The 55557-nt window shown below is 31.9% G+C and overlaps 6 protein-coding genes, 1 non-coding gene and 1 pseudogene across 11 annotated transcripts; 3 read left to right on the top strand and 5 right to left on the bottom strand.

Annotated features, from left to right (window-relative positions):
• Positions 1-4134: 4134 nt before the first annotated feature.
• On the bottom strand, positions 4135-7688 carry LOC100799710 (ATP-dependent Clp protease proteolytic subunit 6, chloroplastic). Its single transcript, XM_003537839.4, has 9 exons — positions 7527-7688; positions 7382-7440; positions 6603-6672; positions 6095-6293; positions 5946-6011; positions 5657-5797; positions 5021-5074; positions 4794-4886; positions 4135-4364 (listed from the first exon to the last, which is right to left on the bottom strand). The coding sequence occupies exons 1-9, from the start codon at positions 7616-7618 to the stop codon at positions 4317-4319; spliced, it is 822 nt and encodes a 273-aa protein (XP_003537887.1). The 5' UTR covers positions 7619-7688; the 3' UTR covers positions 4135-4316.
• A 6816-nt stretch (positions 7689-14504) lies between these two features.
• LOC100306585 (uncharacterized) lies at positions 14505-15380 on the top strand. 2 transcript variants are annotated; one of them, NM_001400509.1, is made up of 2 exons: positions 14505-14700; positions 14806-15380. In NM_001400509.1, the coding sequence occupies exons 1-2, from the start codon at positions 14608-14610 to the stop codon at positions 15079-15081; spliced, it is 369 nt and encodes a 122-aa protein (NP_001387438.1). In that variant the 5' UTR covers positions 14505-14607; the 3' UTR covers positions 15082-15380. The 2 variants fall into 2 exon arrangements, with proteins under 2 accessions (NP_001387438.1, NP_001237112.1); NM_001250183.2 differs by having other exon boundaries at positions 14632-14700.
• Positions 15381-22370: 6990 nt separating this feature from the next.
• Positions 22371-22483, bottom strand: MIR828A (microRNA MIR828a). Its single transcript, NR_126648.1, has one exon. It is a non-coding gene; the product is annotated as a microRNA MIR828a (primary transcript).
• A 1971-nt stretch (positions 22484-24454) lies between these two features.
• Positions 24455-25780, bottom strand: LOC100800777 (BURP domain-containing protein BNM2A). The gene is made up of 2 exons (XM_003537841.5): positions 25525-25780; positions 24455-25414 (listed from the first exon to the last, which is right to left on the bottom strand). The coding sequence occupies exons 1-2, from the start codon at positions 25594-25596 to the stop codon at positions 24587-24589; spliced, it is 900 nt and encodes a 299-aa protein (XP_003537889.1). The 5' UTR covers positions 25597-25780; the 3' UTR covers positions 24455-24586.
• Positions 25781-30704: 4924 nt separating this feature from the next.
• LOC100800239 (organ-specific protein P4-like) lies at positions 30705-32276 on the top strand. 2 transcript variants are annotated; one of them, XM_006590836.3, is made up of 2 exons: positions 30705-30839; positions 31452-32276. In XM_006590836.3, exons 1-2 carry the CDS (start codon positions 30795-30797, stop codon positions 32118-32120), a joined length of 714 nt encoding a protein of 237 aa, XP_006590899.1. In that variant the 5' UTR covers positions 30705-30794; the 3' UTR covers positions 32121-32276.
• A 7060-nt stretch (positions 32277-39336) lies between these two features.
• Positions 39337-46376, top strand: LOC100799723 (SWI/SNF complex subunit SWI3D). 2 transcript variants are annotated; one of them, XR_416709.4, is made up of 8 exons: positions 39338-39922; positions 41068-41600; positions 42249-42902; positions 43248-43414; positions 43523-44211; positions 44399-44595; positions 44679-45125; positions 46123-46376. XR_416709.4 is itself a non-coding variant. In XM_003538972.5 (7 exons), the coding sequence occupies exons 1-7, from the start codon at positions 39394-39396 to the stop codon at positions 45051-45053; spliced, it is 3144 nt and encodes a 1047-aa protein (XP_003539020.2). In that variant the 5' UTR covers positions 39337-39393; the 3' UTR covers positions 45054-45840. The 2 variants fall into 2 exon arrangements, 1 of the variants encoding a protein (XP_003539020.2); XM_003538972.5 differs by lacking the exon at positions 46123-46376 and having other exon boundaries at positions 39337-39922; positions 44679-45840.
• Positions 46377-47772: 1396 nt separating this feature from the next.
• On the bottom strand, positions 47773-51090 carry LOC100795309 (ras-related protein Rab7). Of its 2 annotated transcripts, XM_003537831.4 has the most exons (7): positions 50853-51090; positions 50520-50546; positions 50290-50389; positions 49285-49431; positions 49098-49178; positions 48808-48953; positions 47773-48072 (listed from the first exon to the last, which is right to left on the bottom strand). In XM_003537831.4, the coding sequence occupies exons 1-7, from the start codon at positions 50903-50905 to the stop codon at positions 48006-48008; spliced, it is 621 nt and encodes a 206-aa protein (XP_003537879.1). In that variant the 5' UTR covers positions 50906-51090; the 3' UTR covers positions 47773-48005. The 2 variants fall into 2 exon arrangements, with proteins under 2 accessions (XP_003537879.1, XP_006590898.1); XM_006590835.4 differs by lacking the exon at positions 49098-49178 and having other exon boundaries at positions 50853-51079.
• A 1552-nt stretch (positions 51091-52642) lies between these two features.
• Positions 52643-54141, bottom strand: LOC100799193 (transketolase, chloroplastic-like; annotated as a pseudogene).
• Between the last annotated feature and the right edge of the window lie 1416 nt (positions 54142-55557).

Raw genomic sequence — 55557 nt, 5'->3', positions numbered from 1 at the left:
TATTAGTTAAACATACCAACTTGTCAAGCTTAACAAATTTTTTTTTATAGTTTGAACTTGACCTTTTTATCTAAAAAGACTTTTTAAAAAGTTTGAACTTAACTTTTATAATAAACAAGTTGAGCCAAACCGAGCCTTACATAAGCCGAGCCAAAAGCTCTTGACAAGTTGCTCGGTTCATTTCCACCCCTAACTACAATGGACAAGTTACAATTATTGATCTAGGAGCCACATACGGGAAAAGACCCAAAAGCTGAAATCATTTTAAGGTCAAGGAAGGCATCATACTTGATGCCATGAGGAAAAGATTCATGCTAAGATCAAAGTTTTTAATTTCAAATCATACAGTAATGGGTATATAATGACATGCCCATACTTGAAATCATTTTTTTTATGCTTAGTTATTTAACTATCCCCTTTATTACATGCGCACACAAAACATTATTTATATCATACAAAGAAAGGTAATAAGGAAAGAGGAAGATATAATGACATCAGGACACATCACACACTCCTTATATACATATGTAACTATGATTTTAAATTGCGGTTAGGATCGCGGTGAGCCAGTAAATATTTACATTGTGGAAAATATGTCTGATACGGTCCTAATTATGGTTATGATGTGGTTGCGGAGTGTTAAAATACTTTATCATTATGTGATTTGAATGACACTTTTTTTTTTAAAACAACTTGAAAGATGCTTAAAACTTACAAAATTTGATTTTTAACTTTCACTGTATAAGTAAGATTAAATACATTTTAGGGTATATTAGATTAAGATTTTTAAAAATGTAATAATTTGTACATAAGATTGTTTTTAGAAGACTTAATCACCACCAAACACTTGAATTCACTTAGGTGAAGTTGTTTTCTCTTAATCAAAGGTATTGATTTTGAGTTTTGATATGTAACTGTGTTAAATACTTAGAAATATAATTTATTTGTTTCAAATAAAATACTTAAGATTTAGACAAAAAAAACTTATATAATTAACATTTTGTAATTTGAATTTTGATAAATTTACATTAAAAAAAATATAAGATTTGATTTGACTTTATAAATTTATAAAATTTGAAAGGATGATAAACTTAACTAACACTCCATGTTACAAGAATCAATAAAAAAAATATAACATAAAAATCATAAAGTTTAGATAAAGAAAATAAAATCAATACAATGTTTACAATCCCTTAATTGCTAATAACATATTGATTGTATCTTTATATCTTTAAAAGTCTCTTTTGTATTCCGAGAAGCATTGACATAATTCTTTATTTTGTTTGATATGACCATTTTTTTTATAGGCCGATTATCTAACACTAGCAAGTTTCAACGTCTCATTATGAATTTAACGTTGCAACAAGTCCATGTTTCCATTCTGGTTGAGTTGTGCATCCTTTTCTAGGTACATAAACATTAACAAGGATGTCTTTTTTCCCTAACGCATTAATTACTTGTAGATAAAACAAGGCACATGCAAGACATACATACAAAGAGAGCTCCACAAAGGGTACATAGTCATCACGGCTAAGATTGACCTTAATTTATTACAAACACACCCCAGGGAACTCATTGCATTCACTTGGTGGCTTGTGAAGGTTGAGGAACCCACATAAGATGTTTTACAGGGAAGAAGTGGCATACTGGAGCCTTCCCAGGCTTAATTCCAAGCCTAGTAAATATAATATGATTAGGGTTCCAATCAGATGTGTCTAAATGGCAAACACCAAGAGTTTCAATTTTGCTATCACCATTCTCAGCACCTAGTGATACTTTGAACACCTTAATTGCTGTCTCAAGCTACCCATTTAGGAGTATTGATATCTTCTGATACTTCCAAAATGGTGAACTTTTGTAGAGCATTAGCACTTGAGGTTGTGGGGTAGCTAGTTGTGAGAATGTTATACTTGGAGGGTCATCACGTTCCCAACATGACGATCATCCAAAGCGAAATATCCTGTCTTGAAAGCCTCTGTATGGTCCATAATGTTGGAACTATCTTTTGGAACGGTTCCACCATATTTGGTTATGTAATTAGGTTGATGAAGCTTTTCATGGTGATGCTTGTGTATATGGGCAGTGTACGAAGCTACATATTCAGGATCAGTGGCTTCGAACCATTCCACTTCTTTTTGATCTTGGAGTTCTACTGCTTCTACCTTCTTCATATCTCTAGCTCCAATGCCCTGGCCATTCTACAATGAAAGTCAATTAGTCAGTGGCAGGAAATGAGTGGCAACTTTTGAAATTATTATGTACATGTATATATATCTTGAGGTTTTGATTATAAGGATTTTAAACAAAAATATAGACACATGCATTGAGAGTATATCTCTGAAGTTTTTTTTTTAAGTCAACAAAGTTCTTATATTTTTAAAATCAAATCTAATCTCCTCATCATTTTTTTACCAAAAAAGAACTCTTAAGTTCTCTCAAAAAAATATTTTTTGCAAATTAGAAAGTTAAAAGTAATATAATAATTAGATCATATTAGACCCGACCTCAATAATAAATTTTGCTTATTTGATTTTTCAAACTTCTAAATATAATCTTAAAATTAAAGAAGAGAAAGATATTGATGTGATAACAACTTTCTCTTTTTTATATTTTAACTCTCATTGATGAAATATAGCAATTACTTCAGTATTTAACTAATTTTGTTGCCGCTAAATGGCAAAATAATTGCCGCAAGTCACTTTTGGTGTAGTGTGAGTATATCCTCAGGAGAAACAAATGGATAAATATAATATAAAAATATGTAAAACAAATAAACAAATGAGTGTTAAAATTTACTATATAAATGTAAAAGGTGGAATATATTTATAAATAGTTAGTTAAATACTAAAGTAAACTGATATATATATATATATATATATATATATATATATATATATATATATATATATATATATATATATATATATATATTTCTACAATGACATGAAAATGGAACAAATTTGGTTTCCTTGCAGGCTTAATTAAGTCCGAGCGTGCATAATTCTTTTACCATAAGGAACAAAAGGAAAAGAGAAAGAAACTGAAGCGCTAGAGTAGGAGCCATCTTTCTGCTATGTAGAAAGAAGCGAAAGCCTCTGCTATTGGAGAGTGCCACTTTGGATTTAGAAGTACTAAACCACCTTTTTATAGGTGCTAGCGAGAGAGTTTTCATTTATTTAATGGGGTTATAGCTAAAATAATATTACTCGATTGAGCACGCAAAAACTTGGAAATTCGAACATATTAATAGTAAATACAACGTCGTAGTAAGTAATTGCTTAAGAGACAATAAAAATCAGCAAAAGAACTAAGACTATTTCGTGTGTTGACAATCCTTATTCTCCATTGAGTAATTGCTTAATTTTCATTTAATAGAAAATATCGTGTGTTGACAATCCTTATTCTATTTAAACAATAATTAAAAAATGTCAATCCACAATTATTATTTTTTTCCTACCAAAAGAACTAAACGAGAATTAAAATCAGAAAAACTCAGTCTCTGCACTGTAAACATCAAAACATAGAATGATGCAGGATAGTAGATTCCTACTTTGCCACCACCACTCATCATGCACATCCCACAAGGTTATAATATCTTTTGCTGCAACAATTCGATGACTCGTTACTTACTAGGTTCTTCCAACACAATAGGTAAGATGTTGAGTAATATTCGCAACAACCCCACCAACATCACTCAATGGAGAACACCTTATACGCAAGAATGATCTGCATTCAAGGGATATTAAATGGTACCCTCCCTCTGTGGGTTGTGTGAAACTTAGAATAAAAAGCCATTTTTGTCCCTAAATTTGGTGGACACTGTCAAACAAGTCTCTAATTTAACTACTAATTGTCATTTTAGTACCCAAACCTATATTCATATTATCACTTAAGTCACGTGATTTTTTAATTTTAGACTAATGTGATTGTCATTTTGCACTTTCAGGAACTTATTTGACATTTGTTTCAGGGACTTATGTGACAACACCTTTCAAATTCAGGGATTAAAATAACTCAGATGGCTCCTTCAGTTCTACCACCCAGGAAGCTGCACGTGAGGGTTTTCTATGTGACTACTTAGGTAGTAGGTACCCAAATCAAAATGACACGGGTTAGCGACCTTGAACTCCACAATTGTAAAAACACACCATTCTATGGAAGTTAACTTTCAACAATAGCATAATTTTGGGGAACTAAGAAGAAAATACAATCCTCCACATTTGCAAATTATCATTAACGAATGAAATTCTGCAATATCAATTTGACAAAAATTAGCATTTTCAACCTCTAAGATATATCCTGCAAATAAACTGTATTCAATACTCAGTTTCCAGGACACCATCAATAAGACCAAACTCCAAAGCCTGCACAGAGAAAAGGCAGAAACAAAAAACTATCCAGTAAGATCAAACATTTGTAGAAACTAAGATCAAAACATAATAGCAGCACTCACTGAAACTAGCCACCTTAATAATCTCCTTTACAAAAAATAGACGAATAGCAATATAGATTACAAGCAACAATGGTGCTTTGACATGCATTATTTATAGACTAATTAAGTCAATCAAATACTTCCTGGTATAAACTAAACAGAAAATCCAAATTATATTGAAATATTTACTCCTTTCCAACTATCAACTTAAACCTTTTTTTTTCCTAAATTTCATTTCCTATTGGATATTGGATATTGGCTATTGGCAATACAGCACATTTGATTTCTCTGAGAACTTGTCCTCAATTCAACGAACTTATTTGACTGTTATGGAAGGAAATTGAAAAACAGTTCACATTACCTCAGAAACAGACAGAAAACGGTCCCTCTCTGTGTACTGTTGCACCTTCTCTAATGGCTGTCCAGTAAAAACACTATACATCTTGTCAATTTTCTGTAATCCAAATAAACATTAAGTATGAGGAGGGACTTAAGGATAGCATCTATTTCCAGCATGATCAAGATCATAGGAGCATTAAAGTTGTACAAATTATTAGAATTGTACAACTCAAAGGAAGAAACACTAACATGGCGAGATTGAACAGCTTCATTCACTTGGCGTCTGACATCCTCAACATGACCCTGTAGTGAGATTAAGAACAATCAGAATGACAGTGTCTACTGTGTATTGATCAAGATCCTGCTACCCATCAATCCAAATTATTTTATAGTACTTCCGGTGTAAAAATGAAGAACTTTCATTAGTAAATGCATCAATACCTCAAGTTTCAAATTACAGAATGCACTCTACAATTACATGGAAGATGACTTCAAACATAACTTTTGCAGTGGAAGAGATCAGACTTCCAGTATAACTTTTAGATGATTCATTGCAACTTGTCACAAAATTAATGGGCTACTTAACAAGCAAATTGCAGCATCAGCTCCTCTCAAGTCAAGAAATTTAGGTTCATTAGTTTTATAGAAGTTTGTAACTTGTAGGAAGGGGAACATGATGTGGTTTTGACCACTTAGCTCATATACTAAATGGTGCTAAGATCAAATTTGTCATATCACTGCATTATTATTATTATTATTATTATTATTATTATGATGATGATGATATAACTTATCACTGCATTATTATTACTCTCTTCCTACGTCTAATCAGTATGGGAGATTTTTCTGTTTCATGATGTCTCAGTTTCTGTAACAAATTCTTACCCCACATCCACTCTGTGGTTGATGTATCATTATGCGAGCATTTGGCATCGCGTAGCGCATTCCCTTCTCTCCTCCAGCAAGGAGAAGTGCTCCTTGGCTTGCAGCTACTCCGAAACACACGGTACCAACCTTGGGCTTTATCTGGAAAATGGAGTCACCAAATACTTTCAGGGTAGAAACATTGATCACTGTTATGGAATTAAAGTAACTAGAAAAGAAGGGAAAATGTAAATAGATTCAAAGTGACTGGGTGTGTCCATTGGAAGGGGTGACAAAACCTTGATCTTACCCAAGACATGCAATCATAAATTGCCAACACAGAATATGTGCTTCCACCAGGGCAATTTATATATACCTGCCAACACGAGCAGCTCAATATAAATCCCATTTCATGACTTAACAATGAAAGTAAAGTAGCATTGCCAAGACATAACAAACCAGTATATCTGCATTTTCATCAATAGTAGCTAGAGTCACAAGCTGGGATATAACTCTCTGAGCCACTTGTGAATTGACTGGTTGTCCTATGAATATTATACGATTCCTAAACAAAACAGATGAGAGATCAAGAGGTCCTCCAGGAGTCATCACTGCGGGTGTTATTGGTGGATTCCCCTTGGCTTCAATTGCACCATAACTGCAAGTAAACTGGAACATCAGTAAGTCCTTTACCATTCACTACTAATTAAAAAAATGCAGAGACAGGGCACTAAATTTATGTCTGTGAAGGAATCCTTTTCAATTGAAGGAGAATAATGCATTATTAATGTTTCACAATGCACTCCTTTATAACCTAATTAACCTCTATACGGATAAACTTTTTCTTTTCCAGCAAAGGATCATAGACAAATCAGGCACTGAACAATCCATAATGGTAAAAAAAAAAAGTATTCATAAGCACCCTACCAAACAACCACATAATACACGGAGGTAATCAAAATTTTACCTTGTACTCGCACCATGGATATTTTTCTCATCAAGTTTTAAAGGAAAACCACGGCTTTTACTTGATAACCCTGTATAAAATAAAATATACACATGGTAACTTGCTTTATTATGCAAAGTAGTCCATGTTAATAACTCGTAGCTTAATAGACAAACAAAATACCGCTTATTTGTTAATAGGACTCAATTTTGAATCGCAGATAGAGTAAAGAGTTTTCATTTATCAATGAACCATAAGGTAACAATTGTTCACAAACCTGTGCAACAAGTGAAAATCTTAGTCACCACAACGATGTGATACTTTAATGTGCTAATTTGTGGTATTGGGGTCAAAATTGAACTCTTGATTAAGTCTTGTTTGGATAAACTTCTCATTTCTCAATAAGCACTAAAATGAAATAAATTTGTCTCTTAAGTTAAAATTAACTTATGCATAAGATAATTTATAGAATCTCTCTCTCTCTCTCTCTCTCTCTCTCTCTCTAGCTTCTCAAAAAGCTGATTTTAACTTATACATGGACTAATTTTAACTGATGGAATAAATTCAATTCATTTTTACCTTCTTATTTTCTTCTCCTACAAGTGTTTATTAAAGATTTTATCCAAACAGGACCCAAATATCTTAAATTACGCAAGACAGTTAATTATTATAAAACTAGATCAATTTTGCTTCAACAATAGGATCAGCACACTCAAAACGAGGTTAAACTATCACAGCATAGAAAAGCCACCAAATATCGAGTTGCGGCCAAAGAAAAAGTTGTCAAATTAGAAATTTACCAACTCCTGATGAATGGCCATATGGGTTTGGTAAGGAAGAAGCTATCGAGCACGGGTTTCTGGTATAATGGTAGCTCAAATTTTAGGTTCGAAAAAAACAATTGGAAAAAAAGTGAAAGTTTCATTGGGTGATATGAAGATGAACCTGTGAGAAAATACGAGGTGGGAGGGACTTCTGGTGCGAGAAGCGATAGTGAAGCTGGCACTCGCAGGCACTGACAAAGCTTGAGGTACCATTGTTGAATGTTGAAACTCCGAAACTAGGTGGCACAGAGATACCAACCAAATCTTTCTATTCGATCCCACGGATATTAATGGTTCTGGTTTTCAAAGCCCATTGGATCTCAGTGTCCTTTTTGGGCCATTTGTGCTACGGTCCGCTTTATTGCTAATCTTTTTGGAAGTTACTATTTCCACTCTCCTTATTACTAATACACTCTTCTTTGTAATTTTTTTCCCCAAAGTACCATGTGTTTCAGAAACTAATACACTCCCCTTTTACAAAATGGTGATTTTGTACATAGGGGTTGGCTTAGGGGAGAGGACTGCTAGAAACCATTATGCCTTCAAACCTTCATAGACGAAGCATGGGAACATGAATTGATCATGTGTTTTATTTAAAATAATACACTCCCCCTTATTTTAAATAAAACCCTTATTTAATTTAAAATAAGGAGTTTAGGGTTTCGATCATAGACGAAGATGTCTTCAACAGGGATTCGGTCATGCGGGATATCTTATATCATACTTGTTCTTGGTTGAAAAGTTTTGCGGCCAATTTCAAATACTCTCTTATAGTCAATCGATTGTATGCCCAGGTCACCAAGTGTGTGTGTGTGTGTCTAACTACTTCAAGGGCTCATGCGTGATGGATCTAATGATTTGAGGATGTTTGTGCTGCAATATAATATTTTTTGAGCAAGTGGAATCTAACTGATATTTTGGGGTATTTATACACATAATCGAGACGTGTGTGATCTGAGGAAAATTGTATATTTGTATATAACATGGGAAGGTAATGTTGCAGGGATTGGGCACTCTTCTTGTGCCCGTATCATGAGAGAGATTAATGAATTCCTTTTCTTTTTGTCAAAAACCATTTGGTAAAAGGGGAGTATATTAGTTTATGAAATTCAGGGTATTTTGGTAAAAGGGGAGTGTATTAGTAATAAGAGGGAGTGGAAATAACAATTGACAACTTTTTTGTGTGATCATTTTGTTGTTAGACTTAATCAGGAAGAACAAAAAAAGTTTAACAACAAAATGGAAGCATTTGCTTTCTGCACTTTCGCTATTGAATTCAATAACTTCTTCTTATTTTATTTTGAAAAATCCATTCCAAAATACAATTTTACATTAAAAAGTGAGTATTTTAAAATATAACAAATAATGGAGTGTAAAATTCAAATGTCTAAAACAGTTTACAGCACAAATGGCTCAAGTGAGTCCATGATAATAAAATGTATTTTTTTATAAAAAAAATCATTTGTTTTCATGTCACTTATTATATATATATATATATATATATATATATATATATATATATATATATATATATATATATATATATATATATATATATATATATATATATATATATATATATATATATATATATATATATATATATATATATATATATATATAAGAGTACCACACATATATATATATATATACACACCCACACACACTTACATAAAAAAGTGAGTGAATTAATATATATATATATATATGGAGTGTGAAATTCATATGTGAGTGAATAAAAAAGAGTAGCTCTAGAGAGAGCGCGATATATATATATATATATATATATATAAAAACATATATATATATATCTCTCTATATATATATATATATATATATATATATATATATATATATATATATATATATATATATATATATATATATATATATATATATATATATATTAGTCCTTCTAAATCAGACTAAGAGAATAATGAGAAAATTGTTTAGAGTTATTTAAGAGTACGACTCATGAACCTAAATAGATCCAAATCGGCTCAAATTGTTTGCCTTGATATTTTATTAAAATTATTATATATATATATATATATTAAATTAGAAAAAATAAATATGAGTGAATAAAAAAAAGTCAAAAATATCCTCACTCATAACACATTCATGTTTTTTCCTCTCTCTCTCACTCTCACTCCCTCATCCTTTTTTTTTTTCATCTACTTTCTACTTTTACTTTTTTTAATTTTTTTTTTTTGTTCATGGTCATGGCATGGCTTAGGGAGAGTGTTTAGAGAAAGAAAACGATTTTAGGAGGAAGGGTATACTTGTTTGATTAAATGGAAGAATTTTATCAGATTCTTCTTTTCTGGACAGAAATTTTGAAGAGGTTACACAATCTATCTCGGGGATGGATGCTAAACACATTCAGTTTGGGGTCCATGTGATTGTGATGCATAATTAAGTTTGGCAAAACACATCCTTTTTTTAAAATCTTTGTGGTCTTCCTCATAGAATTCATCACGATCTTTATCATCATGCTTTATGTCTTATGATTATTATCTTAGCTTACTTTTTTCTTCTTTTCATTTTTTGTTTTTTTGCTATTGTAAATCTTGATACTTTTTATTTATATTCTTTGTAGATATCATTATAGCTCCACTGCCTTGTGCATCCTGTACTAAATCATAAAGGCAAAGCAAAAGAAGAGAGTTGAAAAATCAAGCTAAGGGATCTTGGACAAATTTGGTCACAAAAGCTAGCTAGCTATCTATCATTCTCAGATCAACAGGGTCATGAAAAAAGATCAAAAGGAAGAAGCAAAAGGAGCCACATTCTTCTGGTTGAATTTTGACTAAAATGAATAGTGGCAAGTGGCAACAGATCATATCACTTTTCTTGATTCATATACTTCCCTCAATATTTGACTAATTATCAAAGTATATGGTTTCTCTTGATCAGATCGTTTGACTCTTTGTGCGTCCCATGTAGTGGGAAACTGAAATTGTTGGCTAAACTGTTCAATCTGCAGCAGCTGTCATGAACCTCAAGGCTTAGCTCATCTTACAAGACCACTCAAAAGTTTCCAAACAACCCACTCCTTTTTATTTAAGGCTGTGTTTGAGTTTGAGTAAAGATCTCAAATGCAACTCATAAGCTGTTAGAAACCAATATTAAAGTGACAACTGACAACCTTGCTTCGCTCATTTAATTGGTGATTCACACACCATAAGCTAAAGGATATATATATGACACATTTGGTGTCTAGGACACAGTCAAAATTTTCAATTTTTTTAAAAAAAAAGTTAATACAATTCAGGTACTCCTCACATAGAAATTATCTGAAATATTGACCATGTCGACAAAGGATAAAAAAAGGGAAACAAGTTTGAATAAAACATAAATACAGTACAGACACGAACATATGACAAATTTTAATAATAACAAGAACTAGATGTCATGACTATAATAGAACATAAAATTAATATAAAATTAACATAAAATAAAAATTGAAAATCGTAAGAGAATTTCATATTTTAAAAATAAGTATGAATCATTAAAACTTATAACTAAAAAGTATTGGTATAAAAAAATTAAAAAAAAAGAAGTAAAAAAGGAATAAAAATATTACTAAAAGCATTTGAAGTGTTTGTACACTATTTGACTTACTGACACAATTACAACATGATACGACTATCTTTTAGTAGTGTTTGTGCCTTTTTAAAAAATTTATTGTCTAAATTTTTTAAAATACTTATAAATTTATAGGGGTTTGTTTCTCTCCGGAAGTTAAGAAACAAATATTTATCTCAATTGAGAAATTTTAGTAATTAACTATCAAGCTAATCCAAATTAACTCTGCGAAAAACAATATAATTATGCTTTTCTTAAATATGAGCGAATGAGGACAATCTAGTTTTCTCCTCAAACTTTCATGCATATTTCTTTTGCTCCATATATAGATACATATTCATGCATGAGATGTTCCTTTGCTTTGAAAATTTAACATTATTATTTCAAAATCACATGACAACGTCCCAATTTTGGGTCTAGACCCTAATCAGGTTTGCTCTAATGCCTAGCTACCCAAATAAGACACTGATTTCCCAATATATTTATATGTGTCTGGGATGGGAAGATATTGCTAAACTTTATTTAACTAATGTGGAAAAACACTTGGCCAATGGCTTACTTCAAAAGTTAATTCTCCCTTCCCACGTATATTTTTTTAATGAGTTGAACGAACATTGTTTAATTAGAGTGACGTACGCAACTTTTGGTGCCATAAATAACTTTCAAGATTTATTTCTTAATGGAACAGATAGTCAATAGTGCCATTTAATTGTCGTGATCAAATAGCATCACATTGTTGACAGCAAACATTAAAAAACAAAACAAAATAATTCCAAGTAGAATGCTTTGTTTCTTCAACCACATAACACATTAATCAATTAAGAATTTAAACCAATTCAAACCTCCTTATGAAAATTATATGCTATAGACACAAGTAGGCATTCTGATGCAGAAACTAAGTTGACTTTGGCAGATCCAGATAGATCGATCACAACCCTTCCCCCATAGGACACAGAAAAACACAAGGCAATCTTTACAAAATAGTGCTTACATGCCACGCATAAACCTATAGGAAACAAAATGAAGTGCAACTGAATTTTGATTCGATTTCTTTATAGGCATCATAATCATTTTATTTAGTGATGCACATTTAAGTTGACTTTGAAGAAAAAGCCAACGGAGCATTTTGGCGAACTCACAAGTCATATAAGTCATATCTAATCTGGGATTGTCTTTTTGTGAACTTTATCTCATAGGACAAGATACGCCCACAAATTACCATATATTCCGGCTACTCCCATTGAATTCCGTCATTATTGAAATCATTTGATTAAATCTTCTAACAGTTTAGAATATGACTATCTTTTGTGAGTAACATTTACTTGCTACGAGTACATAAAACAGTGATGACAATTATTATAAGGTTGATTTGAACTTTTGAACGGCAAGTTTCTTCTTCAATTTTTTCTCTTCATTTTATATATTTTATGGTGGTTATGAAATTAGACATCTCATACCTTTTTGTTGTAGAATAGGAGAATATACAAGCTATATGCTTGATGTATGACATAGTGTCCACACTTTCAATTAGTAAATAATAAACCAAAACTCAGAGTTGCGCTTATAAGTATGTCAGCATGACGATTAACAAACCATATTAGGCCCCTTACTGCAGAAAATGTGTAGCCAATTTACAGAGTGCGAGGCTTAGTTTATCTCATGTATAAGGGGGAAAATTAACTAGAGTATTCAATGCAACCAAAAATCCAGAAGAGTAAGAATGCACACACATATACACAAACATTTAAGATATTCAACAAATATTTCTAAGTGATTAAAACAAAACAATTGTTTCTATTATTGATAGAACAAATAGGAATACATTAATTATATAGAATAAATCACGATACAAAATCACAATATTATCTATGTACCTACCGCGTTGCACCATAATAACCCTCGTAACACAATAAATAGGTGGTCCAAATCCAAAAGATAAACATTGTTGTTCGGCTCTAGCTAGCATCTACCTGTCTATAGAATGTGAGTTATAAAATATGAGTTATGTACCTACCGCGTTGCACCGTAATAACCATTTATATTTTCATGCTTCTACTTATGAACCAAGCATATTAAAGGGCAAAATTTATATAGTTCCACAGCTGTTTTTAGTTATGTTCTCTAATGAATTGAAACTTTACCTCTATGATGACTTTCAAATTCAAATAATTATTATATAAATTATTGAAGTAAAATTCTAATTCTAATTTTCGAACTACAATGAAACAGAAACTTTTCACTTCAAAATTTACTTTCACTGCAAAATTTACTTATCATATACGTATCATTCACACATGTCCTTTCTTTTTTTTTTTTATAAAGACATTCACTCCTTTCTGAATTATAAACGTGTCAAAATTAGTATTTTTCAATTGACTAATTTTATATATGTGTCACAGTCAATGACTATTCCAAAGTCAACCCAAATATTTGAAACATAACTCTTGCATAAGCTAGCCAGAATTTTGTGAATAAATGGTTTGTGAGGTCGCTTATTTTGCATGGCAGAGGAGAGTAAATAACTGTTTCTGTGCATTGTAATATTATTTTAAGTCCTTTGCAATTGTGCACCAGAAACAAGAGAATTGTTTACCAATGCTCAATTAATGAAGGCAATACTAGATCTCTCACATATTTAACCTAAATGAAGTTGAAATGATTGCTATAAATATAATATATATATATAGCAATAGCGAAGAAGTGCCGCGACTTCTGCAAACATATGCTAGGGACTGGGGAGTAAAGAGACAGGCCACCGACCCAATAAAGTTGGCTAATAATCCATGCAGCTCCATTATCTAAACATAGCAAAATTGAAATTAATCATATGTGACACAGAATATAATTATCTTTTTCTTTCACTTATTTGTTTTTTTTAATATACACACATCTCAAAACTACATACCAAAACCAAAGGAGACAACTTTCTGTTGTCCCATTTTGAATTTTGATATTCAGATATCGTTTTCTTAATCACATAGCCATCGTATACAAAAGTTTTTCCTGGCCTTGCATTCTGGTGGAGTATCACTACTATGCAATATAAAATAGGTTTAATTAATCATTTAATTTATATAAATTATCAACTTTTCGTTTTAGTCTTTATACAAAAAAGTATATTTTAGTTTTCGTACAAATAATTTTTTTATGTTTTAATCGGTTATGTTAATTAGTCTTCTGATAATATAAAACTATCACAAGATTGAGGCGCAAGGACTACAATATGTAAAAAAAAAAATACTTGTATAGACACTATAATATAGAGCTAAATAATTAACGCAGACACAACAGTTAAATAATTAATTAAACCTATAAAACAAGTACAATTATTAATTATTAAATTTACTAAAGGTGAATCCAGTTGACTCTATAAAGAAAACTCAGCAGGAACTGTTGGAACTCAAATGCACGCACCTACATGATGAATGTAGAAGTTGTAAAGGGAGAGCATTACTCCTCGTGATTTTAATCTGAACCACTCTTTTTTCTTCTACTTTTTTATTTTTTCATTTTGGGAAAGCTTAGCCATCTATTTACTCTTGCCATTTTCCTACAAGTTTTTCACACACACACATACACATCGTACGTGGGTCACTTCTTGCCTATAAAAAGGGATGATCCTAGCCTTCACAAATCTAATGAGAACTCCATACCTTAGCAAAAAAATGAAGTCCTTCTTTGCTTTTTTCGTAGTCTTTTCTCTTCTGGTAAGCTTTTATATGTGAAGCACTTCAGTTTATCTTTTATTATGTGAAGCCTCTTTTATCCTATATATGTTGTTGATGAATTCTATTTTCTTTCAACTTAAATAGGTTGTGAACCTCAGCTATGCAAGAAAAGACATGGGAGATTATTGGAAGAATATGATGAATGGCCAACCTATGCCTGAAGCAATCAAAGACCTCCTTGTTCAAGATCCACAAGTATCAGATGCAATGAAGGATCATTTCATTAGGGACTTTGATATAAAGCCTAATGTCATCTTATATCACACACATGTTGTTCCCCACAAGCATAAGCAGAAGATTCAGCAGGCCATGGCCAAGAAATTGGAACCAGAGTTTCAAGGAACTGAAAGACATGGTTGAACAAACTATCAAAAATTATTGAAGCTCAAATCAAATCATTTGCTCGTGATTAGAGATGGAAGTTACACATATATCTCTAGATAGTATATGATCCATAAAGATCACGGTCTTTAGTTTATGTAGAGCTATTTGTTTCTAAGCCTCTCTTTTTCTACTGAACACTTGAACCCTTTATTTCTAGATGTATCTTTATATGGTTATCCTTTTTTTTATTAATTGCATATATATTATCTTTGAGTCCTGCAGAATTTTTATGATCAATAGGCATGATGCAGATTGCCAGGATTACTCTTCATAAATTCTTATTCAACTTTTGCTCCCAAAATTTCTGTTTGGTCCTCAGAAAGATCTACTTCGTGTTATCTATTTTCTTCTCAGAGCTTCAAAGGACAGAAATTAAGCCTATTAACTTAGATGAAGATGTTATAAGAGATACAATTTGAAATTATAAGATTGACTTAATGATTGAAAGGAAAAGAAAAAACTAACAAACTAATGACTAACAAAGTAACAATTAACATTAGCCTATATAAAGAAAAGGAAGATACAATTTAATCTTCCATGTGGGTGAAAGCAGGTCATATGTTTACATGGCACTAATTTAATTTCCCTCTAGAATGAATCTTTTCTCTTGAGAGATAGGGTTGGTGCCCAGTTACATAACTCAAATGTCACATGTTGACAAATATGTTGTTGTACTTAATTAGGCTGGTTTAGAATATGATTGCACTCACCGAAGAAAATGTTGATTTCTAAAATGCTATTAACTGTTGATAGTACTCCAAAACAAAGAAATTTGGGCAATAGTAATAATCAAAACGTGTTATTACTTATTTTATCTTGTGTGGCCCAGTTGAATTGGTACGGTTTGTGTACTTGCAGAAGCATTAACTTTTTTTGTCATGATACATAATTAGTTGTTATTTTTTGTCAGGAACACAGTAGTTGAATCAGTTTTTTTTTTCTTGGTCAACTATTTATAGAAGTAGAAACAAACAATTTTGTTTGGATCCAAGCCCGTTGGGCTTCAGGATCTCTTCGGTACGAGTGTGCAGTACTTCCTGCACTTCCCATTTATTTTGGAATAGACTTCTGGAATGCAATGGGAAAAACAAGAAGCAATAGTAGAAATGTAGGAAACAACAGTCGAGTGCGCATGGCGGATAGTCATCTTGATAATTTGGCAGGATTCTTCAACCAGAAAGTTGAAACTACAATTACTCAATTAATATATATATATATTAATTGCTGGAAAATGAAAGACTAGTAGCTTCGGCATACAGAAACTTATTTCATTCAAGATGGAGGGGTGTCAAAACAGGTTAGCTTGGTTCACACAAGTTGTCCCACTAAGCTCGGTTCACTTTTAAATCAGTCACGAAAATATCACTCCAATCTAGGCCACCATGGATTGGTAGATTAAATGGATTGATTCGCAAATATTTTATAATAAAAAAATCTAAAATAAAGAATTTAAATAAATTAAAAAAAATCTTTTTTTAACCAAGACATTTCAATGATTTAAATAAAAATACAAATAATAAACGAATGTGCTAAATAATCATTCAAACATTTAATATAATCATGAAAGTAATAATTCAAATGTTTCAATTCTCAAATACATAAAATATCATTCAAAATTCTTAAAATATTAAAGTCTTAAATCCATACATTAGTCATAGTTCAATAATATTATAATCTTAAAATTAAAAATATCAAATTGTTAAGAATATATATATATATATATATAATTGAAATTACTAAATAACTACTTAAGTAAATTAAGTGAATTAATCGACTCAAGCCCACCTAATTCGTGGATTAAGTGAACTAAATTTGTTTTCTCTTAGTACCGTAAAACTTTTATTTTTTTGCACCCAGTTTAGCTTAGATGCATGATGAGCCGGGTTGACTCATTGGGTTTAAGCTTACTTTGACACTCCTATCAAGATGTTTCTCACTTCTGCCAACCCTTTTTTTGTAAATGAAAATCAGTAATTACGGTTTGTTTGTTCTATTTGCACTTGTGCTAGTAGTCGATCCTTTGTTAACATCGTATGGCTGTCTAACTAGGCTTTGTCTGCTTCAGTTTTGTGCTTGGGCTTGCTCCCGTGGGCGTTGGGCCCATTACTGTTGACCAAAAGCATTTGGCCCATAGTATTTTGCACACTTTTTTCTAATCATACACCCTTAGTTTTTTTTTTTTTCATTTTACACTTAAGCTTTATTTTTTTGTGAATAAACTATCAAGAGGGCTAAAAGCCTCTTGGGAAGAAATATGAGCTATATCAGCTCAAAGTGCATAAACAATACATGAAGGAGGAAAATCAAAAACTTGATAAAGACTTAAAGTCGTAATAGCTTTCTTAGCCAAAGCATCTGCCACCTGGTTAGCTTCACGTAGAACATGATTCCAATAAATGTTCCCCTGATAGCCATGCACTGCATGAATCTCCTGGACCAGATTATAAAATGGGTGACGCATGCAGCAACCTTTAGACATGAGCTTTATCGCGACCAGTGAATCTGAATCCACCCGGATCCTTCTATACCCTCTCGACCAAGCTAGCTTCAGGCCAAAGAGGATACCCTTCAATTCCTCTTCCAAAACTGAACCTTTACCAATGTTAATGCTTACTCCACAGAGAAAAGCTCCTGTGTGGTCACGCACCAAACTGCCACAAGCCCCTTTGCTTCCACCTTCCATGACAGCACCATCACAAACCTCGGACATTTCCAACTTATCTGTTTGTTAGCATCACTCAGAATTCTCGTATCATTGAGAGGTTTCATCAAGCTAATTCCCTGCATGTAATCCCGAGCAAGTCTGCCAGCTTTTTGGATAACATCTTGTGCTGACCACGTCTCACTTTGGAAAACTTAACAATTTCGTTTCCACCAAACCAAGTTCAGAATAACTCCAAAAAGAAGGTTCCACTTAATGTCATAAACTACATGTTCACGAGCCATATTTGAGAGTAGCCATTTTCTCCATTGAAGGCACGTGTAAAAATCACCAGCTCCATCCATTCGAATAAAGTATTGCCATATCAGTCTCACTTCATCAGTCCCTGAACAGATGGAACAAGGATTCCTCTTGACTAACACATAAACAACATAAGTTTTCATCAGTAAGTCCCAATCTCAACCTCCTAGCATTTGTCAGAATTTTGTCGTGACAAAGCTTCCCCAGAAAACATTTAATTCGGGACAAATTTTCCGGGCCTTACCCTTAAGCGTATTGAAACAATGGTACCGATGTGACATTCTCAGAACTATCGAAACCTGTGGTAGGTATGCATGGGATCTAGTTCCCTTAGCATAGCTATATGAGCACTTTAATGATGTTAGTATACATTATGTGATAAATGAGATGTTGTATGACTCTTCTATAGATACCAAAATTTATATTTTATTATTAATCATTGTTTACTCCTGTTAATTTAATTAATCATGATAATTGTGTTACAACATGGACTTTATTTTAGCATTTTTTGGCTATTGGCTAGCTCCCACAATTTGTTGACAAAATATACTAAGGACACACCTTGTACATGTCTGTGGACACGTCTCAAAGGTGCAAGTGATGTGGTTTCTTTTCGCACTGTGTTAGATATGCTACAAAAAAAATATGTGTGTTGGATGCCATATGTAGATCACAAACAACATTACCTTTTTTAGGATGTATCCCTATACTCAAACTACATCAGGTATGGATCACCCATGCTTGTGAACCTTTTAATTTGACAAGGTTCCTCCACAATTTATACATATATATGCAAGGCATTTCTCACGATCGTGTGCCATCTCCTGAGAAGTGTGACCAGGGTTGGCTTAATTATGATGATCATGTACTTTGATTATGTATGTTATGACAATCACATTGTGTTGTTCCTTTAATATGATATATTCTTATCCATAGGAAAGGTTCAAGAGAATTTCTGCGTTATTTTAATCAATGGTTGACATAAAGGGATGGTCAGGGGCAAAACTGACACTTAGAAATCTCACGAGACACATTGAAAATCTTGTAAAGTGGCACAAAGGAAGATTGTGCATATCAAAGGAAAATGAAAACTTCTAGAGTTGTAGTTGACTATTTTTATGCAACATTTATATTTTACGCATGTAATATTTGTATCATTGTATTTTATTTACACAATATTTGACTCTTTTATATATAATATTTGTGTGTAGTCATGATTGTCAAGCTTTAGAGTGAACTTGTAGACTTCTACAAGTTTACATGAATCTATTACAAATTTATCGAGTCTGCTTCGAATTTATTAAAAAATGAATTTGTTTTATGAATCAAGTAAACTATTAAACTCAAAAGAGTTTATGAATTCACTCTAAAATTTTGACAACCATGTGTCATAACAATCAACAATATTGTCATACATAAAAAAATTTATGAATGAAGGACAATATAAAAACTAATTAATTTTATTATTTTTTATATTTTCTTAACTTTAAAATCTATCAAAATAAGTTTTTAAATAATGTGTTGAAAATAGTGCATGCACAAATGATATAAACATTTTTTTCAGTGTCATCTATTTTCAAATCATTACATATTCTAAATTTATTCACTTATATAATAATTTATTTTAAAAGATATATTAGTGATGATTTTTTAATAATTAATCGTGTGAAATTTTTAACATTGATATTGTATAGAAATTAAAATATTTTATCTTCAAATTATTTAATTAAATAACACGTAAAATGATAAAAAAATATTGTAATAAATTAAAATAATCAATACTTTTTGTTCAATAATTGAAAAAATATTTCATCGTGTTGATCAACGATGAGAGTTAGCATAAGTCTAACCTAACCTTCAATTCCAATCATTCTATTTCTACCCAGTACCCAAAATAAACTACATTAATTCATGTGTTTAAGTTAAATTTGATTTTTTTAAAAAATATATATACACTAATTATTACCGGATCATGTACTTGCAAATCCGATTAAGTCGATCGTGTTTGAATTATTTGCTTCTTTTATTTTATTTTATTTTATTTTATTTTACTTTGATTAATATTTAGGAAAACTAAAATATATGTAGATGTTTAAAAAATTTCAAATTCAAATACGTACAAACTTAATGATTACATTCTGGTCTTAGTTTGATTGGACTGGTTTAGGTTGCATTATTAAAAAAAAAAACAAATAGTACCTAACCCAATTAACATAACTTATTTGGACTTTATGTTGTCAAGTGGAGTAGGATTTTTTATTTCTATAGAATGGTGTTTAAAATGCAGCCGATTTTATTTTGCAGCCAAATTAAACATATTTTTATGTATTTAATCCAACTTTTAAATTAAAAGGCAAGCAATAAAGATATACAAAATATTTTATAAATATTGTATAAATTTAACATATCATTTTACTTTGTTTGAATGGAGGAAAGGAAATATTTGTACTCAAAACATTAACATTAAAATAAAGTAAAAGATATGTTATATATTTATCTTTGATCTAAAATTTCACAAACCCATATTTAAAATTTGAAACAACATGAGTATCACATGAGAAATATGATTGAGTTTTTAAGGATTGAACTGAATCGATTTTAAGGGGAGGAAGTTAACAAATTAATTCAATTGAACAAATTTTCGCATTGTATCACTTAATAGATTTGGTTTTAAATGTATTTTTAATATAAAAAAATTAATCTGAATTGAAACATTTTATAATTTTTTTCCATTTATGAATTCATCAAAATATATAATATAAGAAAAATTTTAATTAAGTGTGATTAATATGAATTCTTTAAGTCAAATTATATATATATATATATATATATATATATATATATATATATATATATATATATTACTTATATTGAATTAGATTTTAAATTTAGATAAAAAAAATATCCAATCGAATTAATTAGTTTTATTTTTTACTTATTTGTAGGTTTTGAACACTCTCGAGCCTAAATATAACTTGCATTATGTGAAATGTATTTGGTTACATTTAAGATATCGGTCCACAAACTTTCCGTAAATTAACTTAAACTAAAGTAATTAAAGAACTTACTTAATTACTTCATAAAATCGCCTAAATTGAGTTTTACTCATTTCCTTTGTAAAAAGTACTACGTTTTTATAATGGTTTCAATAATATTTTACTTCTAATATCGACACTATTCATTTAAATTAATTAATTACTAGTATTTATTAGGTTGTCTAAAATATTTTGAAGTGTGCGCGCGAGGGAAGGAAGGGGTTGAAAGAAACATTTAACTAATCTATCAACCCATATTGGATTGTCCAATGTATGTTTTAAATTATTGCCATCATGTTCCTAAAGATGATATATTTTAATCAATTATTTTTGGTTTTATCGTAAAACCTTATATTATATAATATAGGATTTATCCAATCAGCTGTATAAAAAAACATACGATGTAATTTAAAATAATAAAAAAAACACAGTTAGTAGACTACGATGTAATTATATTATTGTAATATCAAAAGAAAATCTTGTTCATGATCTGACTCTGCTTACATATGTAGCACTTTTCACAAGTTGCTTTAAAATGGATTTAAATGTAAGGACATTGCTGCATTGAATATTTATATTTTTTTGGCAGTTTCTTATAATGTAATATCATAGTTTATAGTTTACTTATGTTAATTTCAGTTTAGTATATTTAGTCTATTATATTTTAGTTAAATAAAAAATATTTTAAAGTTTAAAATACATTAAAAAAAACAATGCATATTAAAAGAAGAAAAATGATACTTGTTCAATAAATTGTACAATTAAAAGAGAGAGAAATTTGAAATATAATAAAAATTTAAACATATTTTTTACATTTGTAATATATTATTTTTTTAGTTTGAGAGAGAAAAGAGAGAAGCAAGTACCCTACTATGTAATGTTGTCGTTACTTGCTGGATTTCAGTGAATGATTCCATCGTGTACTTTCACTTTCCTCCCCAGAGAGGACGTGGAATGAATCAGATCTTTTCTCACCTCTTTTCTTCTTACCTGCAAAAGGTTCTTTTCTATACAAAGTTTTTCTTTTCTCATTTTTTTTAACGCAAGCAGAGAGAGCATATTGAAATTTTTAATTTAAATAAATACTGATTAAAGTTTCTAGTGATGCAAGGAGGAAGACTTGTAAATCAATGAAGTACCCCTTAAGAAATGAATTTGGGGAGATCAAAGATGACACATTTTAGAAATAAACAATGTTTGTTAGTTGTTAGTAAACGTTTGAGCCAAAAACAATAGACCGAAGTGGTTGTTGTTGGTCACCTCCCACTTTTTAACATTGCTTGGTCAAATGAGCATCTCATCCTTTGAGGACAGTGGCACACAATATTCATGCCAAATGTGACTGTGGTTGGAATACTCATTTGAGCAAGAAACATTACAAAGGGGATTTCACATGCATCTCTAGTTGTACGTGTTTCCCTCAATCTCCTTATTTTAAAGTGGTTGAGAATTGAAGGGCACTTTAATGAGTCTAATTGACATTTGACTGTCAGCTTAAGATTTTAAAATCAGAAAGGACTTATAGTTGTGGCTATGTACTCATAGAATGGCAGTTAAAGACGTGCCGTTCAACCCCAACAACTAAAACCAATGCCACTCAATCTTCGACCTATAATATGCTTAAACACAAAAGCTTTAATTGGTATATATTAATCGACTTGCTCTGAATTTGTTCTGTGATTTGGACTCAGTTTTAGGTGGTAACTTATTCTTTGCACCTGATTAAAATCATGGATCATTCCTGTCCTAATCAATAACTTGTAATAAATAAAATTACGTACCATAGAGGAACATTCTCAAATAGGTAAGAAAGTTTGATATAGAGCACATGCTTTCATCATCGTTCAAGTGATCCCTACTGTGGAGCACGTGACTTCTCCACAAAATCTCTCGAACAAGTTACCTTGTGTACAGCGTGCCCAATCTACCACTTTGTTAGCTTTTGTTTTATGACACCTTCTAAATAGTTTTTTTAGAATATTATCAACACATTTTCATATACTTTTTTTATTAATAGATAATGAATTCGCATCTATTGACAAATTATCATTACATGATTACCATTATAGTTTTTTGTTGATTTTTATATTAGTTGAAAGTTATAGGCTAAAAACAAAAAAATTATCTGACTAAATTATAAGGATTCAATAAAATTAATAAAATAATTGAAAAGTATAAAATAATAGAAAAATTAAATAAATTTTTTAGTTAATACAAAAGTTAAAAATTAACTAAAATATCTTGTCAAACATAAACTTATTATTTATCCTTCGTGAATGAAGATAAGAGTGCAAAAATACACTCTAAAGAATAAGATAGATGGAGGTACAATTATATACTTCCAATATAGATTGATCATTAATGGTACGGTCCATTGAGAATTATATTTTTTTATTAGTAAAAATTGAACTTTAGAAAATTTATATTAATTCACACACGTTACTTAACAAATTGAACTATATTATATATATTTTTTTTTGCCTAAAAAAATTAGTGTATTTTAAGATATTTTTTAATTATAACTTGTTAACACATTCAAATTAAAAAATAAAAGTAAGTACGTTAACAAATCTCTGTATTAATAAATTATATACCGTTAAGTATTTGAAAATATTTTTTAATTATAATTTATTAACACACTTGTAATAAAACAAATAAAGAAAAATAAGGATGTGTAACTTAATAAAAAAAAACCCATACAGCAATTACTTATACAAAGACTTTTTAAAGAAAACGGAATTCCATAACTACGGTTTCATTAATATTCCTATGTTTACTTCGTAACGTATGTATCACTTGGTTTTGTCTGCTGGAGTTTTGTGTTTCGGCTTATTGGGGGCCTTAATTTGTGTTATTGACAAAAAAAAAATTAAGATATATATCCCTTGTAATTAATTGTAACCTGACACGGGCTTTCTTCTTCCTACTCTAAATCAAAACTCATGCCAGAAGCACTTCAGCATTTTGCTCCTACAAATTCTAAATTAAAGGCATGGTAGATTCAAGTTCAACGTTATCGGTTTAGAGCTAAGTTAATACCCATTTGTTGAAGATAAGAAAGGCTTCAGGCAAACCAGGAGATGAATAGAAGGTTGTATTGTACTTATGACTCAAGAAGACGAAAGTCCTACTTAAAAGACTAATTGATTAGGCATTGAAAAAAAACTAAAAAGAAGACGAAGGTTGTATTCGGTACAATATATACCGTAATTGATTCTAAATGTAAAAACTAAAAAGCACCAATTATAATTATTTAACAATAAAAGAGTTCAACCAAAAAATTAAAAGATGTGTGTCTTAGTTCACACTTCATACTGAAAATTAAAAAACAAGCAATCTTACATATGCCAAATAACCGATAATAAGTTTTTGCATTATTTCTTTAGCTCCCACTGAGCACATCTTTTAGTAGTCAAAGAAAGAAAAACTCAAACATCAAACAGTCTTGAGATACAATTATAAGCACACAACACTAACACTAAAGTCACATGGTTGCAAAACCTTGTGGTTGCAGTTTGGGAACCCAGATGAGATGATCTGCTGGGAAAAAGTGGCACACAGAAGTGGTTCCCGGTTTGACCTTCAGAACTTGAAATGAAACATGACCATGCCCCCATTGTGATGTATCCATGTGACAAACAACCATAGCATCCACCCTATCCCCATTTTCACCAGCAAGTGGGACCCTATAAATCTTGTTCTCACTTTCTTGGCTGTGGCAGTAAAAAACTGTATAAGGGTAAGGCATGGTATGGCAAGCCACCATCTTGGAAGCTGGGATTTCTATGATATTTTCTAACATAGTGTAGTTTTGGAAAGTGACACTTGATTTGGTTTGGTGAGAGGTGGACAAAACTTTTAGATCAGATGTGAAGCCAAGAATGCTTTGAGTGAAGTCAAGCATGGATTCTAAAGAGGTGGCACAGAATTTTACCTCTCCTTTGATGGGTTTGGTCTCACATTCCCTAAGGGTATCTTCCATGGCCTTGGCTTTGGGAGAGTTTTGAGATACAGAGAAGATTTTGAGAAGGTTTGGGAGTTTGTTCAGTGAGAAAGGAAGTGAATCTGCTTCTTCTCTTGGCCACAACTTAGGGGATGTTGCAGGGTCCCTCTTGGGAAAATGAATAGGCATTGTTTTCCCAACCTTCAAATCTTCGATGGTGAAAAACACCATCACAGAAGGATCTATGTGATCCACGTGAGAGTGAGCATGTGCATGTTCTGTTTCATGATGATCATTTGAGGTTGCTTTGAAGAATTTGTCTTCTGTTTCAATCAATCCCCTGGCTCTGCAGCTTCTATTGCAGGAACACTACAAAAAACTCAGCAAACATCGGCTTAATTACTCGTTAATTAAAGAATCTAACAGTGAAAACTGAAATGAAATTATGTTACAAGGAAAATATTGGGCATTAAATGTACCGTGATTACTAGTAGATGAAGAAAGATGATCCAAGGTTTATATTTTTCACCCATTTTGCTGCTTGCATGCATTGCGCACTTTCGTTTACCTTAGTCTGGAAGAACAGAAACCACAGTATTATCGAACACGTACCCTAGTGGCTCAAAAATAGTTTCGAGTAATGAATTTCTTACTGAACACTCAGATAAGATTAAATAAGACCAATTTTGAATCATTAGAAACATGTGTTTCATTTACGTCAGTTTTCCAATACTTTCTATAACATTAATCGAAAATAAGGAACAAATATAAATAATATCTACATTTTATATTTTCATTCAACAACAAATATGTATGATCAAGTTTGTTAATTTTTGTATAACTACTTTTAGTATGAAACAAAATATGATTTTTGATTAATTAGTTGATAATTGTAAAAAAAACAAATGAACCCAAAGTATTTTTCAACCAAAACTCAATAATTAATTCATTAAGATATTAAAATTCATTTAAGAGATTTACCTTTTTATTCCAACCCAACATATTTTTCATATGCACAGGTCTTTGAACTCCTTATCACATAATTAGATTAATTATAGAAATGCTGTTCTTTGTGTGCTTTAAAATCCAAATCATTCTAATACATTTATTTTTTATTTTTTAACTTTCAAAGTTAATTCTTAAAATTAGATTTTTAAATAACTCGTAATATTATCTTCATATTATTTGATAATAAGTAAAAAAATAATAAGAAAATAATCATTTTAATAATGCAGAAAATAGAAAATCAGTACATTTAGTTCGATAACTGAAAAGACATTTCAACACCTAAATTAAGCGATAAGGGTGAACACGAGTCTAACCTTACCTAAGTACCTGACTCATAAATCTAACATATCCGAAATAATCTGGGTTGATTCGTGTTTTAAAGTTAAATTTGGTCATAAACTCATAATGCATAACCTAATTATTGCTGGATCATGTACTTATAACTAGCTAGTTTGAATTAATTACTAGTTTTTTTTTTTCAATTTATTACTAGTACATAATAACTTGTATTATGTACATGTATTTTCACAATCTAAATATATATTTTATATTATTATGTTTTTTTTAATATCTTTTTCATTCTCTCTTCAGTTTTAGATTGCGAATAGATTTGAATCGTTTTTTAAATTAGGCAAAATGTCATTCATCCCAAAGATCAAAACAATTTGCGATTTGATTTGGATGACTTTCTCAAAACTTTGATATAATCCAACCCAATAAAATGTTACAGTATTTAGATAGAATTAGATTATATTTAAATTTTGCCCACAAATTTTTACCAGCTTTATAACTTAATAGCTAGCACATCATATACCAAGTTAAAAGCTTATGTCAATCACAAAAGAAAATAAAAAGAAAAACAGACATTAAACAAAATAAAAACCTTGTGCCCAGAAAAATGATACAACTGGAAATTTATGAAAGTTGGCATCGTCTTGTATATACGTGCTCAGAGAAGTCATACGCCTAACAGTAATCTCAGATGACTTGTAAATTTCATTCATCGATCAGTGTACCATACACATGCATCTAACTCAAGCATCTAAAATGGCAGTACATGAAACACAACTTGTGTGATTTTTGAAGCACCAAGTAACCAGACTTTAATGTGTGAAGAGTATATTCCTTATGCAAAAGCTACATCTGCATGAGAAGCTAAAAATGCAGCCTGTACTCTGACATGACAACCATAAATTAAGTATTTAAAAGAATGCATTATATAAGTATCTAATTTAATTATTAAAATTATATTTTTTGGGGGAATATTGTTAAAATTATCTAATTTAATTATTTGCATTAATCTTAATAAATTAAATATTTATTTCTTATATATAAAATCAGAAATAATATATTATTAAAGATGTATATATAACATGTTAGATATATATTGTTAAGGATATAGTGATTAATATATATGAATTATAGATATTCACTACTTAAATATTATATGAAGTGAAAGAATAAAGACAGGAAATCACAAACTAAAATTAGGAATCATTATAAAAAAAAAGGTACCTAATTTCTTCCAAATAGAGAGAAAGGAAAATAAAAATGTGATTATGTTATATTAGATTAAAACCAATAATCTTTATTTATTAATAACCTATTGGAATTTTCATTAATTGTCCATTAACTCCTAATGAGCTAATAATTATAAAGTATCTGATAATCTATCAGGTTAATGTTAATTTTTTGACAAGTGTACCAATTCATTCAAATAATAATTAAGATGGTAAGTTCAAGTGTTGAGTTCACAGGAATTTTGACTGTACTCAAAGTTTGTATATCTCAAATTTTAAGCAAATATTAAACTAAATTCGATATTTGTTAAGTAATGATGAACGTTGGGGTGGTAAGTTGTCGATTGATGCAGAGTTTCGTGATGTGTTGGGTGTTCGGCTTACTGAAACTATTTTTAATGCAATGTTGGAGATTTTTCATCATTTAACATTATTTCAATTATTACTTTCATTTGCTAATCTACCACAATCATGATCCCTCATGTAAAATAGTCTAAATTATCCAATTTTACTCCTAATCCCTTAATAGTTACATCAAATAATTTGCTTTGGGAATAAAGATGCATAGATAAGCCTAAATAATATCATTTTATCCCTAGACATGACTATCTAGATGCTCTTTTCAAGTTCTTAGGATATAAATATTTTCCAATACATAAACCCTATAACACTACGTGAGCATGGGTGATCTAATCATAAACATGACAATGAACTCAGAAAAGAAACAATAACATCAAAATAACATTAAACAGATAATAAAAATCATTACATCAAGAATGTTTGGTTGTTGAGTTCCCAACAATGGGATGATTTAGCCTCTCATTGTTATGAGAGGCTTAAAATACAAAAAGAAAACAAGAGGGATGGAAAAAATGGAAGAAAATGGAGGAAATGGTGCCCGAGTGAGTGGGTTTCCTCTCTTGTCTCGTGCCCTAGCTCTCCTATTTGGTCTCAGCTGTTTTTTTTACCAAGTTTTCTCCTTTAATGTGGTACGGTCATGTTTTTTAGCATTGATTGTGTGCTAAGTCTGTATGTGTGCGTTGAGCGCACATACAAAGTCAAACTGGTATAAGTGACCACACTAAGCTGCTAGATGCGCGCTAAGTCGCCAGATGCAGGCTAAGCCATCAGACACGCGCAAAGTCACTGGATTGGCTCCTTCCTTGCGTTGAGCGATTATTGATATGCTGAGCGCGCTGCTTCAATTCTTCAACCATCTTTCAGGCTTCCTACCATGTAATTTTACAAAAAAAAATACAACAAAAAATGTAAATTAATTAACTTTAGCATCCACGGGATAAAAATTCAAAAGAAACTAAATTCCTAATATTTTAACCCAAAAGAAGCATTAAAAGAGAGAAAAGTAAATAACTATTATGAGATTTAAATATATAAATTATATATGCATAACAATTATCAATCACTCAATTATTATTAAATTACATAAAATTAATTGTAGTGAATATAAATAATTAATATAATTATTTTTTAATATAAATCCATGGTAGGATTAGAAATATCAATTTTTAACCATTTTCTTTCCAATGTCGGCAAATTAAATTAATTAATTAATTAGTCATTATTTGGTGTTTGTCTAAGATATATTAAAGTATTGGGAGTAGAAGAAACACAAACTTAATCGATATATAATGAACCCATATTCAATATTTCAATTATCCAATGAATGTTATTAATAGTTATTGTCATGATGCTCTTTATTCTATACATAGGAAGGATCAAGTTTGATCCGATCCGATTCACCAAATCTTGTCTTCGTGTCCATACAAATATAGATATTGATTTACTTTTGCACCCAGAGATGATATATTTTAATCGGTTATTTTATTTTTATTGTAAATCCTATTTATGATGCGTACGATATAATTATATAACATGATTTGTCCCAATCAGCAGTATCAAAAGAAAATCCTATGATATAATTGAAAATAAAAAACGTGCTAAAGCAACCTACCTACGACATAATTATATTTAATGTTGGATTTACCACAATCGATAGGATCAACAGAAAATTTTCTTTATGAAGTCGTGATCCAGCTTTATTTGCATATGTAACACTTTTCATGAGCAAAACATTTATGGCGTGATAATTATTGATCTAATATTACTCCCTTGCTAGCATGCACATGTCTATAAGGTGACAGCCATCTTCTCTCATTTTACATGAAAAGAAAAAAAGAAGCAATGAGGGAAAAAGAAGGACATGAGTTATAAAATATACTATTATTTGTGTTTGAAAAATAAATAGAATTGGATCTCTTTATCTCACATACTCATTTCATCATTTTTCATCAATATATGGAGATATATATTTTCTCAATAAAGCCTTCAATTTAAAGATATAGGTGGGACAAGTTAATTTCCACCATTTTTTAGTTACACTTCATTATGTAGTATTTCATCTAGCATATATAACATTGACTTGGTGATGGTTAAAAAATAATAAAGAAAAAAAGAAAGAAGAAAAAATCATATGTTTAAATCCTCAACAAATATTTCTAAAAAAACAAATAAATAAATATTTATTGATAAAAAGATAGTATTTCATCTCTCACACTAAAAAAAAATTATACAATTCGATCTGGAGATCGATATACTTTGAGTTGGGAGTTTCGAGATCTATCTTCTTTGGATAGAGGATATGGACTTGTATATGTTGTAAGGGTGGGTATCGCTTGTACTCATATCCTTTATTTTAATGAAGTTCTTATTTGCAGATTTAAATAAAAATCTTGAGATAAAAAAACCGTATTTGAATATAAGATTAAATTTATTTTGTGCTACGGGTGGAAAATTTTGTTATGAATTATTTTGGCAAATTATTTATTTTATCCTTGGATAACGTGGATAAGTCCCAAAATTGTTTTAAATTGATTTTAATACAATTTTTTTATTCATAAAAATCAATCTTAAATATAAGATATAAGAGATCTATAACAATTTCAAAAATTGACAACAACTACTCACACTGACACTGATTGATTGATTGATGTACATTTCTACTCGTTCGCATGTTTTCTGGATATAACCCTGATGGTAGTGGGTCAATTCTCAGTGGTTTCAATAATGTTCTAACAACTGTGCATTAACATATAAATATGACATCATATGTGAGTTGGCTATCCCCCTATAAATAGGCAGTGAGCTATACAATCCAAAATACAAACGAAGCGAGAGGCGTTCTATATATTATTGAATTGACAATGAGGCCTGCTCTTGCTTTGCTTCCTCTTCTATTTGCTTTCTTGGTATGTTCACCTTCCATTGTATCACAATTTTTATTATCTTTCCTTCTCTTGATATTATTTAGTTATTTTCCATTCCTCACAGTATTTAGGGATTTAAATGGATACGTTTAATTTATCAGTATTAGGGGGGTGAAGGAATCTAAATAAGCTTGACAAAATGAGGAGAAATCAGAATGTCTTGCCAAAATTATTTATTTATAATGCTAAACTATTCAAACGTCATGTAGTCCAAGGTTCTTTTTAATATTTGCTTCCCTACTTCTAAATGATAAATATCCTATCACATTTTTTTATTACACTACTTATGCTTGAATCTCAACTACCTTGCTTTACGCGTTTTTTTATGGTAAAAATCTTTTCACCAATGTTTATAAAGTGTAAGAATATAGTATAAGAAAAGGGTGTAAAAAATCATGATTATTTGTAGAATCGGTTAAAACTTTAATCTAATATAGTTTTCAACTCTACTATTGGCATTTTGATCGAATTATCTAGTATTAGTTTGAAATTATATTGTGCATGGGCATCTTGGGTTAGTTAGGCATGGAGATAACATTTTGACAAACGTTTCCCTTTTTGTTAATTTTCTCTATATGCGCAAATTTTGTGGAGAAGTTAGCTGCCACTACGGAATCAAGAAAAGATCCAGGGGAATATTGGAAAATGATCATGAAAGATCAGGAAATGCCAGAAGGACTTCAAGGTCTTGTTTCATTTCAATCTGAAAATAACCCTAAGACTCAAGAGCAGCTTGGTAAAGGTTCCAAAAACCATTGTGAAGAGTCTCTAGTTACAAATACACAAGTTAACAGTGACTTCGAACCCATACCAAGTGTTACCAAATATGATGATTTGGAATTCAAGTCAAGCATTATCAAGAACGATGATTTTGAATCGAGACCAAGTGTTACTAAGTATGATGATTTTGAACTCAAGTCAAGCGTTACCAAGAACAATGATTTTGAACCGAGACCAAGTGCTACCAAATATGATGATTTTGAACTCAGGTCAAGCGTTACCGAGAATGATGATTTTGAACCGAGACCAAATATTAGCAAGTATGATGACTTTGAACTCAGGTCAAGCGTTACCGAGAATGATGATTTTGAATCGAGACCAAGTGTTACCAAATATGATGATTTAGAACTCAAATCAAGCATTACCAAAAACGATGATTTTGAACCGAGACCAAATATTAGCAAGTATGATGACTTTGCATCCAGGTCAAATACCAAGTACGATTCTGAACCTAAAGCAAGTGCTACCAAGTATAGTGATTAAATGAAAATCAAGTAATTGTATAATACAGTCGAAGAAAATCGTGCTCCATATCAATGTATCCTATGAATAAATAGGGTGTGAAGTATTATAGATTTTGAATAACTTCGGCTATGTTGGACTAAAAGTTGGAAAAATAAAAATATATATTTGCTTTAATTATTTTTTTAGTCTTTTAATTTTTTTAAGTTCAATTGAGTCATCTTATTACGTAAAGATTTAAATTAGGTCTTGTGTTTATTTAAAATATAGTACAATTAGGTTCTTTATTTTTTAAATAATTCAATATTGGTCTCATTTTTCATCTATCTACTCCAAAAAATTTTAAAAATAGGACAAAAGTTTATTTTAAATGAGATCAAATTAAATTCATTTTTCACTACAAAATTAAATCCATTTTTTAAAATAAAAGACATAATTAAACATTTTAAAAGTAAAAGACTTAATTGAAACTATAAATATTTAAATAATTAATAAGAGAATCAAATTAAACTTAAAAAATAAATTAGGAAAAAAAATAATAAAACCTATGAATTTCAATGTATATTTAATTTGCGGATTCAAATGCACAAATTAAGAAGGAAATATTTGTTGCTTTGAGAGCAAAACTACTTTCTAGCTCCCCCAATTAAAATTCAAATACACACTTAAAGATAATACGTAAAATAGTGTATGATGAGAACCATATTCGAATCAACTCCCACCATACCATCTACCAAGTCACCTTTAATCTAACCACTATAATGCTCACTATTAAAGGGTTTATATTAACTCTTTAATCTTCCTTTCAAAAAAATTAACTCTTTAATCTATCAAGATGTTGTTGCTCCAAATAAAATTGGGCTCAGATTCCTAAAATAAAATTTCAAGTTCAAATTTTATAAAAGAAAATATAATTAAGAAAAAAAAATTTACTAAAAATTATCTATTCACTTTTCACTTTTTTAATAAAAATGATGAATATTTCACATTAATATCATAATATAAAAAAACACTCTTTAATCTAAAGAGTTCGCTTTGAAACTTTTTAATTCAATAATCATAAAGTGAAACACCGCCTGCCTAGTTTTTGCCCAATGCTTAGTCGGGTGCTTAGTCTTGAATGACAAAACTAGGACATGCATTTTACTTTTCCTTTTTCATAATATTTATAGTCCTAAATTTTATTACAAAAACTAAAAAAATATCAATAAATGGAAATAAGTAACAATTTTATAAATTAAAAATTAATTTATTTATAGATTTTATTGTTTATCATTAATATTATAAGTAATATAAATAAATAAAAAATAATTAAAATGACATAAAAAAGATAAAATAATAATTATTTTGAAACTTATTTTTTCTTATATGACAGCTATTATAAAATAAAAGAAGTAGTATGAGTTTATAGTATATTTTTTTTTAAAAAAAAGTAAAAATAAAAATAGAAATGGACGCTACTATCAATGCATTAATGTTTTTTTATGTCAATTTTAGTTATTAGTTTTGTAAGTAAGACAATTGAAACTCATGATTTCTTCTTTTTTCTTCATTTCTTCACTCTCAAGTCTATTTAATAATTTTCAATTCCGAGTTGTATTAATGTAACTAAAAGGAAAGCAAATATATGTTGTACAAGTGTATCCAATAAATAATATGGTCCGATGCATTATTGTTTCTGAATAACTTAAGGTATTTTTTCAAAATAATGGGTGATTTATAATAATAATAATAACGGGCAATTTTTTCATATTTTTTTTGTATATTGTTCTTATCATTGAGGTTATCACCAATAGTTTACTTTCATTTTTATAATTTTTCAAAAAAAATCAAATTACTTAAATATATTTTACTTATTACAAACATAAAATCATATATTTCTATTTATTCATATTTAATTAATTAAAGATAATTTAAAAATACAATTTAATAATTAAAAGATAAATATAACTAGAAAATTAAAATACACCATTTGATTGAGCAATGCCCATTAAAATTCTATATATTAATAATCGGTCCATTGCTCAAATAATGAACCGGTGCTCGACAAATATCAAGGGCTAGCTGTCCGAATCCTGTCTTAGACTGCGGGAATCAGGGAATGCTCATTCTTTGCTTTTCAATTCGGAATAAAGACAATGACATGCAGATTAAATTGATTTAGCATCAATTATGAGTGTTTTTCATACATTTATTTATTGCATCAATTAAAGCTTTGGTGATTATTCTAATTTCCATGTGTTCGTTAAAAAAAATCCATACTGTATATTAATTACTAGCTGAACTAGGAGCAAAAGTTGCAAATTTATATAAGTCAGCTGATTAGCTGAAAAATATATTCTGTATTTATTAGGAAAGATAGAACCATTGTCACTAAAGATTTTGGGATAAATATTGATCAATGACTGATGTTTTGAAGAGCATAAATGAATTATAAAATTGCCTTCGATATATTAAAAAAATATATATAGTTGGGATGAATTGATCATAAATTGATAAAGAGGTTAACGTTTGAGTAAAAAGTTTTGAAAATTTTCAATAATAACTTTCAGAAAAAAAATTATTTATTTTGCACCGTTGTTCTAAAAATTAAAACCCATCACAGCAACCAGAGAAAACTCACCTCTACCCCCATGGTTGTTCTACTTTCAATCATAAAACCTTATTATACAAATACGTTCACCTGAAGGGTCAACCTCCATGCTTCCTTTTAATTGAAGTACGTGACCCATTCCAATCTTTGCTTTCATTTTACTCTCATGAATTGAAACCTCAAATTCAGAACCACCCTTCACCCATTTTTCATTTAAGCAAATGCATGCCACTACTATTTAATTACACTGAACAAAGCCAGCAACCAAAATCAGCTGAAGTGAAGATCAATCCCAGGAACAAATCAGTTGTCCACTTGTCCTTAATCAATTCCAGTAGCAGCATGAAGCACACGTTTTAAGTCATTAACCCCTATATATTCTAGGAAACAGTAATAGCTAGGTGGGGTCTATTTGTAATATATTTTGGGTCTAATTAAAAATACTTAAGTAAGAAAAATGAGGACATAGATATTCTAAAATATATTCAGAGCATGTTAGGATTCTTGGAATTTATAACTGGCAACCTCTGTAACATGTAATTTTAGAAACTTGAGGTTGAATAGATGATATTAGCACAAAAACTCTGTTCAGAAACTAATGTTGTATAGTTTTAAAAAACGGTTGCCATTGCTGAATTCACTCGTCACTCGATGAACATAGAAGCAACAAACATCACCGATCCATCGTTATAATAAAAAAAAAATCGTGGGTAGTGTTTGTAATGCATTCCATGACATATTAACCATGGTTTTTTAATCGTATAGTACCCTCACGTTAAATTTTAGAGTTTTTTTTTAGCTAATTTTTTTAAGGACTCTAAACTAAATTTTGGAGTTAATAGGCATGTATCTTCAGTATAAGTTTTTACACTAATATATAGCAGATTGTAATTGAATAAATATAAAAACCTTTTACACTTTTTTTCTTCTAATTTTTATCTCGATATATGAGAGAAAACGTGAAATAAATTAATAAGGATTTATAATATGATTCATTGTTGTTATTCATGAATTTTACTTTTTTTATTTTTTTGATAATATGAAATTTATAGTAGCATTAATATATTATTATATTATGTATTACCAACACAAGAATATTTAAAATTCTTAATGATATCTTAGTTATGATTTAATTGTGATAAAAATAAATTATTTGAAGTTTTTATCTCTCACTCAACTAATTTTTTTTCATATTTTTTTCAAACAACCACGGCAAGTAAAATAAATGGAGCGTCTGCTTTAAAACTTTTAAGGGCAAATGAAGGAGGATTTTAACTTTTAAGGGTACGTTTGTTTTACGGAATTATTTTGCATTTCCAATAATTACATCCTTAGGAATATTATAATTGAGAATGTTATTTCTTGGCATATATAAAGATGTATTTGGTTAATTTTTAATATTCTTATAAATATTTTTAAAGTTTTAAAATAATGAATAAAAAATAAAAGTAAATATGAAAGTTACAGCGGAATTAGAGAATAATTTGTCACATTCCATAAAATATTAACATGAGAATAAAAATTATGTAAACATGATGAGAGTATAATTTTTCTAGAAATGAAAGATACTTTGAAATATTTTCTTGATAACCTCCTAACAAATATTTATACTTTTATATTTCTGAAAATACAAGATAAGTGAAACAATGACTTCCTAATTCTATCACACACATAATTTTTTTTTTGTAAATATTCATCTTCTTTAATATTGACCTCTTATTGCAGGTTTTGCAGGGGTTAGAAAGTTTTAAAAAATGACCCCAACTTTTTAAAACTTGCATAAGGATGCCATGTTTCATTACTTTTTGCTACATTACAGTCCTTTTATTTTCAATTTTTTCTTAAGTATATCACCATAAAGCGTAAACAGTCAATTTTATTCACCTTTTTATTTTTATTGCAAATAATGAAATTCTATTTTGGACCATTTGAGCCCGTTAAAAAAAGGGTCTTGTTACAAAATGTCAACATGGGCTGCATAGGCCCATTTCATTAATAGACCAAAAACAAAAACAAAAAACACCCCAAAAAAAAAGCAAAATGCATAAAAACGTATATAAAGTAAAGCAATAATAAATAAAAAGGACAAAAAAAATATCATCATTATATCTTCGATCATGTTGTGCTCCCTGCCCTATCAAGGCTCTGATAACAAATTCTAATTAAAAAACTTTAACCATTTTTGTAGCAATATATAATAATAAATTCTACCGAAGACATCCATTGATACTTAGCAGCAATTAAGAATTTAGCTGTGTTTAAATCATTTGATTGAACATGATACCTAAGTTACTAATTTATTACAAATTCCGTATACGAATTTGAAAAAGAATATATTAAATTTTCTAATTTTCAAACCAACCACTTCAGAAGAACAGGGTACTCGTAATAATTTTACCCGATGTTATTGTTCTTTGCGGGAACATTACATCTATTTTCAATGACATTGCAGATTTGACAACAAACTAACATGTACTCCACTGTTTCGGTTCAGTTGCAAATGGTTGCAACTGCCAAGGGTACTAAATAAAGAATCTTTGACTGAACTTTGTTTGAATAGAACTAGAATCCAGAGTGTAGTTTTTCAACTAGATTTCCCACGTGAAATCATTATCATTATATCACAGCAAAGGAATGTGCAATATTACTAACAGTAATTGGCCATGACAGCACATGATTTATCCATTATTTCATCTGAATACTTTTGTTGATTTTGTCTTCCTCTTTAGTCTTTGCCTTCTCTTTTGCCATCCTTCACACCAGCAGTGACCATATTCTTTCTCATTTGATATATTTGTGTAACTTCTTTTTTTTTTTGCTGAATTTTGTGTAATTTTATTATGTCTTTATATTTAGTGTGAAAGATATGTAAAATAAGTCCCTAAAATTATAAATACATTGATTTAGTCTTTAGAATTATAAAAAATAAAATATAGTCACTAACTTTTATTTATGATTGCTAATAGTAACTGTTAATAATTTAGTCTCTGAAATTGATATACCATTTAATTCAGTCTGCCATGTTATATACAGTAATCAAATAATTTAATCCTTGAAATTCACAATCATTATCTTCTGTCCACAAAAAAACTTGACAAAATTCAGAAAAAAAAAACTTGACAATCATTATCAATTTGTTTTCTAAATTTAATGATCTTCACTAAATTTAATCTTCAATGTTAAGGGCATAATTAATTGTCACATAATAAAATTAAAGACTAAATTTATACTTTGTCAGTTAGAAAAAAAATGAAATATTTGAATTAAGGTAGTTAGGTAAATAATAAAAAACTAAAAGTAAAAAAATAACAAAAATTCAATCTACCCTCATTTAGAAAAAAAAAAAATCATTTTGCCACTATCAATACCGTACAAATTTATCTTATTCCATTTAACATTTTTTTTATCTAATTCCATTTAGCATGTGGTCGTTTTAATTAATTAATAAATTATTAAAATAGAAAAATAAGACAGAAAATATAAAGGCATAAGAACCCATCTCGTTATCATATTATATTATTTACGCATTTTCTTTGTTTATAACTTGTTCTTAAATCAATTTAGTTATGTTATTAATGGATAAATTTTTAAAGTAAATATATATTGAAGAATAGAGTAATAATAATTAAAAAATACATTAAAGAATGAATTATAAAATATTCCGTCAACAATTATCTTTATTATAGGGTTCCATAACTTGATTTTGAGAGTAAATATAAATTTTGTCACTATGTTAAGTATGTTCTTTAATGTGTTTGTAACCAAATTTTCTTTATCATTTACGTACTCTTACCATTATCACAACCCATTTTGCTGTTAATTTTTGGTTACAAAATAGATTATGCATGTTATCATAATTGATTATCATGAGCTTGTGAGGCAAGGAAGCATAATCGATTATGGCTTCTTAAAATACAAATAGATGAAAGGGACTATTATAAAAGAAATTGTGCATTATGTCTACTTGAAACCTAACATTTTAAATAACACAAATTAAGAATTGTAATGGAAAATCACAATTATGTATATTAAAACACATGTACTCAAATTCAATGAAATTGTTAAAGATAATAATGAAAATTTTAAACTTACAAAAGACGAGTCAAACAAGTTTCATGAAATCGTTAAAAACGATAATAAAGACTTTGAGTTTATAAAAGGTAAAACACACATAATTATATAAAAAAATAATTTATTAAAAATTAAACTTTCATATAATTTCCACTTCATTTTTTGTTGAAAGTAAAAATCAAGAAGCAACCATTTATTTTAGCTAAAACAAATCATAGAAAGTATTTTAATTACTTTCAGCAATGAAACACTTTCATTGCTTAATTTTCACTTGAAACAACACATGATGCTGAAGTTTAGTGAGATTTCATAAAATTTATCTATTTTTTTTTAACATTTACATCAAATGGAAAATATGTTATAATAATGTAATATTTTTAAAACAATCAAAGACGTTAGTGTAAAATTGGAAAAAAGATAGAAAAATTTATGCAATCTCATAAAATGTTAATAGTTAATACACTTTACTCTTAAAGGTTAAAGACAAAAATTAAAAAAAAATTAAAAAAAAAACAATGTTTTGTGTAATGAAGATGAAAAGAGGAAATGGAGAGATCCAATTCCCCATTACATAGCCATAGGGAGTGGAGTGAGTGGAAATAACAAAAAGAAGGGCAGTGAGTGACGTATATGTTTGGAAGACAGCCCAGCACCACCACAGTTTCACTCACCCAAATATTTTTTTTCCCTAACCCCCCTTTTCTCCTTCTCGTCTCGATGGAGGAGAAACGCCGCGACGCCGCTCCCTCCGCCGCCGATTCGCCGGCATCAGAGCCCGCAACCTCTCGCCGCCGCGCCGGAGCCAACAAGAGGAAGTCCGGCGCCCTCAGCGCCTCCGGTTCCTCCTCCGCGCCCTCCAAACGCGCCTCTCGCGACAAGGCCTCACCGCTCCACCCTCCTCCCCTCCACAATGGCCCCCTCACCAGGGCCCGCCAAACCCCCAACAACCTCGCCTCCGCCTCCTCTTCCGCCGGCGCTTCCGCTCCCGCCGCCGTCAAACGCTCTGAACGCGCCCACCCTTCCGCCGCCGAGTCCGCCGCGCTCGCTGAGCAGCTCAAGAAGGAGAGCGAGTGGGAGACTCTCGAGGCCGCGATTGAAGCCGAATTCGAAGCTATCAGATCTCGCGGTGCCAATGCTCACGTGGTTCCCACTCACAGCGGTGAGACTTTGTGCCTCTTCTCAAACCCTAATTTGCTTCTGTTTAGGTTTAGGGCTTCAATTGCAGTGGATAGTGTTAGAAAACATCATGTGTTTGATTTTATGTCATTTTTGTTCACTTTTTGTTCTGGAATGAACGAGTGATTCGGCTGAACTGGTGCATGATAGGTTCTCTCAGGTTATGTTTTTACCATTTGTAGTTTGCTCTTCTTTATTGTGCTGCTCTTCTTCCCATTCCATAAAATATTCTTCATTTCCCGAACTGAGCTGTTTTTCTTAATTACATTTGAGTCGTGCTATGGATAGAGGAGGATTGGTGTGGGAAATTGCGTGTGGTTGTTCTAAATTCTGAAACTTTACTAGGCCGAGTCGACCTTCCCCTAATGTGACTTAGCAAAATAGCTATTAGCCAATAAAAGGAAAAGTAAAGTAACCAATAACAGTGTGACTCCTTGCTTCCCGTTTTTGGTTCACTAATGATTAATGAATTATTGTTTTTTGTATTGTTTTTTCCCGCCTCAACAGACCTTTATTCATAAGATTATTGTTGGAATCCTTATGTTGAGCTTTTAACTTGAATGTTTTGTAGTCTTTCGTGGTAGATAGGTGTAAGGAAGATCAGGAAGAATTGTGTGGATGTCGATTGAGTGTTTCTGTTTAATTTTTTGGATTTTTCTTTAGTCTAAACAAGAACAAAACCACACAGCCAACGTATCATCCTTACCACTGGGTTTGGGAGTAAAGTATGTTGCATAATCTAAAGAAGGGAGTAGTCTAATTACTAATTTCTATCATGAGAGCGAGCCCTGGTGTAATGGTAAAGTTGTGCCTTGATTACCGGTGGGTCATGGGTTCGAATCTGGAAACAACCTCGTTGCAAGGGTAAGATTGCGTACAATGACTCTTCGCATAGCGAGGAGCCTTCTGGCACCAGGTTATGTTAGTTAGTTGTAAGTACAATGCTTCTGCTGTCCAACAAGATACTAGTAATACTGTTATGCAAATGCTTGGTTCCCCAAGTGTCCCAATGGTTGATTTTCTATTGGATCAATATTTAATTGCAATAAGCATATTTTAAGTGTTGACCCAAAGGTATAAAAGTTTATTTTTAAGTTACCCAGTTTTTTCTTTGGAATTCGATTTCAGGTTGGTTTTCATGGTCATGTATTCATCCAATTGAGAAGCAAATGTTGCCTTCTTTCTTTAATAGCAAGACTGATAATCGGACTCCTGATGTATACATGGAGATAAGGAATTGGATAATGAAGAAGTTTCATTCAAATCCAAACGTACAAATTGAATTGAAAGATATGTCACAGCTTAATGTTGGAGACTCAGATGCTAGGCAAGAGGTAATGGAGTTTTTGGACTATTGGGGTTTAATTAACTTCCACCCATTCCCTTCAATGGATTCTGCTATGGCCACTGGCAGTGATGATGGAGAAGCTGAAAAGAATTCATTGCTTGAAAAATTGTATCACTTTGAAACTCTCCAATTATGTCCACCTGTTCAAAGGTCTAGCCAAATGACTCCAGCTACTACCTCTGGCTTGTTTCCGGAGTCTACAATTGCTGAAGAGTTGGTGAAACAAGAGGGGCCAGCAGTTGAGATGCTTGAGTACCATTGCAACTCTTGTTCTGCTGATTGTTCTCGCAAACGTTACCATTGCCAGAAGCAGGTTGGTATCTATAACTGAATAAGCGATCGAAGTGCACGTTATAGTGATATACTGAAGATATGACTTTCAAAATATTTATTAATTATCCCTTGTATACTACTCAAATGCAATTGTCCCAAACTTGGTCCTCTTTTAAAAGTTGTAGCATTATTTCCATTGGTTGGTGTGTTTGTGGTTTACCTCGCATTTTTAGTGAGGAGTTAAATTATTTGCACATATTTATGATGCATCCAATAAATGTTTTCCATTAATTAACTTTGTAGCTTGATGTCATGGAATCAGTTTACAATCTTATCTGAATTGATTTAGATTTTTCAAAATGTTTTTGGTTAAATGCCAACCATATAGGAACATTTCTAGAAAAGTGGAACAGCTACAGTCAGTTTCTGAAACCTTCTCAAATACTAGTGAACTTGCAAACGAATCATTCATCAAGAGAGGCTAACTGTTTGCTGATTTGAAATGTCATTGTTTATATAGATTGGTTTTGTGGTACAATGGTTTCTGTAATTTACTTAACAACAGACTGGTTAACTGCTTCTCTCTTTAGTTGAATTATCACTAATTTATTGTTGGAATGTGGCTATTCATGATTATTTAATTTGCTCCTGCACTTCATGTTGTATATTTTGTGATGTGTCCTGACAGGCAGATTTTGATCTATGTACCGACTGCTTTAGTAATAGAAGATTTGGCTCTGGCATGTCTTCGTTGGATTTTATACTCATGGAACCAGCTGAAGTTGCAGGGGTTAATGGTGGAAAGTGGACTGATCAAGAGACTCTTCTGCTCCTTGAAGCATTAGAACTTTATAAAGAAAATTGGAATGAAATTGCAGAACATGTTGGAACAAAAACAAAAGCTCAGTGCATATTACACTTTGTTCAAATGCCAATTGAGGATACCTTTGTTGACTGTGATGATGATGTTGTTGCTGTTTGCAAAGAAACTGTGGATCCAGTTGCAACAAACAATGACTCATCTATGGACAAGGATGCTTCAGAATGTATTGAGAATGATACTAGTGATGGCATCAAAGACAATGATAAAACTTCCAAGGCTGAAGATCTTGAAGTGAAAGTGAATCAGGAGGAGACTACAAAGTTACAAGAAGGCAGTGATGAGAAATCTACCGAGGGAACTTCTAAATCAGAAGATGCTGTTAAGGTAAAGATTGATCAAGAAGCAGGCAATGACTGTGCTATAAATGCTCTTAAGGAAGCATTTGCAGCTGTTGGTTATTCTCCTGGACCTGAAGGCCCTTCTTCATTTGCTGAAGTGGGTAATCCTGTCATGGCACTGGTAAGTTGAATGTTTCAGTGCATGAATAGTAGCACTTGATTCTGTATTTTTGGGGTATGCTATGAGTATCCACTTCAAATTATTTAATGTAAGTCCCCTATCTTCAGCACAACAATTAATTATTATATTTAGCTGTAAGTATGTGACTGTTGGTTGTGCACTGGGTCATGTCTGTCCAAGTGTTGCAAAATAAAATTGCTAGTGTTCACTAGACTGTTAAATAATGTTTACTACGTTATATACAATCTTTCTGTTTCCTTGTGTCATTTCATGTATATCTTTTCCATGTTTTAAGTTTAACACATTCTCCCTTACTAAGTAATATTATGTTGCCTTCTTCAACAGGCAACTTTCCTTGCACACTTGGTGGGTTCTGATGTGGCTGTTGCTTCAGCTCATAGCTCCATAAAATCCATGTCAAGAAATTCACCTGGCACCGAGCTTGCGGCAAGGTGTTGCTTTCTTTTAAAAGATCCCCCAGATAATGAGAAGGAACCGACTAATTCTGAAAGGTATGTGATCTATTTAGAACTTTATATGGAGAGTTTGCATTTTGGTAGTTCCATAACTAGTCCAGTTGTTGATTGGGACTAACAATGTTATGTCTGAATGGATCATAGGGATTCTAAAAGTGAGGGAGATCAGGATGAAGTAAATGTAAAACAGGATAAACCAACATTGGAGGATAAAGATTTACCGAATGATCACAGTAATACAAAAATTGAAACTAATGCTTTAGAAGTCAAGGGACAGCCGGCTTCTACAGATGATGGAGCCTTGGAAAAACCCATTTCTTCAAAGGAGCAAGCAGTGAGTAATCATGAAGGTGGGCTTGACAATGGTAATGATCCCAACAATGCAAAGCTACCCAATGATCAAGCACCAGCCACTCTGCATAATTCAGGTGGTTCAACATCCAAGGCTGAAATTCCACTTTGTTCTGACAAGGCTCAGGAGGAAACTTTAATTGAAGAATCTTGCCCTTCTGTAAAAGACAAACATGTGTCTGATTCTCTTCTATCAGACACATCAAAAGATGCTGAAATGGTTTCTAATTCTATTCCCTCAACTAAGAGCAAGCCTCAAAATCCAGAGCCTACAAATCCAGCTTGTGAATCTCTAGAAACAACGGACTCAGTAATGGATGTTGATGGAGTTTCTAATTCCTTGCCATCGGAAAAGATTGACTCTCAGCCACTAATTACGTCAAAATCATCCCAATGTAATGGGACAGAAAAGGATGTAGATATGATGTCACCTTCAAATCCTGTTGTATCAAATTCTGGTGCTGAAAATGGTCCAAATACAGGTCTCTCTCTCTCTCTCTCACCTTCTCTCCCTCTCTCATCCACACACATACACAAAAAAGAGAGGAAGACATGCCATAGTTGTTCATAAAATGTAATTTGAGATGTACTGGAGCAATTAAGGTCTAACTCAATTATTGAGGAGTCTTTGTCATATTTCAAGTTTAATCCACAAAAATCAACATACAGGGGCAGGTAAAGATCATGCAGATAATGGAGCAAAAGTGGAAGATGATGGTACTGAGACTAAACAGGATAGCAGTTTTGAGAAAGTGAAACGTGCTGCAGTTTCTACACTTGCTGCAGCAGCAGCAAAAGCCAAACTTCTAGCAAATCAGGAAGAAGACCAAATTCGACAGCTTACTTCCTTGTTGATAGAAAAGCAGGTATAATCTCATGGCCTGGTAAAGATCTCATTTGTATTCATGTTTTGCTCCCGACTTTCTTGGTAAATTCTGTCTGCTTGCAGTTGCACAAGTTGGAAACAAAGTTGGCTTTTTTCAATGATGTGGAGAATGTGGTGATGAGGGCAAGGGAGCATGTAGAGCGATCACGGCATAAGCTTTATCATGAGCGTGCTTTGATAATTGCATCACGGCTTGGTATACCACCTTCCTCATCTAGAGGTGTACCACCATCTATAACTACCAATAGAATTCCAACAAATATTGCAAACTCACTCCCAAGACCACAAATGATGATGAATCCACCAAGGCCACTGATTTCTAGACCTGCAGGCACTGTAGCAACTACTCTTCAAAACCCATTAGTATCTTCAACTGCAGCAGGAAATTCAGTTCGGCCATCTAACCAGGAAAAGCTTTCTTCTGTTGGGACAAAATAAATGTTGAGTACATATGGAAAAGAAGTTCATGTCTTCATACTTACTGATCTCGCTCGCCATCATTTTGACAATGTGAGTATGCATTCTCATTTTATTGGGGACTTTCTTTTAGTTGAGGTCAAGATAGGATATTTCTTATAGTACCTCAGTTGAATATTATTAGACTAGTTTATTCAATGACTGGTATTTTTAGACAAAGTAAATAGAGAGGAAATTGCGTAAAAAGATAAGAATTAGGAAATGCTAAAGAAGCAGAAGAAACATATGGAGTTCAACTTGAGAATATTTAGCAAGTTCGTGTAGATGAAAACTTTAAATATTTCAACTTGAGAAAGAATGACAGTCCATTTCCCATGATTGAAATGATGATTTTGTTTGTACTTTGACCTTATTTTTTTAACTGGTTTTTGCTTTTTCTGATATTGGGATTTGGGAATTTGTCACCGGTCCTTTTTTTCTCATTTTGCCCAACATGTATTTGATCAAGTATGTGGGAGAACTGAATTGAATAGCAACAAATTACTTTTTTTATGTATAGAATCAGTACTTGGTCCGTTCTTATTTTTCCGATTGTATTATGCACGTTTTTATTGGAAATACACATGCTTTAGAGAGGGGTTGACCCCTTTGTGCAAAGGAATACCTTTTTGAGTTGTTTTTATTGAGAAGCTAATCTACAATAGGAGAATTTCATGGATTATAATTACTTGTTGACAGAAATTGTTTGGTTGCTCCTGTACATTGCCAAATACTTGCCAATCAGTATTATGAAATGATTTTTCTGTTAGAAATGGCTTCCTTACTTTTAATTTAGTAGTTCCTTCCCTTTTTCTGTATTATAACTGCAATATACGGTGTCCTAATAACAGTACAACGAGGATGAAATTGAAAACGATTGTGCATGCAGAAACTAAAACTTTTGGTACAAGCACCAAGTTGAAAATGAGTCAACATGTAAAGACCAAAAATAAATTTAGTTCCAGTTTAAATGCTTGTTTGGTTCTATTATTACTAATTCAGTTATAGATACCTGTTGCTTGCATTATTAACCCACGGTCTTTTGATCCAGTCAATTCTGTCAAAGGTAAGTTCTGGTTAGGACTAACTCCAAATTGACAACTATTGGGAATTCGGTAGTGCAATTGGAAGATCATCCTTTCCCTGTTATGAGGTGCAGCCGCAGATGATATATTATTTGAAGTTGTAGAGCGATTTTTTTAAAATTTATTTTTGAGGTGTTTAACTTAAAACAAGTGGATAGTTGTGCAGAATGTGCGCGTTCAATCCTCTAACTTGAATGTTATTCACTACATTATTGGATGAGAGCATATTGAAATTTCGATGACTTCATAAAGATATATAGCAGTCTGGCAATGACCAAGAGTTGGGTACAGTGTATGGCTGTTTTTTTGTTCTTTCCCCGTCATTTCTTTCTTGACTCACATCTCAACATCGATTCTCCCGCCCTTACCTTATAAAATTAATACCATGTTTGGAAGAATTTTTCAGTAAGTAATAAGAAAAAAAGGATAAAATAGATTGGTTTTTTTTTCTATAAGCTAAAATTATTTTATGCTTAAGTTAAAATTAATTTTTGAAGAAATTAAATGGCATGTGAATATGTTAATTTTTATTTTGAATTTTTATTTTTTTCTATATTTTACAAGTATTTGTTTAAGTTTATTCAAACAAGATTCAAGTATCAACTTCCATTTAAATTCTTAACATTATAAGTTGTTGCAATATTATCTCTTTTTAAGCAACATTAAAAATTTAACCGAATAACTTTTTATCTTACAAACTCAGGAAAACAATGACTGGAAATGCATACTATCATAGAATTAAATAACTAATACAAGGGTTTCCTCATTTCTTCTCGGCTTTAGGAAGTTATGCTTTATTTTTTATTCTTGGTTGCTTGCTGGTCTAGATATCAATGATTATGCCTTATGACCAAAAGTCATACGTGTAATTAGTGATTCTAATTTATTTTCAGTCTGTTTTTGCGCGGACTTCTTCAGTAATTTTTCACATGTTTGGGAAAATATACCTGGTGAGCCCCTGTCGGCCGCAGTTATACAGAAGGATCTTTCCACCTTCACTAACTTTTTTTTCCAAACCCAAAGAAAATCCATCGTAAGCATAATTTATATAAACATGAGAAAGCTTAATCTCGAATATAAGATGACGTTTGATTTGATTATTTTTTATTTTTGTTTTCAAAGAAAACAAAAACTAAGAAGAAAATACGTATGCTTAATATTGTTTTCAACATCTTTAACCTTTTCTAAAAAAGTAAAAAAAAAAAAACACGATGATACATTAAAATACTTTCTTCTCGATACATTTTTTAAATCTTAAAAAAAAAATTCTTTTCAGAAAATGAAAATAAAATATAAAAACGAAAAATAAACACTCAAAGCATCGCCTAATGTTTTCAGTACATGTTTTAACCAAGGATATAAATTATTTGGTGGGAAGCTTGTATTTTATTTTATAGAAAATCACCATCTCTTTAGGTTTCAATAATTCAAGAGATTACTGAGTAACTCCTGAATATAGAAAATCACCATCGCGAACTAGCGTTTTGAGAGTTGATCACTGAACCTCTAAAGCATGACCACAACAATCATGGTTGCTAACAGATTTGTAACGAAAATAGACGTACAACATTCTCTATTTGATGTCGAGTACGAACGATAAACAATACAAAAATAACTTCAAAAAAATCTTAACGCTGTTTCTTTCACAATATAGCATACATGTAGAGCAACTGATATGGGTCAATTATCACAAAACCAAACAAGCACCCAACGTATAGCATTGGACCAATTTGTTTCTTGAGCAAATACTAATGTACAATGATGCCTCCACATAGACAGCAATGGCTAAACACAGTGAAATCAATTTGAAGTAATGTACTTTATTGTATTGAAAAGAAAACCTATACATTCAGCACTCACATCCTGTTGCCCGTGGCTGACTGCTGTTTCCAACATCAATTGTGTCTGGCAGGTATCTTCAATAAAGCACAAATTACCACATGGACAAAAAAACCCAAAAAGTAATATCAATAGCCAAGGAATGGACAATTCAAGTTCCAAATAAATAATATCCATAATCTCTGGGTAACCATCGAGAAATACCACAATCGAAATACACCAGACAAACTAACATCTCCAATACTAATTCTTGAAAGCTGTTGAAATTGTGTCATAGTAAGTAGTGCTATTATGGGGGAGGGCCATTGTATTGTACATAGTCTTACCCTTGCATATGCAACTTTACCGGTGCTCTTTCAAGGTTATTAACAAAAATGTCCCATTTTAGTTTTAGTACTCTATATTTGTAAAAGTACAATTACATTGGACTATTGGAGTATCTATGAAGTTGGAGAAAGCTGTTAGATGAGAACCAAAATCTCCAACAGATACAATTCATAAAAAAAAAACACAGAATATGCACTTAACAAACAATATCAGCTTGCAATTAATAATGTATGCCCATAATCCTGTTTTTTTGTTATAGCAAGCAAATGGTTTGTCTCAATAAGCAAATCATAGATAGATCTTCAGATTTCAAGAGATAACATGAAAATTATGAATTAGAACTCTGACAAAACCAAACTACACTCCCTCAACCAATGAACGCAATCTCATAAATCTGAGAGATGTAGCTTATTGTATTTATGTCTTAGTGAGTTCAGTTGGTCAGTTCACATATATGAAAGAGATGCCCAGATTTAAGAACTTACAATTCTTCTTCTTCTCCACTTTTCAGGGCATTCTTTGCTATGCATTGGAATGCTTCTTCAACATTAAGACCTTCTTTGGCAGATGTCTCAAAATATGGAATATTTCCTTTTGATGCACACCAAGCCCGAGCCTTCTTTTCTGACACCTGCACACAAGAACTTGGTAGTGTTCATATGTTTAGCAGTATGTGTTTAGGTGTTTTATGAGTACGAGTGTGCCTGATCTGGGCAAGTTTTGGAAAAAGAGAAAAGAAACATTGATGATAGCAAACTTAAGGGAGGGTAAATACCACTCTGCTGTTCCCACCATCAATATCTATTTTGTTTCCTATGACAACAAAAGGAAAATTCTCTGGATCAGAAGGACTTGCCTGCCAAAGTGATCACAAATCTTAAAAGTTGTAAAATCTGTACAACATAGCTTGAGATAATAGATAAAACTGAGAAAAAATTATACAGAAAGGAATAAAAGCATACTTGAATCAGAAATTCCTCCCTCCAGTTATTAAGGTTGTCAAATGATTTCATCGAATTAACATCATATACAAGAACACAACAATCAGCACCACGATAGAAAGCAACTCCAAGGCTTTGGAATCTTTCTTGGCCAGCTGTATCCCAAATCTGTAAAGTTAAGAACATGGAAATTAATAACAAAATAAAATTTCGACTATTGTAACTTAAAACTTTAAAAAGACAAATAGAAATATGAGATGTAGAATAGGCCCAAACATAATTTTCACACACTGCAAGAGTATGACTGTAATGTGATGACACTTGTACTCGCAAATCGCAATCTTCAACTAGAGAAAGACTACAAAAGGCTCTTAAGAGAGTAACAGAACAACTTAGCCATAAACCATTAGAAATCTAGTCATCATTTAAATAGATTTAGTTCTCTATCCCATTAGATTCAATCTATATAACATCCCAAAGATGCTCAATGTTATAACTAACAAAAACCATTTCGTTATATACAATGAAGTCCACATTAAAATCACAACTACTGTCACATATCACATGCTCAACAATGATATCTTAGAAATGACAGGAAACAACACCTTGCACTACCTGCATCCCATGCACAAGATCATTTCCACAAAATTCAAGAAACTAAATATTTCAAAACAATTTATAGTGTGTTTGGAAACCCATTCAATTGGCTTTAAATGGAGGTTTACACATTTCTGATGCACAAATGTAAAAAGTGAGTGAGTGTTGGATTGACGTTACTTTCAAAAACACACTTTTAGACATTCAAACATTATTAAGAGCACTGAGTAAAGAAACTTAATCCAAGAAACTAATAGGCATGGGAAAAGTTTGGTATGCACATATATGTGACGCTTTGGCAAATAGATGATTTGATCAACAAGCTTACATCATGCAAAATCAACATGCACAACCCAATAATTCTTCAGTAAAATCAGTAGTAACATAGCACATAAGATAGGAAAATCTAGGTAAGCACTGCTCAAAAACCTGTAAGGTGAAAAGCCTATCTTCGAATTGCACTTCTTTGGTTAAAAAATCCGCTCCAATGGTTGCCTTGTACTGATTACTAAACTTCTTATTCACATATCTAAATTGCGTATGTTAGGGGAAAATACATAGTTTTCATGCAGTACTAAACAATAGAAAACAAATTGAAACGCAAATTAAAAAAAAAAAAGTAAAGAACACGGAGTTTGTAGACAGAAACCGAAGGATACTGGTTCATCAAAGATGTCTTCCCCACCCTGCGAAGCATCAACAACAAAATTAAAATAATTAAGTAAATCTCTGTAACTAAAAAATCAAGTAGGCGCGATTGCAATTGTCCGAGAGATTAGAGTAACAGAAGCAACGGTTCTTGTGATCCATGAAAAAATTCACAATATAATCTAATCAGAAGTAAAAAGGAATTAACGAAATGGAATAATTGAAAAGAGATTGGAGAAACAGGTTGGCAAGCGCGAAGGGAGTATAGATCTGTGATTGAAGTAAACCCTAGAAATGGAAGAAGAGAGAGAGAGAGAGAGAGAGAGAGAGAGAAAGAGACGAACCCACTGTCACCGAGAATGATGACCTTCAAGAGAGTTCTTCTTCGGGAAGGCATGGTGGTTGCGAGCGAGCTATGCGATCGGAGAAAGAAAGAAAGAAAATAAAATAAAGAGTTACAGAGTGTTTGACTGAGTCGTTACGCTGTGCTCTCTCTGCACTTTCTCTATGCTATGCAATTGCAACCGCCTTCGCGAATATTCCCCCGTTGACAGCTGGGACTAGTACATTATGAGTCTCCACAATTATTTCTCAAGAAATTATTTATTTCTGATTTATTTTGTTTTGCACATTTATTCCTATTTTCTTTTTATTTCAAAATGTATTTACTAAATAAATGAATCTATACTTACTAGTTTTCCTCAAATTTTCAAATGGATATCGTCTTTATTTATTAATATATATTAAACTTAACAAAATAAAAAGAGGAACACAAAGTTATGACAATCACTGTTTTTGTTACTACTAATGATAAAAGAAATATATTATATATTTTTTGTTAGATAATTTTACTGTTAAATTATTTCTTAAACTTTTTTTTATTTTAAACAAGAGTACCAAGTATCTTCTTCCCCTGCTAACAAATAATAGGAAAGAAAAATGAAAATAGAAAAAAATGGTGTAGTAAAAGAATATTTTCTAATAGAATAATGATTTATTTATAGTTTTTTCCTCTTTTACTTTTAATATTTTTATTGTCTGCCTGAAAACCTCTTACTATGACCATCATTTTTAGTTTTTATCATGAAGATTAAATCTTTCATATCATCACCCTTACTAAACCAACCATAGTCCACACACAACACCAACTCCCACTCCCACATATGAATATTAATGTTGCTTTATTGGAAAAATGAAGGTCGAAATTGTCTCATAAAAAACATTCTCTTTGGGGAAAGTGTTGTTTTTAAAATATGGGGGATGAAGAGGGTTGTTGATTGAACAAAATGAATTTCGAAATGGTTTGATAGAAGGGTGGAGTGGAGGTTATGGATATCAAAACAAGTGAATTTTTGGTTGGATGAGTAGGTTGGTGAACAATGTCTAGCTAGTACTTATCCGAGACTTTTTTATAAGAACAGAGGACAAGGGGACCTTGATTTCGAGGACAAGGAGACATCCAATTGCACTAAAGGTTACTATTGAAATTCTTCTATGCTTATATTATTCATTTCTATGGTCTTTATAATGATCTTCTACAAAAAGTTAAGAATTGCCACTCACAAGGCCAACGAAAGAAAAAAGACAAAAAGCAATAACAAAATGGCAATTATCCTAATAAAAGAATTGTAGAAATATCCTAAGTTGGTTGTAACAGAATGGTTGGAATTACAGAGGGAAGGATCCTATAAGATCCTACAACCTTGTCTTCTTTTGCCACTGCATTACACGAAGTCAACAAGGAACTTGGGCTTTTGTTGTACCCATTCGGGCCTGGTAAGTGTTGCGTTGTTGCTATCAATATTCACCCTTAGAGGAACAACCTTGTCCTCAAGGTTGTAGGAAGTTTGCCACTGGTCCCACTTTCCCATGTAGTGTCGTTCCACTCCATGTGTGGCAACAACTTGACTAAAGTATTGTGCAATGTGTTGTTCTCCCAAGACATCATTTCCCTTTGATAAAATAACCAACATTTTAGAGACATTTCACTTTAGCTCCTCTAGGTAATAGAGCATGAAATCGATCACCATCAACTGAAATATGGGAACTATGTCCCTGATCAAAATTAGTGTAGAATAGTAGTACTCCAGGAAGTTGGTGTAGTATTCCCCATGACTTTTTTCACAAGACCCCACTAGCTGTTCTGAGCAGTTTCAAAATTTGGTGGTTGCTTTGTCTCATAGACCCAGCTAACAAAAGAAACAACTCTAACAACTTTTTCATCCTTCCTTAGAACCTCAGCAGCATAACAACAACAATTTCCAACTCAGAACCAATTCCAATCAAAATGACACCAGGCTTGTTACCTGATAAGTTGTCTGAAATAATGTGGCCCTTCTTTTCAACTTCATCAATAAAAGTTCCTAGAAGTTGGGTCAACTTTTGACTAGAAAGTGCAAGAATTGAGGGTGTCTTCCTGTTAACCACGACAACTTTGTATGATCCAGCAGTTTCATTACCATCAACTGGACAAAGCATCAAAATGTTTGGCATTGCCCTGAAGCTTGCTAGGTGCTCTATTGGTTGGCGAGTTGGTCCATCCTCTCTAAGTCTAATCGAATCATGAGTCAACACATAAATAACTTTAGCTTTACACGGTGCATAAATCCTTATGGCAACTCTCATGTAGTCAATGACGACAAAGAAAGTTGCATACTATGGAATGAATCTGGTGCTATGAAGAGCAATACCATTACAGATTGCTCTCATTCCATGTTCTCTAACACCAAATCTAACATTGCGCTCTTCAATAGTATTCTTTTGGGGATCTCCATATGATTTCAACAAGGTCATGAGGGAAGAGGCAAGATCTACACCGCCACTGAGTAGACCAAGAAGAACCTTAAGAGGTGCATTTAGATTTTGTTGAGACAGATTTCTTGTAACATTAGCAGGGTTTTCTGGAGTGTATGTCGGAAGTGCTTTTGCCCAACCAGCTGGTAATTTACCAGTAATAATAGCCTTCAGCTCTGCAGCTTCAAACACATGGAGTGGCTCGTATGGTCATCCAGGATTTTTTCTTGTAGCATCCACTTCTTTAGCACCTAATGCACTTGCGTGAACACTGTAGGAATTAGCCTTGCTAGGAGAACCAAATCCAATGGTAATGGTTACCTTGATCAAAGTGGATTTGTGTTTAATAGCCTTTGCTTCCTTAATGGCTGCACGAATTTCAACATATCCAGTATTTTCATTTTTCACCTGAATTACATGCCACCTGAGTGCCTCAAAATGTTGATCAATATTCGCAGTGAATACAATCTCAGGGTCACCATCAATGGAGATGTGGTTGTCATCATATAAAACTAGTGCTAACCCAACAACATTGGCAATGCCCTGACGAGGAGGACCTGTAGTCACTTCAATTCCAAGTGGCTCAAAGTTCGTTGGATGCCCAGGAGCCCTGCTCCCCCATTGTCGGAATTCCTTCAAGTCTTCTTCTAGAACACTGTCACAGCCTACAAGGTGAAGGAGAACATATTAGAGCATGTAGTAGTGTCCATCAAAGAGAATGAAACAGTTGAAACAAGTGGGATTCTTAGGATTGTAGCTCATGACCTCATTGTAGAGAATGTGACCCATTGTAGCACACCCCATGGAGAGACCGGAGTTGGCCCTCTCAACAACATCTGTTGAAATGGTTGTGCCATTGAACTCCAACACAAGCTCTAGGGTTGGAAGAGGATGATTTTGGAGCCTCATAACCAAGGGCACCCTAGTGAAAATGCCTTGGCCACACAGCAAACTAATACTAGCCAAAGAGTCCAAAACACTAGTTTTACCTAAATATTGGTCGCCAACAACATCAATAGAAGGAAGTTGAATCCCATACATCTTTAGGAGAACCATGGAAAACATTTCCTCAGCGGCGAATTGCTTGTCCTCTTACCCTTGTAGTTGACCACAATCATAGGTTTGTCAAAAGGACCAGGGATAGCCTTAGATGGCCATAGTTGCAAATCACTCCAAATTGAGGCATCAGAAAATCTCTTTCAACTCAAACGCTCAGCATCAAAGGTGGTGTTGATGAGGTTGATGGTGACGTGGTCCTTGGCGGCATCACCGATCAAACTTTTAGCGAAAGCGAAGTAAGATGGCGTGATTCTGTTATGCTAAGCAGTAGTGAGGAATTTAACATGATGGTGCTGCAACACCCTCATGCAAGAGTAGGTGGTGTCGAAATTGATTCTAATAGCATGACCATCTCCATTTCTGGCCATGGGGAGCAGATTCGGCAAGGGGAGGTCGGTTGCGGTGTTCTGTGGCTCCATCGCTAAGGGCTCCACTGGTGGCGACAAATTTGTTTTGGGTTTGGGATGGTGGGAAACTACCATTGGAAGTGGGGCTGACATGGGGACATCTGTTGGTAGGGATTGTGCAGAAGAGGAAGACACAGAGAGTTGGTTGGGTATCATGGTATTCAATTTCAGGAGGATGGCATCGAGCTTAAAGTCCATGGAGGCTTAGGTTGTGGCCAAGCGGAATTGAGTGGCAGCGAGTTTGACAATGACAACCTCGAGACGGTCCAGGTTGACGGAGGAAGGTTTGGCTGCCACCATTGGAGGGCGGCAGGTTGGACCAATTGATAGAAACAGAGGACAATAAGACCTTGATTTCGAGGACAAGGAGACCTTTAATTACACTAAAGGTTACTACTAAAATTCTTCTTTGCTTCTATTATTCATTTCTATGGTATTTATAATGATCTTCTATAGAAAGATAAGAATTTCCACTCACAAGGCCAACGAAATAAAAAGACAAAAAGCGATAACAAAATGAAAATTACCCTAATAACAAAATTGTAGAAATATCCTAAGTTGGTTGTAACATAATGGTTGGAATTACAGAGGGAGGGATCCTGCAAGATCTTGCAACCTTGTTGTTGCACTACATGAAGTTAGCAAGGAACTTGGGCTTTTGTTGTACCCGTTTGGGCTTGGTAAGTGTTGCGTTGTTGCTATCACTTTTTCTTCTTTCCTCCCAAAAATATGAGGTGGTTGGTAACATAGGGAAGTAGAAAGATGAAAGATGGGTTTGGGATAGGAAGTG

This window comes from Glycine max, chromosome 11 (genome assembly GCF_000004515.6).
Source record: "Glycine max cultivar Williams 82 chromosome 11, Glycine_max_v4.0, whole genome shotgun sequence".
Taxonomy (NCBI): Eukaryota; Viridiplantae; Streptophyta; class Magnoliopsida; order Fabales; family Fabaceae; genus Glycine; species Glycine max.
Note: the sequence above shows the minus strand (reverse complement) of the source record. Positions and strands in the feature narration are given on the sequence as shown.

Excerpts from the sequence above, each read along its gene's own strand:
- LOC100799710 (XM_003537839.4), bottom strand. The coding sequence starts at position 7,618 with ATGGTACCTCAAGCTTTGTCAGTGCCTGCGAGTGCCAGCTTCACTATC. Across the intron at positions 6,012-6,094 it reads ATGAAAATGCAGATATACTG|GTATATATAAATTGCCCTGG; the intron begins GTTTGTTATGTC and ends TCGTGTTGGCAG. Across the intron at positions 4,365-4,793 it reads GTTTTCTGTCTGTTTCTGAG|GCTTTGGAGTTTGGTCTTAT; the intron begins GTAATGTGAACT and ends TTCTCTGTGCAG.
- LOC100306585 (NM_001400509.1), top strand. The coding sequence starts at position 14,608 with ATGATCCTAGCCTTCACAAATCTAATGAGAACTCCATACCTTAGCAAA. Across the intron at positions 14,701-14,805 it reads TCGTAGTCTTTTCTCTTCTG|GTTGTGAACCTCAGCTATGC; the intron begins GTAAGCTTTTAT and ends CAACTTAAATAG.
- LOC100800777 (XM_003537841.5), bottom strand. The coding sequence starts at position 25,596 with ATGCATGCAAGCAGCAAAATGGGTGAAAAATATAAACCTTGGATCATC. Across the intron at positions 25,415-25,524 it reads TTCATCTACTAGTAATCACG|TGTTCCTGCAATAGAAGCTG; the intron begins GTACATTTAATG and ends AGTTTTTTGTAG.
- LOC100800239 (XM_006590836.3), top strand. The coding sequence starts at position 30,795 with ATGAGGCCTGCTCTTGCTTTGCTTCCTCTTCTATTTGCTTTCTTG. Across the intron at positions 30,840-31,451 it reads CTCTTCTATTTGCTTTCTTG|AAGTTAGCTGCCACTACGGA; the intron begins GTATGTTCACCT and ends AATTTTGTGGAG.
- LOC100799723 (XM_003538972.5), top strand. The coding sequence starts at position 39,394 with ATGTTTGGAAGACAGCCCAGCACCACCACAGTTTCACTCACCCAAATA. Across the intron at positions 41,601-42,248 it reads GTTACCATTGCCAGAAGCAG|GCAGATTTTGATCTATGTAC; the intron begins GTTGGTATCTAT and ends GTGTCCTGACAG. Across the intron at positions 43,415-43,522 it reads GAACCGACTAATTCTGAAAG|GGATTCTAAAAGTGAGGGAG; the intron begins GTATGTGATCTA and ends AATGGATCATAG.
- LOC100795309 (XM_003537831.4), bottom strand. The coding sequence starts at position 50,905 with ATGCCTTCCCGAAGAAGAACTCTCTTGAAGGTCATCATTCTCGGTGAC. Across the intron at positions 49,432-50,289 it reads ATAGGCTTTTCACCTTACAG|ATTTGGGATACAGCTGGCCA; the intron begins GTTTTTGAGCAG and ends TTAACTTTACAG. Across the intron at positions 49,179-49,284 it reads GGGAGGAATTTCTGATTCAA|GCAAGTCCTTCTGATCCAGA; the intron begins GTATGCTTTTAT and ends TCACTTTGGCAG.